A 60948-nucleotide genomic window follows, 5' to 3' on the forward strand; every position below is an offset into this window, starting at 1 on the left:
GTTTCTACCTCTGTCTCAGTACATTGTATTTTATTTTATTGCTATGGCTAGTGGCTGATGCAAATAAAGATTCTTCTGATTCTGATTCCTTGTATGTGTTAGTATGGATAGTATGGTTCATTGAGTAAGAAAGGCGATTACAGTATACCTTTTTAAAACAATATGCTTAAGATTGCCATTCATTGGGAAATATGACCCCAGTTACAATTCACAAGGCAGTGTTGTGGAATAGCCCCATATACAGGTGAAACTCAAAAAATTATAATATCGTGGAAAAGTTCATTTATTTCAGTAATTCAGCTTAAAAGGTGAAACTAATATATGAGATAGACTCATGACATGCAAAACGAGATATGTCAAGCCTTTATTTGTTATAATTGTGATGATTATGGCATACAGCTGATGAAAACCCCAAATTAACAATCTCAGAAAATTACTGAAATAAATGAACTTTTCCACGATATTCTAATTTTTCAAGTTTCACCTGTATATCAGTGAGGAGCTTGTGAGACCAGACCTGTTGTGAAATGCATCGAAATGCTCCACAAAAAAAGTTTGAATAAAGCAGAACTACACTACTCTGTAGGGACGCAGGTGGCGCTGTGGGTTAAACCACAGAGCCTAGGACTTGCCAATCGGAAGGTCGGTGGTTCGAATCCCCGCAATGACGGGGTGAGCTCCGGTTGCTTGGTCCCTGCTCCTGCCAACCTAGCCGTTCAAAAGCACATTAAAGTGCAAGTAGATAAATAGGTACCGCTCCGGCGGGAAGGTAAACGGCATTTCGTGCGCTGCTCTGGTTCGCCAGAAGCGGCTTAGTCATGCTGGCCACATGACCCGGAAGCTGTACGCCGGCTCCCTCGGCCAATAAAGCGAGATGAGCGCCGCAACCCCAGAGTCGGCCACGACTGGAGCTAATGGTCAGGGGTCCCTTTACACTACTCTGTAACACACTGAGATTGAAATAAGTGTTTTTATAGGAATGGTTGTTCTGGGGTTATATCTCACTAATAGGAGACAACTCCTAGGGGCCTTGGGGGCTTTGGCTTCCACAATAAAATATTTGAGCGGCCCCCACAAAGTTGATGGGCATTTCCATTCAAATGCTGTGTGTGCACTGTGTAATGCGATGGATTATGCTGGGCGGGCTTACCTGGGGCCCCACAATATTTTATTCAAGTTGGCACCCCTGATCCTACTTAAGTATGAATCTTTTCTCCCTCCTTAAACGGTATATAAGGAACCTGGTAGAAGTGTTATTTTTCAGTTTCAGAAAAGGTACATAAAATCATCCACTAGGTGGCATTAAATATTTCATTTTGAATTTATGACAGATCTGCTGTAAATTACAAAGCTAAAGCTAAATTCACATCAGGAAAGTACATTTACTGAAACCAACCCAAGTGTTCACAAAAGTATGGCAGACCTCTAAGTTCTCCAGAACTCTTAATCAGACAAGATAATAAACAAAGTAGGCGTACCAAAAAACAAAAACAGAAATTATGACAGTATTGTGCTTGTGGATTCTGTTTTCAGATGGAGATTGCAGACAAAATAACCCACCCACCCCAGATATCAGGTTATAGACCTAGGATTTTTTGGAGTAAAGGAGCAATGGTGGTTTCCCAATTCTAGCGAGCGTTTAGTGTTCAGTATTATGCAAGGGAATCAGAAGTTTTTGGTTCCTTTTATAGTTTACATTTTTACTAGCAGATGTTCCTGGTTTTTCAAGTGTCACTTTGAACTCTGTCCCCTTCCTCCCTCCCTCGCTCCCTCCCTCGCTCCCTCCCTCCCTCTCTCTCTCTTTTCTATCTTAAGGTTGGATGATTGATGCAGAGAGTCGCCCCAAATTTCGGGAGCTGATAGCAGAATTCTCCAAAATGGCTCGGGACCCCCAGCGCTACCTGGTTATACAGGTATTGACCATCAGTAATGTGGTGACTACTTTTTTAAGGAAAACAATAAGAAAGAAATGCATGTTAAGATTATTTTAGCATAATAAAATTATTTGAAAGTGGCTGAAGTGGTGCAAAACAGTTGTTGCTGTTTTCTATAAAGCTAAAAACAAAATTTTCCGTGTCTCAGTTGGTAAATTAAACACAAGTTATATAATCTGGTAACATGATTTTGATGTATTTGTAATCCATATTAGCTCTTGAACTATTCATCAACCAGACAGAATGCTTTTGTGATTTTCCATTAGCAGTGATCTCTGCTAACGGAAGGCAGGAGGCAGTTTTTGCAGCTCTTCCAATAATGGAAGGACGTGCTAAGCAGCACCCCGCCTCTGAAGGGGGCTGTGTTGTGTAGCAAAAATTATGACTGTCCTCACTCAGCACCAAATTTTGCATGAACCCAAATTTCAGTGTAAATTTAGAGGTTTCAGCTCCGGCAAAATTTCTGAAGTATTTCAAGGGAAGCATAAAGAAGTCTAGTAAGACTAGTGAAACTTCCTAAGGTGGGTTCTACACAACCCAACTTCAGACACCTGGACTGTTGTTGGCACACTGAAAATGAGCTGCCTGGGGAAGAACAAGGGCAAAGGCCCACAAGCATCATCATTAAGACTTCTGCGAAGTGAACCACTTTGGAAATAGGATGCTGGACTAGCTAGATCTAGTGCTATAATGAAGCAGCTGCCATGAATACAGAACTTTGCCATTCTTGGTCTCAGTTTGAATTTGTATTTTATTGCATGAGCTGTTGGGAGAAATGATAAATGTCTACCTATGATTAATGGTGCAACCCAAAATCACAAGTTCTCATTGTGGTTTGCCTCCTGACAGGGTGATGAAAGAATGCACTTACCAAGCCCAACAGACTCAAAATTCTACCGAAGCCTGATGGAAGAGGAAGACATGGAGGACATTGTGGATGCAGATGAATACCTCATTCCACACCAGGGATTTTTCAGCAGCCCATCAAACTCACGGACACCTCTCTTAAGTTCATTGGTATGGAATTATTTCCAAAAAGCTTCCATATTGAGAAAAGTCCAGGATGGTAGCCATGCTAGTCTGTTGTTGCAGCAGCAACAAAACCAACAAATGCAGTAACACTTTAAATGCATTATGGCATCAACTTTCCTGGTTCAGTTCTTTTGCCAAAATAAACGTTAATGTTTTCAAAACAGTTTTTTATAAGTATGAAATGCACTCGGGTAATCTAGTATGTTTCTTCTGTTAAACCAAAAGAATGAAACTTTTTTCCTCTTCTTCTATTTTAGAGTGCTACCAGCAATAATTCTACAACTGTAACCTGTATTGATAGAAATGGGGTAAGTCTGAATAATTCAGGGCCACAGGCAGAAACTATGAAACTGTTCCACAGCTTTTTTCATATCACTGAGTGCTTAAAACAAACACAGGTCATCGAGGTTTATCTTTAGATTTGGGATGGCTGTGTTGTGCTATTACAAGCAGTGTGCCATACACCTTGTTTTAATCAATGCTTTCCCCTAACCAGCAGGGCTTTCCAGTGAGAGAAGACAGCTTTATCCAGCGATATAGTTCAGATCCAACTGAGACATGCCTGAATGACAGCCTGGATGATAGCTTCCTACCTGCTCCTGGTGAGTACACAGAGATCGCCAAATCTTTGTGTTAATTCTCAGGCAAGCAGATTTAGTCTTTAGAGAGGGCATCTGTTTTCCTGTTGTATATGCAGAGAATCATGACAAAATTCACACAACTTTTCTCGTGTCTCTTTTTGCCATTCCCCAAATAGTTAGTTCCGTGATTTTCTTGCTTTGAACTGTAAATCAGTGCATAGGCAGTTATGAGGAGTAGTAACACAGATATCTTGGTCACTGGATCAACATGTTATGTTCCAACACACAGCATCTGAGCAGGTTGCCTTTGAGATGCGAGGGAGATTGCTTAAATGTTATTTTACTTTGTCAATTTATGAGCAACAGTAACTCTCAGGGCACTTGCATTAAAATAAGAAAAACAAAGAAATAAAGGCTCAGAAGCCCTGGCAAAAAAACTCAAAAAAACACGAGACCTACCAAACCTATTGGCAAGCAAGCAGGGGGTAGATATATCTGCGATTACAGGCATGTTGCTTCTGACTGCCCAACAATGCCTAGAATTGGTCTTTGACATCATAAGTTCATGTGCCTAACGGGAATTTTGTTGTGCACACAGTTGTATGCTAAAAAGGCATATTAAATGTGCACAGCTTATATGGAAGGGGAAAAAACTAATGTGAATAAAATAAAGGAACCAAAAGCTGCAATGAGAGTACATTGTACATATTAAACAAAACCCAAAAAGCATATTAAAAGTATCTTATTAAGTTCCAAGTGAGAGGATTTTAGGAGTAGCCAAAGAGCTCACAGCTCAGTTATATGCAAACTGATTTAGGTCAATCCTGTCAGTCCCATATGTTGAATCACAATTTGGCCACAGAATCATTTTGTTCCCTAAAATGCTTTGTCATGAGAACTGCAATACCCACAGGAAAATTTTGTTTTCTTGTCCCTGGATTAATTTCCCCTCATGCTCCTATATGAACATGATTAGCTCTGGTTACGCTCCAGAATGTTCTGTCCGCCTTTCACCTACTGAAGGGCATATCTAGTTCTTTGAAATTATTTCCTTATTTGACTGAAGATAATGTTAAGTCGTGCATTTGCCGATCTTAATTCTCTTGCAACCATTTTCAGAATACGTGAACCAGCTAGTGACCAAAACACCACCTGCTTCTGTTGTGCAAAATCCAGTCTACAACAATCTCTCTCTCACTATTGAGCCTAAGTCTGTGGCTGATTCAAACCATCAGAATTCCCGCAGTACGGGACTGGACAACCCTGAATATCTCAACACAAGCCTCTCTCCGTTTGCTAACACAGTTTTCAACAGCTTGCCCTACTGGGATCAGACAACCAACCACCAAATAAATCTGGACAATCCTGATTATCAGCAAGACTTCTTGCCCAAGGAGAACAAAGCCAATGGCATCTCTAAGCTTCCTGCAGCTGAGAACCCAGAATATCTCAGGGTAGCAGCACCAAAAGTTGAATACATTCAAGCCTCGGCATGACTACCAAAAGAGACCTCTTGTGGCACCAGAAATGCAGGTGACATTGCTGGCCTCTATAGAAACAGATGAGAGCAGCTGCAACATACCAACATGCGCATTTTTCCTTCTGTATGTGCAAGTTGATTTCATCCAGTTTGCTTAGGACTTCTTCTGTCTTTATCAAAGACGTGATATGGAAAGAAAAGACAGCATCCAGCAAGCAAGAAATTGTTGTTGCATTCATTTATTTTCTTTACAAACTATATTGGATTACAGCCTATATTTTGTAAACATTTGTGATATTTTTAAGAGCTTTTGTGAGATCAAGAAGACCAGATATTGAACTACTTCATGTCACATGGATCATTTGAGATGGAGAGAGGTGACACAAGATATTTCGCTGTCTCCTAAGCTTGTCTGTCATAAGATTTAAAGAAAAACTCCCTATGCATTGGTCCGGGTTTTCTTATACAAATGAGAAGAAAAAGGCACTTGGGGAAAATGTGGAGATTCTGCTTAAGATATTTCTCAGAAAATAAAACAGGTTGCAGAGAATGTGATCAGCCCTGGTCAGCTTAGCAAAAGAACATGCCTACAGCACACACTGCCACCTGACCACTACTGTTGGGAACTCACTAGACTATCTCTAAAATGCTCACCAAAGGCGTGGATGGCATTGGGGGGCGGGTTCTTGTCTTCTGGCTCCAATATTTTCTCTAGAGTTATAAAAAATGAGTTTTAAAGGTTTGACTAAAAAGCTTTAAATGAGGAGGGGTGCTTTTTAAAAACAAAACACATTCCCAGTTCACTGTCTTGATGGCATTTAGACAATTAGTATAAATTTAAACAGTGAGGAAATGCAAAGCTTGCAATATGGCTGAAGTAGTCTGAATATGGGCACACTATTCTCCTGCACAAGCCCTGTAGGAATTAATACTTTTGCTAAGCTCCCATTTAATAAATGAAGTGTGTGCAGGAGAAGTTCCTATTGAGTTCTAATTTACTGGTGTGAGTAGTGGAGAGAGACTCAGTTACAGCACTACACTGATTTTTTTCTTGAATAAAACACCAATTAATACACAGCAATTATATTAGGAAAGCAGGGGCTTAGGATTAATCACCTGTACTTGATCACCAAAATTTTACTCACAAATGCACTGATAATGCAAGAATTTCAGACCCAGTCCAGTGATTATATGTGAAAGTACTATTAGTCTTGTAAACTTGTGGATTCATTTCCACCTTCTGCAGTGCAGCCCCAAATCAGCAGCCAAGCTGATTTTGAAATTGAAATTACATTTTTCCTGTTACACATGGAAGGTGTTTCAACAGAGAGCTTTCATTGTTCTGCTATCCCTCATCAAGCCCCAAACTCATATAATATCATGACAACAAGTTTGCATTGAAAGTGAGAGGGAAATTAATAAACTATTGATAGTTTTTCTTGAGCCACCTGGCCCTTGTAGGACCCATTCAATGCAAAATAACTTACGTGGCTCATGTTGTGATGCAATACAGTCCATAAATGAGAACGCTTCATGTACAGTAGCTTAAAATTGTCTCTCTGTTATTAAAAGTAGAACAACCGTCATAATAGTAAGCAGACTCAAGCCATTTTCTTTGAACTTACGTTACTGTAATGGTGTTCAAAAATATGCACTGATTCTGACCCACCTGCCTTCATTCCATCATACAATTCCTCAGGCTGCGTTTCAATTAAATTTACTTTGGCTTCTGATTTGATTAGATCCACTGAGGTATCTCATGTTTTATATTTAAAAATCCACCTAAACTCACAGCCTTTAAAATCATTTATCATAGAATCATATAATTCTAGAGTTGGAAGGGACCCCAAGGGTCATCTAGTCCAACCCCCTGCGATGCAGGAATCTCAGCTAAAGCATCCACGACAGATGGTCACCCAACCTCTCCCTAAAAACCTCCAAGGAAGGAGAATCCACAACTTCCCGAGGTAGACCATTCCACTGCTGAACTGGAACACACACACACACAAAACAGGTATATAATTTAATTCCTTACTACTTCTGTTTTATCAAATTGTGGATTTATTTCCTAAAAAGATTAAATACATGAAGAAATCACATTTGTTCTGCATAGTAGTTGGTTAGGCCCTGGGCTTTGAGATTACTCTTCCATGCTAAACTAAAGTCCAGGTTGCTGGACAAAGTTATTGTTCACAACAGTTCATTTGCAATGTGCCATCCTCCTTCCACTCTCATTGGGGATTTGGAGCTATAATGGCTCTTCCATACCCCCCCCCCCCGGCTGCACCAGCGTTTTTCCTTCAGGGAACCAAGCCAGTGCCATTGTATAAATAGCTGACTGGCATCTGTTCCCACGTTAGTTTGGGCTTCTATGTCAGTGGCATTTAAGGGAGCCACTCCCCACTTTCTCCCACACCACTGGAGTAAGGCTCTGCTTATTGCAATAAGGATGAATTGATACAGTGCCTTTCTCCCGCTTGTGATTTACATTACAAACCTCTTATATAAAGTTGGTACAGAACTCAGTCTTGTGAGCGCATCCAAAATGAGTTGGAATACCAACAAGCCTGAGGCAAAAATCACAACATTGGTAATGATCTAATTGTTGTGTGTGGAGACCAGTTCCTCTTCAAGAGGGGTTGTTTACACACAGGTACTAAAACATAAATAACACATGCATGTTATGTGAATTATTGTCGGGGGTGGGCGGGGAGATCATAGCTTGCTTGCCATACCTCTATACATTGCACATTAGACTGTCCCACATGCATGTTTCCAGGTGGACAGAGTATAAATAATAAAATTATTAGTAGCAGTATTTCTTTCTCAAGTAGCCACAACTTCCATAGCACACATGCACCAACTGTACCAGTTGAATGAAAGCAGTTAAGTTTTGCAGGTAGTTGAGATGTCTTCCATGTGTGCACCAGAACATTATGCAGCATAAAAAAACCACATATATGATGGTCATGTGCAGTGATTCCTACACTGGAATCTCGTATTAATTCCTGCACCAAAGGTGTTTTTAGATACACAGCACATGGTGTGACGGCAGCAGTGCAAGACCCTTTGCATTTCCTGACAAGCATTTCATTATTGAGACCTAGAAGTTCCGTACAGGCAATAGCACAAAAACTGCCACCTACCTCTTCAATGTCAGCTGTTGTTAACATTGCTCTAATTTTTCTATGATTTACATTTCTCTGTGAGAAAATATTTTAGGTGGGATAAGTGAGCATTGTCTTTTCTTTTTGCACCTCCTCGTTCTTGTCAAAATGTGTAGTAAATTTTTTGTGAACTTTATAAAAATTTCACTGTTGGGTTAGCACTTAAAAAGTTTTATAATAATCTTAAATCACCATGAATTTGTGATTTTTTTTTCCTACTGAAAACTCATTTCATATTTTATTTCCCCAATATTTTTCACTTCCTTTGCTTTTTGGGGTTCTGTTGTTGTTGTTGTTCCAGCACCTGACTTTCTAGGATATAGAATTCTTAGGACCAAAGATAATGTCTAATTTTCTTGTTTTAAATAAAATAACATTCATCACTATTTTCATAGGTTCTTACTTAATAGTGAATCCAGGTGTTCTTGGGACAAAACAAACTCTCATTAAAACAAGTATTTTTAATATCTAAGGACTGGCTGAATATATATTTTAGCATTAAAATATGACCAGTCTGCAGATAACCAGGGGGATGCTATAGGCCTCAATGCTATATTCATTTTCCTGAGAACAGATCCCATTGAATTCAATAGAGGACTGACTTTTGAGTAGACATGCATAGGATTGCAGGCATATTCAAGTAATAAGGCCCATTTCTTTCAGTTGTTGTTGTTAGATTTACTTTTAAATATTTTGATAATGGATGGCATAGTGAGATATGACTGCTCATATACCTGTTTCTGCATTATATACTACATCTAGTTTGGATTCTACATATATGCACACATACACTTTCACTTTTTTGTTATTAATTTGTGTCCCACAATTTCTATTTGGGATTTCCCATTTGAGCAATAAGAATTTCTCTATGACACAGCATAATTTGCTAACGTGTGTAAGACTCTCTTGCAAAACTAAATGTTAGTACAAATAAAGGGTTTGATAAGCACTGTTCGGTTTCAGTTGGAATTGTACGGGAGTAAGACATGACAGACTGAACCTTTCTGTCTTTTCAGTATCTGGGATCCAAAACTGGTGGCAAACTCAATTAAAATGCATAGATTGTTTGTCTCCACTGATGTTAAACTATAAATGGATTTTGATGCCTTGCCGGGGGGCGGTTTCCTTTATGCACAGAAAAGTAGAGAAAAATGTAATGAATACATGTCTTACACCTAGGTAGTTTCTATAAAAAAGAATGAAAAACAGATATTTTTTAAAAAACAAACACCTATTTGATACATGGTTTGGCTAATTTTGTGTTGTTTTTGCTACAAACAATGAATCTTGAAAGTTTCTAGAATCAGATATCTACCTATCCCCAGTCCCTGGATCTAGAATTGTGCAATTATAGTATATCATCTAGTACACAAACGACCAATATATCTTCTATTCAAGCCCCATTTGAAGCACATGAGAAATGCTTTGTGCATCATCACTTACAACATCTTAGTAGTCAGGAAATACCTAATTTTCATCTCGCTGTATCCATTGAGCCTTGAATTGATTTACTGTGAACAATACAAGGTCAAAGCTGTTCACCACTTTGAGAAAAGGGAGACGTGCATACATAATAGAGCTGGGTCTACCATTAGGCAGAGTGAGGTGGCATCTCAGGCAGCAGATGGCGAGAAAATTTGTTAGTTATTCAGAGGACAGATCTATCAGTGCCATATGGCTTCTCTTGTGGCCACTGACTAGCCTTTTGGCCTCTCATGCAGCAGAGGGTGCTCTCCTGACCCCAGTGTTCAAGTAAGGGTCAGCTGCTTGTCTGGTCAGCTTCTGTACATGGAATGGGTAGAGCAACACCTTGTCCTTCACCTCAGGCAGCAAAATTTATCAGGCCAGCCCTGGCACAGAAGCAGATTTGAGTGAGTGTCTGCATGGTGATGCTCATCTAAGCCCCATACATGTCTCTATGAGAATAGGGGACACATCCTCATCCAGAATCTCTACTTACAGGGCTGGCCCAAAACATTTTGGCACCTGAGGTGAACCACAAAATGGTACCCCACACAGCAGGGAATGAGGGGTGAGGGAAGCTCTACTTTGGGTACAGAGGGAGGTCAAATCAACCTTACCTGATGGTTGAAGAGGAGTGCACTGCAGAGGCAGTGGGTGAGGCATTCCTTGGAGGCTGAATCTGCTGCCCCGGTAGAACCTGCTGCCTGAGCCGGTCGCCTCACCTTGCCTCATGGATGGGCCAGTCCTGTCTGCTCATGATAAAGAGGTGAACTGGGGCATGGGTGTATTAAAGATCCTGTGGAACTAGTCCCATATTTGTATTAGTTCACTGAAGTTGCGATCAGCTTTATGTAGGGAATAATATAGATTATATTCAGTAGTGTATCTTTAGGTATAGGGTTCAAACCACCAATAACTATTCCACTGAAATACATGGAGGTAATGCAGGATTACTGGGGCACATGTCTACATGAGCATTGTAAAGTTACTCACTTATGAAAGCACAGTTGTAAAAATAAAAGCCACATTTTGTATTGCTAAATTGTTTTTAGTGTTGATTTTAAAACTTTGTATATTCAGTGAAATAAGATGTACATAATTATTTTCCATAGTTTAAAATTTTTCTTGTTTTTTGTTTTTTTGAGGATGTATGGTGATATCACTCACTGTAATATAGTGTACTGTGTTCAATGGGAAAGGAATATTCTGACTGGCTTGTAAGCGGAAGCTTTTATGGAATTACTCAGTGCTTTTTCCCCTAGAAAAATAGTGCTGGTACTCACCATGAAGTTGTTACAGTATGTGCCACACTTTTTAACAGCAAAAAGAGATGCCAGGACTGCGTACCCTTGAGAACCCCCTGGAAAAAAGGACTGGAATTGCAGATTATAAGAGGTCTTTGACTTCCCTTTTGACTCTTGAAAATAGATCTGCATGGGAGCTAACTAGAAATTTTGAAAAAATTGACTTAGGTCAAATTATAAAGCATATTCCATCAAAAATGGTTAAAAAAATTCTTAGTTAAATAATTAGGAGCAGAGTCTCCCCAGCCCAAAGAATGGTGAGGTGTCCAGCATTTCCCAGCTTTCCTAGCACAGAACTGCAATCCCAAGGGTTCTCTGGGAAGAGGGAATGACTGTTAAACCAATTAAATCTAGAAATGCATTCATGAAGTGAATGTGCTCTCTGGGTAAGTCCCTGCTATGTAGAACTGGTCTATTTTTGAAAATTCTTTGATAGGTGAACTTTGTACAAAGATAAATAGGCACTTTATAAAGTTTTCTTTTAGAACCTCCTTTCCAAGATGGAGGCAGCATAAGCTATCATGATTGTTTTTATGTAATACACAATGTAGTCTTAAATCATATTCCTTCTTTTCAAACATGACTGTAATGTGTTTTTGAAGCATGGCCATTTTACTTAAATAAAGCCTTGAAATAATCCTCCTACTTATTGTTTATTTTATATTTAGATGTATGAATGAAGAGCACTGTTGGAGACTGGGCCAGTAGTCATTTATGTTACTGATGCCCCCAGAGTGATCACCACCCTGTTGCTCTGGTTGTTTTATTTATTTATTTATTTATTTATTTATTATTATTATTATTATTATTATTATTATTATTATTATTATTATTATTATTTTAAGTCTTTGCATGGTGTACATATGTGCTGACAAGGGAGCAGCCTGCACCATGAGGTGGAAGGGAGATGAACAAATGAAACTAACCTCTCCTTGTTGCCACAGCAGCAACCAAGTGGATAATGTTTTCTCCTCTGGCTTCTTTCACTCAACAACCCTTTGGCCTTCTGGACTAGATGGCCAATCCTACTCCCTAGAGTTAGTAGAGTTTTTAAAGAGCTAGTAGCCCCAGAGAATCTCTTACGTCCTGCTGAGCCTCCGGGATGAGTCTCAGTCTTTGGGATGCCAGAGGCCTTCTTCAGCTGCAGTGTATCAGTCACTCCTGCTTTAGCTATTAACAGTACTAGATCTTTTCTGTAATCAATTTTATTTTTCATTTTCACAATTTACAAATATTTTAACATGAAAAACAAAGTCTCTACAACTTCAATTTTCATTTCCTTCGACTTCCTTTCTGCGGTTACTTAATTTGTATCTTTTTATTACTGCATATCATTTTGTTTGCCTGGGCAAGGACTGTGTGTACCAAAACTAGTACAAAGATGAAATGTGTGTTATTGTTCCAACCACTTTGCACCACTGGGATTTGGCTTCTAGAAGGTGGCCTGGAAAGGTCTGAATTTTTTAAGAGGCCACAAGGTTTTAGAACAGCCTTCCCCAACCTGGTGGCTTCCAGATGTTTTGGACCACAACTCCCAACAGCCACAGCCAGAACACCCAGAGCTGATGGGAGGTGTAGTTCAGATGGAGACCAGGTTGCAGGATGCTGGTTTAGAATATTGTTCCAGAAAGGGGCCACTAGGGGCGCATCAGAAGATGGCTGACAATAACATCTCTCCGACCCACAGGGGGTAATTAGGAGGCTGTGATGGGAGTAAATAGCCTCCCTACCCCCCCCCCAGGATTGTGGGGGGGCTGCCCTTGCCTGCTGTGCCCTATACCACCCCCGAATTTGAGGGGACGGGGGCACTAGGCAGAATGCCCTCCTGTGGATTTTGGCGCTCCTGGACGTCGTCTCTGATCTGCGCCGCTAGCTGCAAGAACTTCAAAAGGAACAGGAAGAAGCGAACACACATATTTCAAGGAAGGAGGGGGAGTAAAGACTGCTAACTGAAGAGTTCTCTGATAAACAAGACGAGTCGGAAGAACAAGAATCAATTTTGAGACGACATCCAAGACTCAGTATGGCAAAGGGACTGGATGGGGGAGGGGGAAAATACCTTTCTTTCTTTCCTCTATGTGATTAAACAAGAACCCCCCCCCCACAAGTCAGAAATGCCGCTTTAATGACTTAAGGTGTGGATTTACGACTGTGTGGAGATAAAGTTTCTAACCAAAGCATGTTTTAAGAAAAGCGTGGGAAGTTTAAGAGCTCTGGAATGACGCAGTTAAAAATACCGTCGCCATATTGGAAGCTCTGTCGGGGGACTTGAGTCTGGGAGGAGGAAAGAGCTGTTTTTACACTGTGGGTGAGACTCCTCAGTGGGACTTAAGAACGACAGACCCTGAGATTAATGATGGAAAGAGTGATGTTATTTATGAAAGTGATGATATATGGAAACCATCACGATATGAGGATTGGTCGAACGGAAAAATCCACACAGCATATAATTGGTGTTTATCTGCTTAAAGAGATTATCAGAAGAGAGCATAAAGGAAAAAGAAAAAATGTACGAACAAGATGAGACGTGGAAACAGCAAGATAAGACTGGATAGAATTATGAACTTTATCTGGACTGATTTGGATATGAACGCAGTAGCAAGAAGATGATGGGAATCCCCCTTTGAAACTTGAAATATGGGTCCCCTCAACAAAAATTTAAAATTCGGCTTTGTAATTCGGAATTTATGTGATGTGATTTCATTTGATTCGTCGGTTAATAAAAATTATATTTAAAAAAAAATAGAATATTGTTCCAGAAATGGAAGGAAGATACAGTTCCAACCAAGGAAGAGTGGCTGATAAAACTGGTGGACTATGCTGAAATGGCAAAACTCACTGGGAGAATCAGAAACCAAGAAGAAACAACTTTTAACAAAGAATGGGGGAAATATGCAAATTATTTGAAAAGTTATTGTAAACAATTAAATTCATTAGCAAGATTATCTTAAAACTCGTAGTTAAAACTATTGACTAAGAAAGAGTCAGTGCTTTTTTTTTCCCTAAAAATTTTTAAGGGTACTCTCATTTTCCTACTCATATTGAAATACTGCCCCTCAATGAGGCCAAACTTAGATTCACAAAATATTTAGGGGTATGTGTACCCCTGCATCCCCCCCAGAAAAAAAGCACTGGAAAAAGTGATAGAGTAAATGAAAATGGTCTGTTGAGGAAAAGCAGGAAGAAAAATATAACTGAAGGAATCATTAAAGGGGGGAGGGAAGTCAAATGACATATTTGTATTGAATGTCTTATAAAAATTAAAAACTGGAAAATAAAATATTAAAAAAGAATATTGCTTTAGCAATACTATCTTATTAGAGCTACTCTTCAGGTGAAATAAAATGGGTAACTGTATTTAATGTGTCTAGGGTTGTTGGTTGTTGTTTTTAAAAGCAGCTTGTGTGAGTGATCCAGGATTGGAACTAAGACATGTGGGAAGTGGGATTTAACCCTTTCCCCACCCCACACCAAAATCCCATCTTGAGGTTTCTATTTGCTAATAGCAACTTTTTACCTGCAGCAAATAGCAGCTTTAAGGGGGCAAATGTATCAGAACAAGGGTTAAAAGTCTTTCCCACATGCCACATTCCTAATTCTGATAGTGTCTGCCCCTCTCTTCTCCTGCCTCCCCCCCCCTCAGGCCTGTAGTTCGTCCCTTAGGTTAATATTCTGTCACAAGGTTTTTATTTTATCTGACTTTTACAAATGTTAAACTGCTCAAAGCTCTATCCCAAGTCCAAATACGTAGAGGTGCAAGAAAGAGAGCTTGTGCACAGAAATCTAGCTTCCTATAAACTCAAGCAATTTAGTTCAGTCTGGTCTTGAACACAAAATCTATTTCCAGTGGATGTTTCTATGATCCCTCTACCCTGAAGCTTCCAGCAAAAAATCCTGACAAGCAAGGTTAAGTTCAAAGCCCATAAAAACAAATACCCTATTAAGCCAGCAGGTTTCCAAAATAAATGTTTCTTGATGATCAAGTAGATTACAACAGATCTGTCATGTGAACTGGCAGCCTCAGAAGGCATACAGAAGACACCGTGTGACTCTGGCTGTGCTACAAGCATTTTGGTAGATCTCTGTGGTACATCTCTAGACTACAAAGACCACATAATCAGTCATTAAGTCTTCTGAAAGTTGGTTCTCATCAGATATACATTGGTGGCTAAAGGCCTGTCTAGCAAGCACAAATTTGTTATCGGTGAGAGTCAAAAGATGTAAGCAGATACTATGAAAGCTTTCTGGAATTTGAACCAAGGTGCAGAAATTAATATTAGCACAATGTTTTCAAATCAGGTGTCACAGAGATAATCATATGTAATCCATATCAAAAACAAACAAGCCCTTCTGGTTTGGTTTACCCAAAAGCCCTGCAATCCCTGGGGGGCAGGAGGAGAGTGAGGGGAAGCTTGCACCCAGTTGCACGCAGTGGAGGAAGGTAGGCTCCACAGAAGTACAGGGAGACTCAAGGATCCACTTGCCTTAAGATGATTCACGTCCCTGGAGCCTTGTATCCCTGCCCTTGAGATGCCCCCCTGCTTACTCTGAAGGGGAGCTAATTGCACTGGAGTCAAAGAGACACTGTCTCTCCCCAGGATCTGGGGATATCTCCCTCTTCTAAAGTATTGCTTATCCCAGAGATGTTCAACCGTTTTGGGTCCACAGCTCCCTTGACCAACTACATCATTTCTGTCTTACAGTAACTGCTATTTATCAGAATAAGCAACCAGTTCAATACTAAATCTTTGATTTCATTATTATGTAGCAAAACAAGAGGCAGCATACTATAAATCCCTGAGAATTTAATATCTCATTTATCCAAAATAAAGCTTTTTCAGAAGCGCAGATTTTCAACCAGCCTGTACTTTTAGTAGAAGTACCATTAATGCGCACACATTAACATGAGATCAGGTTTGTCTCAGTGCTGTGAAAAGCTTCCCCAGCTGATTTCTGCCCATTAGTTGTTGGCATCCGTCAGTCTGTCTCAGGAATCAGTGAAGGAATGCTCCTTTGAGGGTGAAGTCAAACCATTGCTGTGGCTGTAGAGACCAATACAGGAGAGAGATGTTTTATTGCAGCGGGGGCAAATGAAAGCAGTTGTGCTGCTTAAGATGAGCGTTTCTTCTCTCTCTCCCAGCGGTCATTCCTTCTCTGGTCACTGCTATTAATGCATGACCTGACTGACTGACTGTGTCCAGGCACAGCTGCAAGGCAGGGCTGATGCTACCAGCCTTCGTGTCATGTTTGCAGACATCTTTGTAACACAGAGAGTTGGTCTGCCAGTAGGCCTAGTGCCTGAAGCCAGATCCCTGTAGAGCACATCCTTGGGGATCCTGCCATCTTCTCTTCTGTGGACATGACCAAGCCAGCAGAGATGGTGGACATACTGGCCATTAAGATGACTCCAGGCCAGATCCCCCCCTCCCATAAGCACCATTGCTTACAAATATAATCTAAATTGATCTTATTAAGACTACAATCCTAACTACACTTATCTGGAAGTAAACCCTGTTGAACATAGGAGGATGCAAACATTTGTGGGATCAGGCTGCACTTCGACCATCCTGTGAATGAAGGCGTATTAAACTCAGCAAGGTACACGTCTCAGTTGATATGAATGGGATAAAACTGCATGTATGTTCCTGGCTCTACAGGTTGGTCCCCTCTGGGTTTGGCATGTGCAAACCATATAATCCTGACCAAAGGCTTCTATTTTCCTGTTGTCATTACTTGGGCATATATGTTTAATGACCTTACTGCCCAGGTACATGCTCAGAAATGCCATATGGTATAGCCATTATAGGACTGTAACACTTCAAAATGTAGTTTCAGCATTTTCAATTCTCTCTCATGCTTACCATATTAGGGAGAAGGCTTAGCTAGCATATTTCCCTGTGATATGCTAGCTTTCTAGATGCAGAGCATTTACTGGGGGGGGTCAAACTTGTCATTCCCCCATCTGCACATAGGAGCCACCTCCTAGGGGTCAGGGTCCTCTCAGGCCCCCAGTAATATATTTGAAACCAACCCCCCCCCCAGTTGATGGGCATAGCCATTCAAGTGGCATGTGTATGCCATGTTTTGTGATCGTTTATGCAGGGCGGGGTTTACTTGACCCACCAATATTTTATTCAAGTTGGCACTCCTGCACCTGCATTCTGTACTATGGGCTGTACTATGTACTGAAGGGCTGTACTATGTAATCTTTCTGAATACAATGGTACTTCGGGTTACATACGCTTCAGGTTACAGACTCCGCTAAGAACTTTGCTTCAGGATGAGAACAGAAATCGTGCTCTGGTGGCGCAGCAGCAGCGGGAGGCCCCATTAGCTAAAGTGGTGCTTCAGGTTAAGAACAGTTTCAGGTTAAGAACGGACCTCCAGAACGAATTAAGTACTTAACCCGAGGTACCACTGTATGCACTTTAGCTTTAACAGTGCAATCCTATACATACCTATTAAGAAGTCAATCGCCTTGACTTCAATGAGAATTACTCTCAAAAAAGTGTACACTGGATTGCAGCCCAAGTGTTTGTGACCTTAGGCAACCTCAAGATTCCTTCCAGTTCTGCAGTTTCATGAGAAGATGACTCAAAACAGCTTCCAGCACAGCGTTATTTACACATTTTCTGCTGTTTGTTTTAAAATCCTTTGTTCAAGCCTGGGAGCTCAGCTGAGGACGACAAGCATTTATACAAGCCAAATAACCTGCAGAGTAAGAATAAAGCATTTCAGAAAGCTGTCAGCAGGCTGTGTGAGTGTGTGTGCAAATGAAGAACCGAGAGAGAGAGTTTTTGCTTCAAACATAAATCTCCTTAGTCTAGTGCATTTTTTAGCTGAATGCTATTTTTAGAAAAACTATCCAAGGTAATAATTCCCTGTGCCAGGGAAGGGCTTATATATTGGCTCAGCTCCAGGAAAGGGTGTCTTCCCACCAGCCAGTCATGTTTATATAATGTTATGTTTGCAGACAGTTCATGGGCATGGGCAGAGGGCAGGGGGGCAGCTGCCCCCCTCAAAATCAAGTAAAATAATCAGAATATTTGAAATTGATATGCTTGCAGAGGTCACTTTGGATGACGTTGTGATTCATTATGCTCATCTCTCTTGCTCAGCCAGGCACCACTTGTACCATAGAGTGGTCACTCAGCGCCTTGTGGAGAGTAAAGGCCTGGTTAAGGTTGACGATGACAGGGGAGCATCTCAATGGGCTTTGCTTACTGAGCGTGCACAGAAAAACTGCATTGGAAAAAAGGAGGGATTTGAGAAGGAAGTGCTGCCTCTTATTTTGCTCCATAATAATGAAACCAAAACTTAGTATTGAACTTTAAGGTGCTACTGGAAGGAAAAAAAATTGTTTTTGTTTTGACTATGGCAGACCAACACGGCTACCTATCTGTAATTAGTATTGAACTGATTGCTTATTCTGATAAATAGTTACTGTAAGACAGAAATCATCATCATCATCATCTAAACAAATCTGATTTGCATCTTCATGACAATTTGGCTAGGCAGCTGAATGTGCTTTAAGACTTCAACCTTTTAAAAATATATCTATTTGTATTTTCTTCTCTAGTAAGCTATATGCCTTGTTACCAGAATGTTCCTTTCTGAAGTACAGACAAACTGAAATTTTCCATTTAGAGAAGCACTGGAGAGGACGAGTCTATGATAAATTGGTTCTTAAGAGAGTGAATTACTGGGTTGCCGGCACGTACCACTGCCCACAGGGGCGCTCCTGGGGGAGCTGTTGTTGTAATTAGCAATAATCAATGAAGATGTGAAAGGTTTGTGTTTTACTTCAACTGCATGAAGAATACAGTCTCTCTCTTTGTCTGCTGCAGTTTTCCCCAGAAAACTCACAATCTATTTAGGTTTTTTCTTCCATTTTGTATCATTTTCACAAAAGTCTCACACAGCTTCAAACTAGCTAAAATAAAGGCCTCTCAGATCTTAAACCACTCTGGACCCTCAAACCTCTGGATGACCTGATGGAACACCTTCATGTAAACTTGAACTTTACATGAAAGTACAGGGGACAAAGACCCCTTATATGTGTAACTGAGCACTTCCCTCTGCAGATATCATTTCATCAAGAGGTCTGCTCTGTACAGCACAGGAATTGGAGCCCCAGTTCCGAGGAGCTTGTTCCTATTACGTATCAGACAGGCACTTTGCCTTTTGCATCTTTTCCATGCCTGTTGGTGCCCTTTCTCTTCCAACAAACCTCTTAAGTGGAGATTTTTATTCCTGTTTTTACCCACACTGGGTTTAAATTGTATTTATATGTGTGTTTCCATTTTTTAAATTTTTTTTTTACTGTTCCTACTTTTAAATTGCTTAAAGGTATTTTACGGGAAGCAAATAGTAAATTAAACAAATAAATAGACCCACAGCCCCAGCTTCTGAATTCAGTTATCCAAGTAGGAATAGAACCACCTAAAAGCACTGCCTCTGTCAAGATCTTGTATATACCAGGCCTGTTCTCAAAACTTTGGTTTAGTAAGGATCTTACACTTCTAGCGAAAGTCCCAAAATCGGGAGAGAGCAGTTTCTCTCTCTTTCTGCTAGCGGCTAGCTTTTGCCAATTCATTGCACCTGCATGATCTAGTGGCTAGTCTGCTAAGTGGCCAAACATTTCTCAGCCAGGAAGTCACAGGTTCATCTCCAGACTCAGAGTTTTGGAAAGTTATAGCATAAATTCCTGTATTGCAGGGGGTTGGACTAGATGACCCTTGGGGTCCCTTCCAACTCTTTTATAACTCTATGAAACATCTTCTGATTGGCAGGAAAGAGTCAAGGCAGCTGCTGTGCAAAAGGGTATAAATCACTTATTTGTTCCACTTTCAGCCCCATTGTTTGTATTGGTTTCCTGATGCGACACCTGAGCAACATCTCCTTGAAAGTTGGACAAGTATTGGTAATGTATTTTGTTGTTGTTTAGTCGTTTAGTTGTGTCCGCCTCTTCGTGACCCCATGGACCAGAGCACGCCAGGCACTCCTGTCTTCCACTGCCTCCCAGTTTGGTCAAACTCATGCTGGTAGCTTCGAGAACACTGTCCCACCATCTCGTCCTCTGTCATCCCCTTCTCCTTGCGCCCTCCATCTTCCCAACATCAGGGTCTTTTCCAGGGAGTCTTCTCATGAGGTGGCCAAAGTATTGGAGCCTCAGCTTCAGGATCTGTCCTTCCAGTGAGCACTCAGGGCTGATTTCCTTCTGAATGGATCGGTTTGATCTTCTTGCAGTCCATGGGACCCTCAAGAGTCTCCTCCAGCACCATAGTTCAAAAGCATCCATTCTTCGGCGATCAGCCTTCTTTATGGTCCAGCTCTCACTTCCATACATCACTACTGGGAAAACCATAGCTTTAACTATATGGACCTTTGTTGGCAAGGTGATGTCTCTGCTTTTTAAGATGCTGTCTAGGTTTGCCATCGCCTTTCTCCCAAGGAGCAGGCGTCTTTTAATTTCGTGGCTGCTGTCACCATCTGCAGTGATGCTGGAGCCCAAGAAAGTAAAATCTCTCACTGTCTCCATTTCTTCCCCTTCTATTTGCCAGGAGGTGATGGGTAATGTATTAGGCTAGTTAAACAGTTAGGTTTAATATTTTCTGTGGGGTTGTTTTTTATTTTCTAAATGTTCTTAAACTCTTAATCAGTATCTTCCTTATTCCTTTATTCATGTTTTGTAGCAAGTTGTCATGCTGTGTTGCTATATTAATTATTAGTTAAATTCTTCAAGTTGGTGTATTTATTTTGAGTAAAGCCTTGATTCTATAAACCAGTGTCTCATCTCTCTCTGGTCGCATTGGCTGCTGTGTAATTTGGCTTATTTTGCCTGAGGCTTCAAATAGCAGAGGGGGGTACTTGTAGCTTTGCATCTTGAAGGTGTCTGGCATGCAACCTGAATCTGCTGGCTTAGACTGCTTGGACAGAAACTGAAGTGGTGGCAGCTATTACCCTCGAGGGTTGGTTTAACCCTGGGTTTAACTTCTGAATTCAACAGAAACCAGTGCTGACCTAGGTCTTGTGTCAAGCTGGGCTTCCTTAGCTGCCCCCAGTTGTCAGTCTATTCACCCTATTCAGAAGCATAAAATGTCTGTAGTATCAAAAGCTGCCAAGAAGTCCATGCGAATCAACAGCATTGCACTCTCTCCCAGTGTAGGTAATGCACTAAGGTGACCAATGAGGTTTCAGAACCAAATCCAAATCTTTAAATCCGACTGAAGGCATCTTGAAACCTTCTCATCCAAAATGTCTGAATTTATATAGCAACGGGTCTTGCCCAGAAGGAAACGTTGGCACCCACCTGATTATTATTGAGATTGCCAAGGTCCAAGGCATGTTTTTTCATGGGCATTAGTGTCACTGCCTCTTTTAATGGAGCTGAGAGCATCCCTCTCGCTCAAGGGGGTATTTACCAAGTACTCCATGAGGAACAAGTGCACATGTGGTAGACCTTCCTCCTTCAAGCATCTTGTCCACATTATCAGGCTGCAACAACTGAAAGTCATCCACCACTTCTGGATCTGTGAGTGATCAGGACATTCCATAGACTCATCAGAAGCAGCAGCTGAATGGTGGTGTGGTGTGTGTGTTGCAATGGGTGTGAGCAATGTGAGCCTCAAAATGTTTAATAAACAACAACAATTTTATTAGTTATATGCTGCCCATTTGACTGAGTTGCCCCAACCACTCTGGGTGGCTCACAACAAAATATAAAACACAATAAAACATCAACCATTAAAAACTTCCCTGAGATGCCTTCTAAAAGTCAAAATAGTTGTTTATTAGAAATCTGACAGGAGGGCATTCCAAGAAGCCTGGTCCCCTGTAATGTCACTTCTCGCAGTGAGGACACAACCAGAAGGTCCTTGGCGCTGGACTTCAGTGTCCGGGTAGAACGATGGAGGTGGAGACGCTCCTTCAGGTATACTGGGCCAAGGCCATTTAGGGCTTTAAAGGCCAGCACCATCACTTTGAATTGTGCTTGGAAACATACTGGAATCCAATGTAGATCCTTTAGGACTGGTGGTATATGGACCTGACAGCTGCTCCCAGTCATCAGTAATGCTGCATTCTGTATTAGCTGTAGTTTCTGAGTAACCTTCAAAGGTGGCCCCACATAGAGCATATTGCAGCAATCCAAGTGGCAGATTACCACCCTGGTGAGACAGTCTCTGGGAAGTAGGGTCTCAGCCAATGTACCAGATGGAGCTGATAGACAGCTGCCCTGGACACAGAATTGACCTATGCCTCCATAGGCAGCTGTGAGTCCAAAATGACCCCCTAGGCTGCACACCTGATCCTTTAGGGGCACAGTTACCCCAGTCAGGACCCACTGTCCCCCAGAAAAGTACTACTGTCTTGTCAGGATTTAACCTCAATCCATTAACCACCATGCATCCTGTAACAATGTGCTTCTCCGAGAGTAACTTAACATCTGCAGATGGGCAAGATTGCAAAAGACCCCAAACCACCTGGAAAAGCTCTACTGGATGTCACTTAAGAGGATGTGATAGTGCCAAAGAATGATTTATCATTTTAAGTCTTCCCACTCCCAGCCAAAAACCTTCTTTGCTATCACTGCTGTCATTAAGCGAGCCCAATATGTTCTTACTAATGTTCAGACTCAGAGTGAGCTCCAGCCATCTTTCCTACCTGCTTCATTGCCCTCAGCTTGCCAGCTTTTCCAATGTTGTACAAAATGCAAAAATGATAAAATTTAAAAGCCTCTTTGGATGTTGTTATTATTTGTGCTATTCCTCATTATGGTGAACTTGAAACCCAAGTTGACTGAAATAGCAAGGGCAGAAAGCTGTCTCATGAAGTTCAGCAAGCACAACTCAGGCTTATCATTCCCTATTAGCATGCCGAGATAAGGCCAACAGCTGCTCCTTCTCTCCCAAGTCTAGAGGAATGCCAGAAAAAAGCAATTAACTTCCCGGACATCAGCAGGCTTCTTGACAGAATGATCATTCTTGATTATGACAGGCAATTATAGCACAAGAATTTCTCTGGACTTTACAAAGCCAAGTCAGGGTCTTGGAAAGAAAAACAGAAACCTATAAAAATATATATTATGCTCATGAGACATAGGGAAATCATAGAATTGGAAGGGACCCTGAAAGCCATCTAGTCCAACTCCTGCAATTCAGTAATCTTAACTGGCTCATACATGACAGATGGCCATCATGGCCTCAATATGAATATGACTGGAATTGTGTTTATTGGTGGTGGAGTCCTTCTTGTCCTTCAAGACTAGGACATTTTCGAGCATCCTGAGAACTGGTGGCAGTGTAAAGATAAGAGAAACAGGCACACATGGATTTGCAGTACAGTCGAGTGAGTCTGGGGATTCTTGACAAAGGTGGAGATTTGAAAGATAGGAATATTTATTCTGGCAGGATTGGGAAGCAATCTCTTCCAATACGTAGAAGTCCTTTGGGGCCACGGGATGGACAAAGGGGGTGAGCCCCATGAACCAGGAGCAGCAAGGAGGCACTCTGGCCTGGCGTGATGAAGCTGGTCGTAGGATCTGGAGAGTCAGAATAGGGAAAAGTGGCACCCTGTAACTGCCACTACCTCTGCTACATTTTAAAACTGATGGTTATTTTCAGCAAAAGTGTTTGGGCTCTTGGGAATCAGCTGGATGGGTTTCTCCCTCAGAGCCATTCGCATTTGACATCCCGGCTTTACGCAGGAGCATGGTCTGTTTCTTTGCTGCTCTGTACATATTACCACATATCTCCAGAACTCCCCCTTCACAAGGGAGCTCACCGTGTGAAGGGGGCAACATGAAGCAATATATTTGATCATAGACGATATGCCTCTGTACATCTTGAAGTTATTTCTTAAAAAATGAAATGAAGGTTGCAGTGCCATACACTTACTTGGAATTAAATCCTGAGTAGATTGCATTGTGAATTCACTACACCATTGCTAAAAGTATTTCTATGGAAGACTTTAGCATTAATTCCTTTCCATGCTTGCAGCATTTTCTGAAGCCTGCTAAAACACACTTGAAGATTCTGCTTTTCTGGCTTTCTGCTGTGACCACAAAACTACTTGAATAAAATATAAAATATTGTTATAGATTGGGGGGCCCTCCTAAACCCGAGAAATTAATAAATGGTAGGATTTTGATTATTTGGAGTATTGAAGGGAAGACTGCAGTCAGTGGAAAAATACAGGCTAAGCTTCCTTTCCAAGCCAGGGCTTCACCTGGGATAAAGGTGATAATACATATGTGAATAAATCATATCTCTTAAAGCTACTTCAATTCTCCAAAGGAACGCAAACCCTGGGTGAGGGCCTGGACTCCCCTGAAGTCTTGCTACCACTCTGCAGAGCGTGGGATGGCACCCCACTTTTGTAACCATATTGTAAAACACAACCCCAGTCTGAGCAGAAACACTCCAGGGCTGCCAGTGCCTTCTGAGGGTTCTGCTTTCTTGAAATGAACGTCAGTGGAGGCTTTAGTATATATATGGTTTTATTTACACATATATACAAGCCAAGCATAGAATGGAGAGGCTCATAGCATTAGCACCCCAGAAGATATTACTTCTCCATTAGTCACAGCTTTGAATTTCGCACAAAGCAAGTATGTCTCTGTGTATTCAGCTTCCAGCTCAGCTCACACCCAAAGCTCAGGCTACTCTTCTCCTACCTGGGCACAGAGCAACTTCTCTGGTTATGCTAATTGTGGTGCTTAGTCAGCCAAATCCAAAGGGACTGGTTTGGAAAGCTTGCCGTTATAAATTCTACCCATCCACAGGATCACAGATTTGGAAGGGGTACAGGATATAATCCAAACTGACCCCCCAAATTCATAACAATATTCTGACATCAAAACCCCAGCAGAGGTCCCATAACCTGCAACAAGTCAGGAGCAAAACAAGGGACACATGGAGTTTATATGTTGGACGTTTCTATGTGTGGGGTTTTCTAGGGAAGGGGATTGCAAACAGTGACTTCAGAAAAGCACAGGGTGATATTTACCTTAACAGTGGACATTTTCATACATAATGTGAAAAAAGCCTTTTGTATCAATTCACTGCACAAGTGAAAGCCACGAGCCTCTGGTGCAGACCAGCAGTTTCAAATTGCAGTCCCCCTTTGTTCCAGCAAAGCCACCTGAAGGGCAGTTGTTCAATCCAGAAAGAACCAAGAGATTGATTATTAGATATTGAAAATAAAAGATAAAAACAGCCAGGTAACTTCTAAGAAGGATGAATTGTTGGACTGAACCTGTTTGATGGCTGTGGGCCTGCCACACTACATGGGGGGGGGGGATGTGCGCTTTGTGCAGGCTTGGCATCTATGCAGTGAGCTGGCCAGGCCCCCCTCCGGAGCCTGTGTCACTCAAGAGTGGTGCGCTCATTCGCTGGCACTGGGCGGGCTGCCCGCCGGCCAAGCCCATCTCACGGCCCCCAAAGGGAGCGCGGAAGCTGCAAGGCGAACATTGCAGCTCGGGGCAGGCGAGGGCCGGCCTTCGCCCGCGGGGGCTGCTTTTCCTCGGCGCTTGCTTCTCCCGCCAGCTCTTCCTGGCACCTGTTCGGGGGACCGGCGGGAGAGAGGCGCGCTGCTGCTGCTGCTGCTGTGCGATGGGCAGCTGAAAAGCAGCTCCGGCTGGCATCTGGATGCAGAGCAGCCGGGAGCCCGGCAGGTGCGCAGCGTGGGGCGGCCCCCCGGCGCCCCCTTTCCGAGCTCCCCCTCTCCTCGCCCCTCTCTCCCGATGACTCCGAGGGGCCGGAGGGTCCGCCGCTCCCTCCCCAAGGAGCTGCTGGTCTACTGCCTGGTCTTCGGCTTCTCCTTCCCCTTGATGGTCCTGATGCTCCTGCTCTGAGGAGGATGCAGCTGGAGCCCCCCAGACCCCTCGGCGGCGGCGGCGGGAAGCGCTCGGCTCGGCAGCCTCGGGGCTGCAGGACCAGGGCGGCAGCGAAGGCGGCGGCCTGATCGCTCTCTCTCTCTCTGCTGGTGGGGAGAGAGGCAAGATGAGAAAGCGGGCTTTGGGGCTGCCCTCCGGCCTGTCCCGCCCGGCCCGTTCCTGAAGGACTGATCCGGAGGGGGAACTTGGGCCCTCGCCCTCCTTCGACGGGACTCTTCGGAAGCCGCGCCGGGAGGAGGAGGCGGCGGCGGGCGCGGAGCCTGCTCGGAGCAGCCCTGGCGGGAGAGGGGCCGGCGGGGGCGGCGCCCCGGCCCTGAGACCCCCGGCTCGCCCGGCCCCACCTGCGGAGCCCCCGCCCTCCTCTCCGGCGCCTCCTCCCTCGGGGTCGCGCGCGGGGGCGGCGGGGCGGGCGCGTCCCCGCGATGGGCGAGGGCATGTCCAAGAGGCTGAAGGTGCAGCTGGGCGGCGAGGCGGAGATGGAGGAGCGGGCCTTCGCCAACCCGTTCCCGGACTTCCAGCCCCACGGAGCCGCCGCCTCCTCGGCCAGCGGCGCCCCGCCGTCGCCCAGCGGCTCCGAGGGGAAGCGCGCCCGCCCGCCCTCGCCCGGCGGCGACGGAGACCCCCCGCTCTTCGACGCCGACGGCAAGGTGAGAGCGGGGGGGGCTGGGGGGGGGCTCGGGCGCGCGACACCCCGGCTGCAAGGGGGCGCGGGGGGGGGCGGGGGGCAACGTCGTCTCCCTACCAAGCCCTGAATGCAAGGGAAAAGGCCACGTGTAAATAAAGAGGTGGGTCCAGAGTGAAAGCAAAATAATGGCCCGCCTAACCTATTATTATTATTATTATTACTATGACATATTTATTTGTGCCCGCCTTCCCTCCTCGCCTCGCCTTCCCGCTTCCTCTTCCCCTCCCCCTCCCCGGCTCTTCAGGGCCTCGGAGCCTTTTTCCCTCACGGAAGTTGCGAAGAGTCTGCCTGAGGAAAGTGGCGGCGCTTTTGGGGTCGCCGCGCTCCGTCCTGAGGAGTTTTACGAAAGGCTGCCGAGTTCGTGGGTCTTTCGTGCCCCTTTGGCCTCGTGAAGAAGCAGGCCGGCTTAGCAGGGACGGGGGGGGGGGGGCTGCGCTGCGCCCGCTGCCTCTGCTGGGCCTCCGCCGGCCTCGGGGGGCTGAGAGGGTCTCCGTGGAAAGCCATGGCCTCACGCAGAAAACTAGCCCAACCGTGTCTCTGAATAGAAGCTGGTTTTCTGCATTTTTCTTTTAAATGTGCTTGGGGGTGTTATTGATTTGCTCTGCTTCGTTCTTGTTTGTGTTTTGTGGTTTTTATTCCGTATTTGTATACTGCGAATAGCACTGAGATCTTTGATTTAATACATAGAAAATAATAAATTTGTATGGTGGAGCATCCTATCAAGTGAGGCTCTTGCCCACAGCCTGAATTGTTTCCACCCTGTCCCAGGCTTGTTAAATTTGAGACTCGAAGGAAGAATATGGTGACATGTAGAATTGGGAAAGGTTGCAACAATATGGTAATAAGGCGATAGTATTCATTCTGTAGTATTTCAGGAGCTGGGTGCAAATATAACTGCTCCCTCGCTGTGTGATTCCCTGCACATGTCTACTCAGAAGCACTTCCTGCTGGGTTGACAAAGTTAGGCGGTGAGGCTGTTCCCCCACAGTGCTGTGTTTAAGGTTGCGTTTCAACACATGGTGTGATGGTGATAGGTAGCATATATGCACCCAATATGTGTTACCGGTTGGGTTTTTCTATTATGATTACCAGTTTTAAGAGACTGGGATAGAAAATATATTCACCACATGGCTCCTGGAACCTGGGTTGCAGGTGCAAAAACAGAATGGCTAATTGCCATTCCCCCCAATGCAGCAGCACTTTCTATTCGTTTTTTTGAAACACATGAACTACTGTATTTTTCGCCCTATAGGACGCACTTTTTCCCCTCCAAAAATGAAGGGGAAATGTTTGTGTGTCCTATGGGACGAATGCAGCCCGCCATCCCGCTGCCCCCGACCTGGTTTGGAGGCTGGCGGTGGGGAGAAGCCCGCTTCTCCCTGCCGCCAGCCCCACAAGCTCGGGGGACAGCGGGGAGGCGCAACGCGCCCAGGCTTAGCTTCGTGCAGCTCTCCACAAGCTCAGGAGCCCGGCGCCAGGCTCCCATGGCTTGCGGAGAGCTGCTTGTTCTGGGGTCGGGGGAAGCTCGGGCTTCCCCCGCGCCTGGGGGGGAAATAATTCCCCCCCCTTTATTTCCCACCCCCAAAAATTAGGTGCGTCCTATGGGCCGGTGCGTCCTATAGGGCGAAAAATACGGTAATACACAATTCATATCAGTGACACCTTGTTAATATCACATTTTTAATAGCAATTCTTAATTGGACACCGCAAACCTCAACCTCAGCAATAGCGGGCAACCATAAGTATTTATAAACACTGGTATATATCACTGAAACTATGATCACACAATATTGATATTACATACACACATTCAGTGATGCTGTTGCATCTGGAATAGCTTAGGTGGTGGAACATGAGACTCTTAAACCTCAGGGTTGTGGGTTTGAGCCCCACGTTGGGCAAAAGATTCCTGCATTGCAGGGCGTTTGACTAGGTGACCCTCAGGGTCCTTCCAACTCTACAATTCTATGATTCTAAGAAGGGAGCATTCCTCAATAGAAAGGAAAATGTACAAGATAGCACGCACTCTCATTTCACAGAAATCACTTAGAAGTTACCAGCGTGGCTTGTTCACTGCTCATTGTCTCCAGTCTTCGGCTCCTCCTCATTTCCAGTCTTCCTCCAGCTGCCGTTCACTCTCAGGATGGCACAGGCTGCACAGAAGCTGGTGATGCTGTCACCACCAAAGGGCCCAAGCTCATTTTTGCTGCTACCACTTACTCAAAGCTTCACCTGGCCACATTTTGGTACTATGCTAAAGTTGAATTGGTTCACCCTACTCCTGCTGAAATTCCTAAGGCTATGGATGGCATGAAAGGATTGCTGACGACCTGGCAGTCTGGCCGCTAACCATCAAGGAAGCTGTAAGGAACAGCTTGGTGGCTACTGAAGTGGTAATGTGGTTTTTCATCTGCGAAATCATAGGCAAACGTGGCCTGGTTGGCTGTAGTGTTTGAAAGTCTTTTTAGTCCTAATTCAGTGTCTTAATACCAAAATGAAATTGTGGTGGTCTCTACAAATATTGTTCAATTTGAGGCAAAATTAGATGATGGTGATGTGAACGGCGACAAGGGTTGCTAAATTACTATTCAAATAAACGCTATACAACGAAAAAAAGTTACCAGCACATTTTGCCCCATAACTTCCTTTATAGGAAGGCTGAGACGGACTTCTTTTTTAAAAAGAAAGTTCAGAGTCTGGAGCACCTCCCCAGGGTCACTGGTGAAAGCTTTAACAACCATGGGCATAGCCAGGATTTTTGTTAAGGGGGAGGGGGAGCTTTTTTTAAGGAAATCAAAGTTGTTCAGTTTTTCTTGGGAAATCATAGGTAAGAATGCCTGTCCCTTGAATAGGACATGGGGGGGGGAGGTTTCCTCTGAGGGGGGAAACCTCAGATAATTGAGTACTTTCAATACCCCCCCAGCTACACCCATGCAAGCAACCCCTGGAGCCATGGGATTGTAGCCAAATAGTTGTGAAAGTGACCTCAGGTGGTGTAAGTTGCTCAAAGCCAACTAAATTTTTCAATGGTGCTATATTCTTTCCCCCAGACAATAGCTAAAAGTGCCGCATGTTGGCAACAGGCGGTGCTCTAGAACAGAGGCTCCCAAACTTACTTGGCCTACCAAATAAAAAAGTACTCTTTGTCCCCCTGGAAATATACCTTCTTTAAGCGAACAAACAGAAAGCTGCAGTGACAAATTTGCATTCTTTTATGTAGCTTTATTTTTACCTACATTCTACAACATAGTAAAGAAAGATGTTGTAAATAAGACACCTTGAAACTTGAAATTACAACATTATTTATTAAAATCAACAATGGTAACATTTGCATTACACACAGAAATTTAAGATAAAGAAGGATATTAGAATAAAAATTAAGAATAACATTAAAAATAATCATAATGAGAAGGATGAACCTTTAACTTTATGCTTTGTGTAAGCATCATTGCATGTTTCATTGGTGAAGTGCTCCTTAGTGGGCGCAGCACACACCTTTTTAAAACCTGCTGTTCTGTGCAAGTCTGGTATATATCAGAAATATATATTTTTTTAAAAAAATACTGGTCTCACGCACAGGTAAACAAATACCTGCGCAGATCACTGCAGTGAACCTCTGGGTTCTTGAAGTAGTAATATAGTTGGAAGGGACAGCAACACACTGCAAATACATCCCATCAAGCACTGCCCACGTTGTGGTTGGGAAACACTTGAGAGAGAGAGGCAGTTTGTCTGAAAGTGCTTGTGTGTGCAAAAAAGTGTACAGGGCAAATTAAATTCTGTGCTGTGTATGTGCCCATTTATACGCTGGTGTGTACAGGGCCTTAGTCCTTCTCATTTACAGTAAGGAAGAATGTTTTAGAAGAAAGACTCTTGCCAACTGTTTCTAGTTCTGGAAGGCAGAACTCTGGGCTTGCAGAACCTGTAACCTGCCAGCCCAAACACAGCCCTCTGGCCACACCGGCCACCAAGGCCTCTAAACCTCCAGATTATGGCTGCCACCTTGGGATTTTTAAACAGACCGCAGTACCTGCTTGGACTCCCTGGTTGGATGACAAATTCTGCAGGTCTTAATCTGAAACTAACTTTGGGTGGCAGAAGAAAAGAAAAGAAAAAACTAAATACTTGAATAACAACTAACCCCCCCCCAACAGCTTCTCTGGTGTAGGTGGGGAAGCTGTTGGGGCCCTGGCCTCTTGGCAGGACCCACCACTGTGCTGACACCTTTCCTGAGCCATTTAAATTGTCTCTTGCATGCGGTGTTACTATAGTGGAACAGTGCAGCTGCTGCCACCTGTCAGTGCACCAGTTGAGGCAACTGGGACTCAGTGGAAGTCATTTGGGAAAAGGCTCCCTTGAAACTTGCAGCCACTCTTGCCAAGGTTCTTGAAGTTACTGTTCAAGGTCAGTGCTTGGAGTGGTTTTGGAAGGGATATGACGAGCATTTTCGCCCACAGGGAGGTGTGCAGGTTTTTGTTGAAGGAGATATCAAAGCTCCATTTTGAATGCTACTGGTGAGCTTAGGAGACACAGAGAACACAATGCATTTGTCACAGTGCCATACATTTTGGCTCAGCTGTGAGGCCATTGCCTATGACAGCCTTGCTCAACCTTGGGTCCCCAGATGTTGTTGGCTTGGCACTCAGTCTGTCATTGCCTTACTCCAGCTGCCCATAGTTGGATAAGCAAGCTAGTCATCCAATGGCATGCATGAGAAATGCTGCTCTTCCCTGTATCTGAAGCCATTGCTTGATTTAATCACATCACTAGAGCAGCACAGGATCCTAATGTTTTGACAGCCTCAAATTGAGTCACAATGTTATGATAGGTGACTGAAGAGCATAATCAAGAGCTGCCTTCAAACCCTGATGATTCCGCCCCCCCCCCAAAAAAAACCCAAACAAGCAACAGAATGGACTTCGCAGACTTAGGTCTAATTAATTAATGAACCCTAACTAATTGTTTGTATGTGTCATGTTTGTGAGTTGCATTGCACACTCCATGTAATTAACATTTATTTTAGACTTTGATTCCCTGGAGCCAACTGAAGCCTAATGATATTTAATGGCAAGCATTGCCAGTTAGTGGGAATAGTTAATGAGGGCATCTTCAGATGATTTAGTGATGTTTGGCTGCTTTGTGGCCACTTGAGACTTGCTTGTAATTCACATTTATGGGAAACGTATTTAGAGTTACCTTTTTGATAAATCACGTGGTGTGGTTTAAATGGCATCATACTTTATGCATAACAGTTTATAAACTTTCACAACAGGAACTCTTCACTGTCTTGTGGAACATCTTTATGCCATTGATTGGGCAGATCAGATCAATAATTTTGTGTATTGTTTCCAGCAGTATTTATTTATGTATTGTGTCTGTGTACAGTACTATCCTTGCGCTATGAAGTTCAGGCGGTGTTATTTAGGGTTACCCCATCCTATCCATACAAGCCAGTGGGGTAGATTGAACTGAGAAACAGTAACTGGCTGAAAAGCATCCGTGGTGCTTCATGGCTATGCATGGATTCCTCTTGCAACAGTGACACACTGACACTCCACTCTGGTGTCATCAGGGCTATCTGTTGATGGTCAAAATGGATGAATCCTGCAACTCATTGGTGATGGCCCCAATAATATCCCTGCAGAACTGCATCTAGAGCCATTTCCTTGCAGTTTCCGGAAACAGTTGAAGATAAATTTGTTCTGATAGGCATTCCCAGCTGGAGAAACGGGTCTTTCCCAAAAATGTCCACTTGTTGGGGTTTTATCCTTGTCTTATTTGTGTGTGTGTGTGTGTGTGTGTGTGTGTGTGTGTGTGTTTGTATGTGTGTGTTTTGATTATCTTAAGTGTAAATTTAGAAGGTGAATAATAAATCAGTTGTGCTTGTGATGGTGACAATAATTCTATTGGTTGCGGAACACATGCCTCTTGAACCTGGGCTTTTAAAACTGATGCATTCATTTTTGGTGTCCTCTCAGTAATGTGTTATATGGAATTACTGTTTTTTTGGTTATGGTTATGGTTGGGGTTGTTGTTTGTTGATTTGCTTGTTTTTATGTGCTGTAACAACAAGTTAGGTGTAGCTCATAGAATAGTCCATTTTCTGATAATGGGCTTCTTGATCAGGGAAGCTCTTCCAAAATGGAACATAGTTTGTTCTTTGTCTCTTGAGTCCATAGATGACTTAACAAATATATAGCAGTAGTCTGGCTAGTAAAACTTCTCATGGCTAGAACATCTGTGGGCCCATATTCATGACTGAGACAACTATACAATGTGAATTAACCTGGTTAATTGTGTTTTGTTAAAAAGAAGGCTTTTAATTTTCCTGCATCATTCCATACCTAACTTCCTTATTAGACATCTTGCCAACGTCCACTCTAATGACATAATTATGCAAGTGAAGTTATGATTAGTTCTGTATGAATGAAATTGGGTTCTTTGTGAGCTTCCCCAGTCTTGTGATGGAATTTCATTTCAATCACTCTTTACTCTTCTTGCTGATTGAATGATCTTCTATTAAAACCTGATATATAACCAAATGAAGCTAGTATTTGGTGAAATTTTAGAACTTGACTCCACACAAACCAGAATATTTCTGCTTGATTTTAATTAATCTGCTGCTGACCCAACTCACTTGCCTACATCAGTAGCATTTTACAGGCACCTGGCTTACATTTAGGGAGAGCAATGGTTAACAGCTTTGGGACAGCATGGCCTATGATTGTGTGGAGGCAACTGTGCCTTCCCCTGTCTTCCCAACTGCAGCCCCGTTACCTCCTCATTTTGCAGGAGAGAGGTAAACAATTGGTTCAGGGGACCTGCACTCTCTCTTCACCTCCCCATAACCAAAGTAGACCCAGCACTAGGATGGGTGGAAAGGCTTAAAGCTCTGTCCAGCCTGGTACCCTGATGGGGATTTAAATTATTAAATTGCCCTTCCACAATCAAATCATTTCATGGGTGGGGAGTAGGGGCAGATCCGAGGTGGGAGATGGGGGTGGTGGTGGCCACACCCATGCGTGGCCTGTAACTACCAGAGGGTTGGCCAGGGCAAATGAGGCTCTCAGGCCAAAAATGGTTGGCCCCACTGCTCTAGAGAAGTGAATGGAGTTAGTCCTTTCCCAATGGAAGAAGGGAAATAGGCACCAGTCAGGATAACTCTTAAAGAGGAAACACATGCATACCTGCATGCACACCATGCTCAGCATCTAGGAAGAGTTGTATTTTCCTGTAGATGAGCAAAATAGCTTGAGGTGGCCCTGTTTATGCACAAACGTGTGTTGAGCAGCCTTAATTAGCTGTTTAGGAGTTTTGTTGGTTTTTAAATGATCTCCCCCCCCCCCTACAGATCTGCCCTTATTTCAGTAAAAGGATCACAACCAAAATTAAGGATCTGCTGCAGCAAATGGAAGAAGGGCTGAAGACTGCAGATCCTCATGACTGCTCTGCATATACTGGCTGGACAGGTGAGGTACCCAAACTTCTTGACAAAGTTCATGGAATTACTTTTGGAGTTGAATTGTTAAGATCCTCGCAGATACAACAGCTTACTTTGTGATCTAGTGCTGGGTTCTAGGTTCAGGCTTCGTTTCCATTGATATTCCATTGATAAGTATATTCACATCATTTTAGTCTGCTTTTCCATGAAACCACATTCAGAATGTTTGACAGCATTATAGGGCTGGCATGTACTTCCACTTTCAACCCAGTTGCTCTCTGGAGGTAGAAAGTGAAGACCATGTTGCTACAGGTTTCTTCCTGCTTACTTTCCCACTTAGAGCCATTAACAATTAGTTGGCCAGGAAAGCTCTTCCTTGGTCACCTAAGAAAACTATTAATCCTGTTTTCCAAATTCTTAAAATAAAAAAACGCACCACCACCAATTACTACTGTTTTGAGCATAGCCTGGCCTGCTTCTGTGAAGTGTGTGGTCTGGTCTGGTGCCACTTGTAGTTTTCAATTTACCCAACACTTTCTACCATTATTTGTATGCTTATGGGGGGGGGTTTGAAAAGGTTAACTGGTGGATTGACCCATTTGGATGAGATGATTGGTGGATTAAGCCTTTTAATTAGGCAGTGTGTAGGTCACTATTTTGTAATCTAAAGAACAGAATGCTATATTGGGCATAGAATTCAATCTCCTATTAATTCTTGCTTTCGTATTTTTATTTTTTGAAAATGCAAGTTTGTAGTCCATATGGCAGCAACAATTTTTTTTATTTATTGAATGTGATAGTCGCTTTATCTTGCCCAGAGCAACCCAATGTGACTTACAGCCAACCATACAAACAACAAAAAAATCACATATAGATACATTAAAACCAAGAGGAGAAAGAAATATGTTAAACAAACATGCTGCCCACTTGTAAAAGGACACACAAAGCTAAAGACCAAAGACCTGGTTATAGAGGAAAGTTTTTGCCTGCCAGGTAAACCCTCTCTGGGTAGAGTATGTGGCTACTAAAATCTCAGGAGCCAGATAGTGGTTGAATAAGATGTACAGTGGTCCAGGATTTTTGTGCTCTGCATAGCTCATTATTCCTCCCCATGATGTACAAACTGGAATAAATAACTCAGAATTGTAAAAATAGCCATCATGAAATATGTAAAGTAGATGATGCAGATTTGCTTAATTTGTATAGTTATTCAGGTTGCAGAACACAGCTTTTTTTGGGGGGGGGTCAGTGAATTTGTACTGTCTGTGTGCAAAATTTGTTAACTTGCACTAAGTGTACATAGATGTGGATACTTCTTTATTCCAATTCTGTGCTTATGGCATATTGCAATCAAGGTGGACTTCAACTGATACATGCATTATCCTATTCTATAATAGATGTTTGCACCGCATGCTCCCCAGGTTCCTTCCAGCTTTGTTGCTAAGAAGAATTAAATATGAAAGAGGATTATTGGCCCACATTCAGTTCTGGAAATGGGAGTTCAGTATTTTTCCTCTTTTCTTCTTAATGGCTCTTGGAAGGATTCAGAATGTTCTGGGCAGATGGTTCTGTAGGAGGAGAAATGACAAAAAGGTGACATTTGTGATTGGTTTGTTTTAAAAACCTAAAAATGGGGGCAGCTGTGTGGCACTAAAGGTTGTTTTTTTTAATGCCGCCTCTCACTTGCTGTTTCTTTAGAAGCAGAACAGAATTCTGACACTGGGATTGACAGAATTAATTGCTAATTCACACTAGGGCAATTAAAACAAATCAACCTTCCACTTAAAATAGCAAGACAGATGGATGAGTAATATCAGTTCCATGGAGAATGGCTTGGGCTTTTTTCAGGAATGCTCAAATACGACACAAAAATAAGTTTTAGAACTGTTTTGTGTTTGTTAAATATAAAAACAGCTGTATATGTTTTATTTTTTCCACACATTTCTTTCCTGCCTTTCCTTGAAGAAGCTCATAGTGACATGTATGCTTATCCAATGTATAGTCACAACCATCTTATAAGATTGTATAAGATAAGAGGGAGACTACTCTAGTGAGCTTCATAGCAGAATGAGGATTTGAACCCGTTCCTCTGGTCAAGATCCAACACTCAGGCTCATATCATGCAACCCTCTAATTTAATCCTAAGAAAAAAGTTTTCATTTTCCCCCAACAGAGATAATGTAATTCAGCAAGATTCAGTATTCACCTCTGCTGCATTTCTTCTATTATACAAGATGCAAAACAATTATTATTGAAGTACAGTGGTACCTTGGTTCCCAAACTTAATCCATCCCGGAAGTCCATTCCAAAACAAAGCATTCCAAAGCCGAGGTGCGCTTTCCCATAAAAAGTAATGCAAAAGGGTGGGAAGAGAAAAGAAAAGGCAGAAAAGGAGAGTTAGACCCATCTTGTACTTGGTGGCTAAGTGAGTCCTGGTTTCAAAAAGGTATAAAAAGTCCTGTCATCATTTATTTATTTTTAAAGGACTATTGTGACTCTATGGGTCAGCAAAGGAGAGGGAATAAGTCCATTTAATTTTTCTTCTTTCTGGTGATTCCAGGGATAGCCCTTTTGTACCTTCAACTGTACCGTGTGACGCAAGAACAAAGTCATCTACAGCGATCCCTGGATTATGTGAAGAGGATCCTACGCAATCTGAATGGAAGAAGGGTTACTTTCCTCTGTGGTGATGCTGGACCCTTGGCAGTGGGAGCAGTGGTGTACCACAAGCTGAAGAATGACACTGAATCCAAGGAATGTGTGACCAAGTGAGTACCTGCGATGGGCTGGGGACAAACGCTTAGAGATAGGCTAAGCATTCTTCAATGGGTCAGTAACAGCAGAGCAAAACCCCTCCTTGGGAGACCAGACGAAGGAGCTGGAGAGGATTAAGTTGGTTTTTCTTATGGATATCTCAGCCTCCAAAGAAAGACTCTTAATGTGCTGCTGCCAGTTAGCCGCCCTAGCAATATAGTAAAATCAGAGAATTAACATAGTAGCTATCAAACCAGCATAAAAGCATTCCAGGTGTTAAAAGTTTAAAAGCCAAAGGAAATAAAAGGTATTTGCCTGGTGCTGAAATAATAAATCAGTCTATTCATTCTATGATACTTTTCCTCATCGTTATTATTATTATTAGTAGCAGTAGTAGTAAAAGGTAAAGGTAAAGGGACTGCTGACTATTAGGTCCAGTCGTAGCTGACTCTGGGGTTGCGGCGCTTATCTCGCTTTATTTACAGCTTCCGGGTCATGTGGCCAGCATGACTAAGCTGCTTCTGGCAAACCAGATCAGCGCACAGAAACACCATTTACCTTCCTGCCGGAGCGGGACCTATTTATCTACTTGCACTTTGACGTGCTTTCGAACTGTTGGTTGGGAGGAGCTGGGACCAAGCAACGGGAGTTCACCCCATCACGGGGATTCGAACCGCTGACCTTCTGATTGGCAAGTCCTAGGCTCTGTGGTTTAACCCACAGCGCCACCCGCATCCCGCCTTAGCTATAGTAGAAGTCTCTGAAATCAGGAATTGGTGTGAAAATGAGGAATCAGCCAATAGCGTTTATCCCTATCCCTGATACATCTACAGTTGCAATTGAAATTATTCCACCCCCATTGCAAATCGGGTTATTATCAAAATTTATGGACTTTTAGCTGTTTGCAATGAGCAAATCAAACAAAAACAATTGAAATAGCTCGGTAAAACGAATGCTTCAAGTGATTCCCCCAAATTCAGCTGTGAAATGCAAGTTATACTGGTTTCTCCAGTCTCACTATTGTTCAACCCCTTCATGGCAAGCATCTTTTTGCACTTTCAGTTGCAGCTGTATAGGAGAGAGAAGGGTCACTTTTGTTCGCAGAAGGCAAAGCACCTGCAAAGTAGCAAGTTGCCATGCTAGGGTTATATATAGGGACTCAGTCAGTTCCCCGCAGCTAGGAGAACTTACTACTGGGCAAGCAGGTGGAGGATCTTTACAAAAAGAAGATGCCATCTCCACCCCACCCTCCCCCCATAGCATGAGAAAGGATCCGTCTTGCTTATTTTGGTTTGGTTTCCTCTGATACTTCCATCCCTAGAAAGAATAACGTTTGATCCAGAGGCTTCTGGGATACTTCTCTGCCTTTCTCCTCCCGTTTTGGACAAGGCTCTAGTGACCTTTGGCAGGCTATAAACACACAAGTGGTTTCTTTTAGCATTCTTTGCCCTGGCCCTACCTGTTCGCTTTTCCCCAGCATCCCTTGCTATACCCAGAGCTCTTGGGGGCTCTGCCCTGCCTACAGCCATTGCACTGCAGTTTATATTTAGAAGTTGCATCACTCTCCTCCTAATCCACAGTCTCTGAAAGATTAATCTCCGTCAGGGCTTTTTGATATGACTGTTTGCATTTTAAATGGAACTTTCTTTCCCTGCTGAGAATAAAAGGCAGGGTGCTGCTTTTTTCACATTTTGTTTCAACCAGGCTGCTTTGTGGAGTGGGAAGCAGAGAATAAAAATGAGATTAAGGCTAAGATTCTCGTTTGCTTAATTGAAAATAAATGTCATTGGAAACAGTTGGGCTTACTTCCTAGGAAGTGGCTGCCATCCAAAAAGCTGTGGGGGGGGGGCAGATCTCTCTCTCCTTTTTCTGAGCAGCTCCCTTCCCCCTTCTAGGCTGGTGTATCTTAAGCCACTTTTGAAATGGAAGTGATTTGGAGCAGTTTACACTGTGCCTAAGGGATAGGTGCTGCTAATTTTAAAGACAGATAGATGGCTTCATTTCTACATATTCCTAACTTGATTTACTCTTACCTTGATGACTGAAGGCTGAAATTTGCTTAACAGCATGGGGGTGGGCGGAGTTCATTAATTCCATTTGATGGCCTGGAAATAACCTGTTTCCAGTGCTCAGCGTTAGCTCAGGTAGACAATCTAGGTGCCACATGAGGCCTGAAAACTAGGTTATGGGTGCAATAACAGAATGCCTAGGCGCTGCTGTTTTTTGTATTACAAGATTACAAAGCTGAAAATGAATGAACTCCAGCTAAAACCTTATTTTCATTTTTCATATGGTCTCGTCCTCATCAATATTCTTTTGTGGGCCCCTTCTTCAGTCTTCAGAGAGTGGCTGGAAGTGGGGAGGCAGAAAAAGGTTCTCCTTTCTTTCCACGCTGCAAACAAGCTCTGGATTCTCCCTACATCCCCTATATAACTTTCTAGCACAACAACTAACACATATTACAGGCCTACACAAGTGATGGAAGAGACACACACTTTGAGTGTACAGTTCGCATTTAAACATCTTACTTCAGTGCCATCATGTGGGGCAAGATAGCGCCAAGGTAAGACGTGCTTATCAGAGCTCTGCATGTTCCCTTTCACTTACATGACGGGGGTTTGCTTTCCTGGCTTCCCCCACCCCTTTTGTTCTTTTTAAAATTCCTTTTATTGCCCAGTCTCAAATCTTCCATTCTTGGGCAAAGTGATTGAGCGGGTGGCTGTGGAACAACTCCAGGCACGCCTGGAGGATGCGGACCATTTAGATCCCTTCCAGTCAGGATTCAGTCCTCACCATGGGACTGAAACTGCCTTGGTTGTGCTGGTTGATGATCTCCGGTGGGCTAGGGACAAAGGTGAGACCTGTTTCCTAGTTCTGCTGGGTCTCTCAGCGGCCTTTGATACCATCGACCATAACATCCTTCTGGACCGTCTAGAGGGAGCTGGGGGCACTGTTATACAGTGGTTCCACTCCTTCCTTCTGGGCCATGTCCAGAAAGTGGTGTTCAGGCCCCTGGGCTCTCACTTATGGGGTGCCACTGGGTTCTGTCCTCTCCTCCATTAAAACACTTTCTATAATGTTTGTAGTACTGGTTTCCACCATGGCATCCCTCCCCCCAACAGCCTTAAAAGCTATGATGAAGGTAGAATTTCACAGATTGGCTGGTTAGAGGACAAGGCAGGCTGTAAGGATACGGTGGTGCTCTCTGACTGATGTGTGTGAAGCATTTGAGAAGGCAAAAAGCAGGAAATATGCCGCTTCCCCTGCGGGGGGGGGGGGGGCTGTTCACAGAGCTGTCTCAGGATAAGCTGCAGGAATCGCACATGAGCATGTTTAACTCACGTTAAATCATCTTACCACCTCAGATGTTTCTTGAGCTTCACAGTGGGTTAAAAGTGATGGGGTCTTTATCTGCTATAGGGTATCGACTGCTGGGTGGGGGCGAGCCTCACTCTCCCCAGCCCTCGCCAGGATGGGGCTTGCCTCCAGGGGTGGGGAGCGCTGAGTGGGGGCGGGGCTTGCAGCCCTCACTGCCCTCACCACCAATGGATAGGAGAGCACTTGCGCCCTGAGTGCGGATGGGGATTGGAGGAGAGCACTCGTGCTGAGTGGGGACGGGGCCTAGGGACATCATGCCCATACATCTAAAACTGGTTGCAGTTGGACCATGGCAAGTTGCAAAACTTGCCTAGTCCTTAGGGCGTTTCAAATGCTGCTACTGCTGTATATAAAGAATGAGAGGATAATAGTCGGGAGCAGGTTGGAAGCATGTGTGATGTTGAGTGGCTAGTGGTTGATACGCCTCGTTGAATCTTACACAGTTGATTTTTTATTTCACCAGTCCAGATAAGACTGGACAAAAAAATCTGTTTCAAATATTGGAGAGACACTACTGAACTAGATGAACCAATGGCTTCTTGTGTTCTGGTGGAATTATTTTGGCCTCTTTCTCAAATTATTTGACCTAGAAAAGCCTAAATTACCTCAGCTTTAGTTAGCTTTGCAAGCTCACAGTGGTTTTTGCCAGCTCACCTGGCTACATCAACCTGCTGTGTTAGTTGCAAAAAAGGAGAGCAGAGTCTTTTCTGTGTACAGAAAGCTTACTTGCCTGATCACCTGGAGGCAGTTCCTATTCACTGTGGCAACCTATTTACAAGTTTCCCATACTTGAGAACCCTTCAGTTTTCCCTCCAATTCTTTCTCATTCCAGACTTTTGCAGCTCCAGAGAATGGTCCTTGCCACAGATTCTGACCTTCCAGATGAGCTGCTTTATGGAAGAGCTGGTTACTTGTATGCCTTGCTTTATCTGAATACTGAAATTGGACCCGAGGCTGTGCCACAGTCTGCTATCAAGGAGGTAAGAGAGAAGCGCTGTTTTCCAGGCATTGGCTTTGTACAGAGTTGGTTGTTTGGTGCCTTTTGTAATGGTTCCCACCTTTTGCCTGCACTTAGCTATCTCCATACACATCCCATTTGTTGTTTCAATATTGCAGAACTGTCTCCTGCCTTCTTTGGGGTTTTCCACATAATGCTTTTCTAAAAGCCTACATTTTCTTCTTAGTGCTATATAGGCAGTGCTTGATTTGCATGGAGGTTACATTCTGGACCCGCATGCGTATCAGCAGGGTCCGCATAACGCCACCCCATTCCGCACCTTTTTTTGACATTTTTGGGTCACTTCTGGGTTTGGCACAATGTGCATGGTTGCAGTCACAAACATATCGGACACACCTAAAACGGTTGCTGTCTGTACTTGTGTCTGTACTTATCCATGACTAGTGGTCCTATATCCACGCTTAATGGAAGCCATTATTGCAGAAGCCCTCTTGAAAGATAACTGAGTGCTCCTGCATTTCAGTTGTACAGCAGAGAAGGCATGCTTGGTCTCTAATGAAGTAATAGTATTTAAGCAGTAGAAAAAACACACCTCTGACACTTTTGCAAGCAGCTCCCACTAATGCAGTTGCTCCACATGCTGGGGTCCCTTTCACTAGCAATAAAGCATTGCTTTTTGAAATGTAGTAACAGAAATTCTACCTGGAGGAAGTATTGAATACCCTTTGCAACCTATGCATTTATTGCAGGTTTGGATGACTTTTGGACCTCCAGTGGCCAGGGAGGATGGGAGTTGTAGTTTAGGAATATTTGGAGGATCAAAGGTTCTCCACACCTGATTTCTTTCATTTTTCTGGCTGGAACAAGAAGTTCAGAGTAGTCTCTGAAAAGGTTATTGCAAGACCAACTCCCACTGGTCACATAAAGAAATTTGTGAAATTTTTATGCTTGCATAACTCCACTGTTACGGCTTTGGCTACAGAGTGTACCGGCCAGATGTGAGATGTTCTCTCAGAATAATGGAATGCCTGTTATTCTATCTGTCTGCATCAGGTGGTGGATTCCATCATTGAATCAGGTAAAAACTTTTCCAGAGAGGAACGAAAGACAGAACGGTGCCCATTATTGTATCAGTGGCACAGAAAACAATATGTTGGTGCAGCCCATGGCATGTCTGGGATCTACTATATGCTTATGCAGGTAATGATAGGAGTCAGCTTGGAAAAGGGGGGTGGGGTTGGGTGGGTGGGGAGAGAAGGAGACTGTCCTGAGGGCAACAGTGAGAGAAGGGAACTTGTCTGTGATGGGATGGTGAGCTGCTTGTGCGTAAAATCCTGATCCCTCAGAGTTTGGCTAAGTCCCCAAACCTCTGTCTGTGATGGAGCTCCTTAAGCATGGCTCCATCAATCGCTCGTTGAATCGGACAGTGGGCATTTACGGAACTTCCTCCAGCATAAAAGCTCCTTAACGGAAACGCGTCTTCTGGACTCTCGGCGTGACAGTTTCCGCCGAGGAGTGGGTGTCCCTACGGGAGGTCCTGAAACCTCCCCACTGTTCTCGCTTGAAGTGTCTCTGAGCCCTCCCTCCGACTCACTTTCCCTTGGAACTCCACTTCTCCCCCTGCTGGTCCCCTCCTCCGCTGAGTGGTCTCTCTCACCCTCCATGAGCCCTTTCACCTCCTTCGTCTCAGATGACAGTTCCCTGACATTGTCTTAAGAAGATAAGAAGCGGCTGCTGGATCAGGCCAGTGGCCCATCTAGTCCTGGATCCTGTTCTCACAGTGGCCAACAGGCATCAATTTACACTTACTTACATTGTTTATGCTGAATTGCACTTGCCATTTTATTACCCATTCACTCAGGTTGGAGAACTTGTTTTCACAATCTCTTCTTGTTTGAATGACCCTGAACAATTTAGCATCATCGGCAAACTTCACTGCTCACCCCTAATTCTCAATTGTTCTTGAACAAGTTAAATAGCAGAGGTCTCAGTGTTGATCTTTTTTAAATAAAAAATAAAATAAGGTGTTGTTAAAGTTTTTTCATAATACAATAAGATAAAAGAAAATAAATAAAAACAAAAACAGGGAAAGAGAAAACACCAAAGGAAAACAAAAAAAAAGGAGAAGAAAAGAAGAGAGAATAAGAGAAGAAAAATAAATAGAATTTCCATTTTTTTTGTCAGTTTCATAAAAGAAATTAATCAAAATATTCACTCTAGAATATTTTCATGCAACTGATCTACTTTCTGTTAGGCGATATTTCCCCAGTCTTCCTGACCCAGATGTCTCATATTAATCTATTTTCCTTTTTACACAGAAGTCCAAAAGGCATTCTCTAACTATTGTTTGAATAAATGTCAGCAATAGTTTTTCTCTAATCAACATATCAACTTTCTCTCCGATAACTTTAACAACCACTTCCCATTGTGAGATGTACAAGTTCCCTGTCAGTGGGAAAGCTCACGTATCTCTTGGTATGGGACATGCACAAATGGGTACTTCAGAAGACTTAGTGGCAGGGTAAAAAGAGGATGCCTGAGTGAGTGTTACTCTCTATTGGCAACTCCTTGTAACATGTGATGCCAACTTCTAAATATCTAACAGGCACAGTTGTCTCCCACCTTCACTGCATCCAGTTAAACAAGGGTAAAATTATTTTCCAGATACATCAATGTGAATGCACATCAGCATGGATTTGTAGTAATATGAAAAAAATTACTGCTTTTTATTTTGAAAAAAAATACTGTGTGTTTGTTGTATATTTTAGCCAGTGTGCAATGTGGATCAAGAGACTTTGAGAGAACTGGTGAAACCAAGCATTGACTATGTGCGCCATAAAAAATTTCGATCTGGGAATTATCCATCATCTTTAAGTAATGAAACTGACAGGCTGGTGCATTGGTGCCATGGTTCCCCAGGAGTCATCCATATGCTCATGCAAGCATATAAGGTATGTCCTTGTTTAGCTCAATCATGAGGCATGGAAGAATGCATACAGTGGTACCTTGGTTCTCAAACTTAATCCGTTCCGGAAGTCCGTTCCAAAATCAAATTCTTCCAAAGCCAAGGTGCGCTTTCCTATAGAAAGTAATCCAAAACAGTGGTACCTCAGGTTACATACGCTTCAGGTTACAGACTCCACTAACTCAGAAATAGTACCTTGGGTTAAGAACTTTGCTTCAGGATGAGAACAGAAATCACGCGGTGGTGACACGGCAGCAGCGGGAGGCCCCATCAACTAAAGTGGTGCTTCATGTTAAGAACAGTTTCAGATTAAGAACGTACCTCCGGAACGAATTAAGTACGTAACCAGAGGTACCACTGTAATCCGTTCCAGACTTTTAAAAACAACCCCTAAAACAGCAATTTAACATGAATTTTACTATCTAATGAGACCATTGATCCATAAAATGAAAGCAATAATCAATGTACTGTACTATAAAATAAATAAGACCGTATCATAGATGATAAAAAATAATTTATTTTCTTTCTTACCTGCACTGATTATAGTCATTGTTTGGATGGGGGGCTTTTATCCATTTCCACAATCACACAATCATTCAGTATCTGAACTGGGTTCCACACAGTCACAAAAACAAATTAACTGAAAAAGCCTCAAAAACGCAAAATAAATCGCAAATACAAAAGCGCCAAACTTAATCCTTTCTGGAAGTCTGACTTCCGAAAAGTTTGAAAACCAAGGCACAGCTTCTGATTGGTGCAGGCACCCTGGAAACAATAGCTGACAGCCACATCAGATGTTTGGATTCCGAAAAACATCTGAAAACCGGAATGCTTACTTCTGGGGTTTCGGCGTTTGCGAACCAAGGTACTACTGTACTTCAAAATTGAAAGTTAGGTTTCCAACGGGAACCCATAGTATGGGTTGCATGTTGTCTACACTGCTTCTTAAGACAGAATTTCTGTACTGTAATTAAGAAAATTGTTAGTTCTGTAAGTCCAAGGGGATTTCTAAGGAGAAAAAATATTAATAGCAACACAAGGTACTTTCCTGATGCCATATAGCAAACTGCTTTTGAAGTTGTGGAAGTTTCAAAATTACCATATTTTTCTGTCTATAAGATGTATAAGGACACCCCCTCCCATTTTTAGCGACTCAATTTTAAGAAAATGAACGGAGATGGCCCAAAGTTGTTGAGCTTCTCCCCCCATGCAACTGTGGGCAGGAAACACTCCCTATATCATTTCCCACGCACAGCGGCATCGGGGGAAGTTGCGCAACCAGCGGGCAGGTGGGCACGCCACTTCTCCCCCCGCCATGCCACTATCCGTGTACTGGATGACCTCAGTTTTTTGACATGATTTTTGAGTCAAAAAACCTCGTCTAATACATGGAAAAATATGGTATTATGCGGTGTGTCACCTGTTCAGATTTAAAAGTATGTGTTGCTTGACCCTAAGCAGCTCTTAGGATCCTTTTGCTTGCCCAGGAGCCCAGAAACAACATGGCAGGCACCAGCCCTTTTATTAAAGATAGTCAGTTCCCAACAGCCTGCTGAAACAAAAAGGTCTTTATTTGCTGGCTGAAGGACAAGGAGGGAGCCAGTCCAGCTTCTCTAGGGAGGGAGGTTCAAAGTTTGGGAGCAGCCACCAAGAAGGCCGTCATTAAAAATAGTGAGTATTTTTAGTTCATTGCTGTGGCTAAACTTGTGTTCACATTTCTGCAGGTTTTCAAAGAGGATAAATATTTGAAGGACGCAATAGAATGTAGTGATGTCATTTGGCAGAGAGGATTGTTGAGGAAAGGCTATGGCATCTGCCACGGGACAGCTGGCAATGGCTACTCCTTCTTATCCCTCTATCATCTCACTCAGGATAAAAAGTACCTCTATCGAGCTTGCAAGGTACTCCTTAATTTTATTTTCTGATGCACATACTGGGTGATACTCAACGCTAGTTATACTTAGAAAAAACCCATTGATTTTACTGGACCCACTCCAGAGTATGACTTAGTTCAGGAGCATCCGATTTAGGGTTCCAGCCGTGCTTTTTCCCAGTTACTTTGGCATTTTATGCCCACTGAACGAGTTTGCTTCTCAGTGACCTATGATTGTTGATGGGGGGTTTTATTTTCTAAGGACGTTCTGCATTTCTGAAAATTCTGACACACACAAACACACACACACACACACACACACACACACACACACACCGGTTTGCTGATACCTCCCTTTTGTGCATGGATGCTGCCATTCTGTCTACATAAGTATGCAGGCTTGAGTTTGCTGTTACGGGAGAGTTATGAGATAGGGTAGTGAAGCTGACTTCTAGGGCTGAGGTGGCCTCTGCCCAGATGAGCTGGCATTCATGGAAAGAGCCCATCCCTGGACCAAGACCTAGTGGCTGTGAGTGGAGGAGCCATCAGTGAGGTGGGTTTTGTTGGAGCAGTGACAGCACTTCTGTAGAAAACCGTGAAAATGTTGTTGCTACCAATGTGACACAGCCTCTTGAACAAAGATGGTGAAAACATTAGTTGCTAAGGGTTTTGTTTACCATCTTTATCCAAAGCACCATGGTGCATCTGCAGCAGCACAACCAGACACCTTCACCTGCCCCAGCTGCAACAAAACATTTCTTTTCCGTACCGGTTTGCCTCCACACACCCACCCCGGTGCACTTCTCCATTATCTCCCAAGACAAGAAAGAACAAGAAGCTGCTTCAACATTAAGCACAGTCATTTATTTACAAGACAAGCTACTTCTGTTCAAGGTGCTATCAGTCTTTGTTGAACTGGTTCTGAACAGGTATTTCTCCCTCTCTTGAGAGTTTCACGTAGGAAAGGGCTGCTGGTGGGATTCATTCCATGCTCAGGGCTGCTGAGTGCACTATGCTCCCTTCTATTTTTTTTTTTAAAGATTTTTATTAAGGTTTTACAAAAAGAAAAAAGTTACAGAATAAAAAAGAAAAAAGGAAAAATATAAAAAGTACGAAAATACATAAAAAAAGATACAAAATACAAAAAAAAGATAAATAGAAAATAGATAAAAACAAATCAATCTTTTCATATCTTAAATTTCGTTTACTTATTTCCCCGACCTCCTCACACCTCCCTTTTTTGTATTCCCGTTCACATGGTTAATTCAGCAAATCCTTACCCTCTTTCTTTTTATCTTAATTCTATATCTCAACATATTATAACTTTATATTTTCATCCATTATCAATCCATTTTTACATATTCTTGTTAACCTTGTTGCTAAGGCCGCTTGATTTCAGTCCAACATCATTTTAACATTCATTAATTTTACAATGTTTCTGCAAATAGTCTTTAAATTTCTTCCAATCTTCTTCCACCGACTCTTCTCCCTGGTCTCGGTTTCTGCCCGTCATTTCCGCCAGTTCCATATAATCTATCACACTATGCTCCCTTCTAATGTAAGCACATGACTTACATTGCTACTTAGTAGATACTATCTCTTCATTTCACTGTGTCCAATGAGAGAGAGAGAGAGGTCAGTTCTTTGTAAACCTTAATCACTGCAGATTGGATTTTGGATAATCTGCACTAGCAATTTCCTGAAATTTCATCAGAAACTTTATTAGGGCTGAAGTTAGATTTCTTAATCAGCTGACTTTGAGCTGACTTCTTGCACACCACAGTATTTCATATCTATTAGATATACATCTTTATTTACTTTGGTTTTCAATATTTTAGTCATTATTTCTTCATCCCTATTTGCTGCCTTTCCCCCAGTTTGCAGAGTGGTGTCTGGATTATGGTGCACACGGCTGTCGTATTCCTGACCGACCCTACTCACTGTTTGAAGGCAAGACATTTTTTATTGTTGAATTCTGTATTCAGTAACATGTATATTATAAAATTGTTATATGATTGAATTCAAAGCTACATGGTTTAGTTGGACTGTAAATTCACTTAAGCTGATACTGGCCTGGTTCACATGTTTTGCCAAGCCAATCCGTGTCTGAGCGCATGAGCCTGTGGACTCCAGGAAAGGAAATGGTTCTGCCGCTGTGTTAAGTCAGGGTTTGGCTTAGTGTGCCATCTGAACCTGGGCTTGTGCTTTAGCTCTCCCAGACAAGCCATGAACAGTAATCCATAGGGCAAACCCTGCAGGGAGCACATACATGAGCTGAACCACAAAGTTCAGACAACATGCTACACCCAGCTGTGGTTTAGCTCAGTGTAGCAGCAGAACTGGGAAGAGCAAAGTGTTTGAAATCTCTTCTTCTGGAGTCCACATGCTCACATGTCCATGTGTGAACCAGGTCCAGGTCTGCAGTCCTCAACATGCTTACATGGGAGTAAAGCCCAGTGAACACTGTGGGACTTACTCATGAGTAGATATGTATAGGGCTGAACAACAAGCCTGCCTAATGAAATGTGCATGGTTCCTGCTTAATATTCACGGCCACCTTTTGAGTTCTACAGCCCTGTTCACTTTTCCTGTTGAAATACGTTGCCAGAGCAACTGAATTACTATTCCTAGAAGATCTGATTTGTTCTATGCTGTAATCTGTTTGAGGGTCGAATTTGGCAGATAGATCTCAGCAATGTATAGTCTCTGGGTGTTTAACTTTCTCATAGACATCTTACCATGGAAACTCAAAAATAGACCATTGATGCTCAGCACTGAAGGTTGTTTTCAGAAATGACTCATTTGCCATCTGTTGTTAACGCATGGAACTGCAGAATTATTCAAGAGTATCCAAAGTTGTGCTGACATTATCACTGCATTTCACACATAAGAAACCTGCATTTTCATCCATGAAATGTTCTTCATGTCACAAAATTATAATACAGAGTGCTGCATTTCATTAAGATGACCAACTTTTCTTACCCAACAGTCATTTGTGAAAAATGGGGACTTGAGGGGTATGTTCAATGCCCTGTTTTTCATACTTGGCTAAATTAGGATAGTTTGGTTTTACCCTAATGCTACAGGAACACACCAAAGCCAAACGTGCTTTACAAATGCAAATACAGCTTTTCTTTCCAGGATATAAGATGTATCTTCTGAATCAGTCCTGGTGAAACAGCTTGGCTGTGTGTGATCCTCTGGCTTTCTCCTGCAGCCATCTGAATGTTCCCCTTTCCACCACTAAAAGCCAGTCTCCTCCCCATTTCCTGGAGCTCACGTCCCCTGTGGCAGCCTTCTGAGAGTAGATGCCAGTAGTGCGTCTTGTAGCAGATACCCTGGTAGCTGTGCTCAGAGGCCAACCATAAAGCGTGCCAAGTGCAATCCCTTTGGAGGCACTGTGAAAGTAATAAACAGGCAGATCCTGCCTTCCCTTATTGCCTGGTAACTTCTGTTTTATGTGTATTTAATATGCAAGGCCGTTCCAGGCGATCTCTTGCAGCTCTCTCATGGCCAAAGGATCCAGGCTTTCTGTCTTTGTGCTTTTTTGAACTTGGGATTTGTCCGCTTCAGGTATGGCAGGAGCTATCCACTTCCTCTCCGACATAATCGACCCCCAGAACTCCCGCTTCCCAGCATTTGAACTCGGCCCTCAAAGGAAAGAAAGCAAAGAGGAGCAGAACAGCTAAATGGAAATTGGAGATAATGCCCAAAGCAACATGACTGCTTAGTGCCTCAAGTGAAACTGAACCAACGTTGGGAGTCTGGAGGAAAAACTCTTTCTCGCCTGTTCTCCAAAGAACCACGCTTGTCGTTACTGCATGAGCGAGAGAATTCCACATTTCAATGTTTCATTCTAAGAGATGCCTTGAGCTGTGGCAGTGATCAGGCTTACGTTCATTGGGACTCTTGCTTTTTCAGTTTTCACAGTTGTCCTTCCAGGTCTTTCTGGGTGTGTTTGCATGTTCCTTGGTGTTGTCCGTAACTGTAAAGTTTTTTCCCGTTCATTGTGAAGCTGAAAACTGGTCCTGCTTGTTTTTCTGTGCATGGCTGTAATGACAGCACACACCTCTCCACCACTGAAACAGGAGCTCACATTTGGAACACTCTCTCTGCCTATTAGCTACCATGAATGAATGAGGGAGGCAAGCCCAGTCAAATGCACAGCTTGGTTGACCCTTTTCTGGACTCACAACTTCAAAGTCATTGAACATTCCTTCCACCCCACCCCAAGACATCAAGAGCATGGTCCAGTCAGAGTTAAGAACCTTTTTAAAAAATAAATCTATTGATTTTCTTGAAGAGGTTAACTGTGTGATTAAAATTCTGCCATTGAAATCAGTTACCCGATGTCTGGCCAAATTATTCCCCAAATCTATCTCCCCCTGCCTAGCATCGGGACTTTTTAAGGCTTTCAATATACCTAAAGTGAATCACGAATGTTGCACTGGTTTCCATGGGAAAAAATTAAACAAGTACTACACTCTACTGTCGAGATGTGTGGGGCTGGATTGTGCCTCCAAGAGTGAAGCTCACTTCAAATGAAATAGGTGAGCATTACATCTTCTGTGCCTCCCACCCTTGAAATAAGTCTACAATGCACATTTTCAAAAGTACTTCTATGAGATTTTCAGATTTGAAAACTCTCTTAAGTGCTTTCTGAAATACAAGATTCTTTCAGTGTAGGGAGGGGGCCATAGACATGCCCTAAGTAGCCCACATAATTCCACCAATTTTGTAGAGGAACATCATCCCTTCAGTTCTTGTGCATCATGGAAAGTTTTCTGACAAAACTAGGCAGAGCCACACAAAAGCAGTATTGGGTTCAGCCCCACAGTTTAGGGAAGGACTCTGGGAAATGAAATGGCTTACTACTGCTGTTGAAGTTTCTGAGAAGGGGCCAAGGTATCCAGTTTTAATTAATAGTAAGACTGTCAATCTCCCTGCTAGGTGACATAGACAGTCCCATTTTTGTTGCTTCACCCTCTGAAAGGTTGCTTTGTTGTTGTTCCTCTGTCTGAAGAGCTACATAGTGAGTGTGTCACTCAGGCCCTGAGTCACAACTTTGTTTCGTTTACATTTTGCTCTTCCACATCTTCTAAAAGAAATTTTTGACAATTTGCATTGCTGGGTGTACTTTTTATATGGGAGAAATTTGGCTTCTTGAATAGCTTCCAGTCACTGTTGCTGAGAAGTGAACCCCACTTCCTAGATAGGATGTTTAAAGGTTGTTGTTTCAAATTGTTCTGAGTTTTGTTGCACTGCTTTATTCTAACAGAAAAAGGACAGCCTCTCAACATAAATGAGAGTGTTTTGGAAGAAGGGGTTGTGGATTAGGGGGAAAGTCAGTTATCACAATGTTTTGCTGTTAAAGTTGTTTTCAAAAAAAATAAATTTAGCAAAATACAGATGTGTTCTGAACAATTTTTTCTTACCTACCTGCCTATGTGCTCTGACAACAGACAGCATTAGTTGAAACTACATGTTACACATGACATAGGTCTACTACTAGCGCCACCAAAACTGGCAGCACTGCGCAAACTCCCCTCCATCCACTGGGATTTCTTACAGTGTTATGTGGCATCATCACACTGAGTTTATCACCACTTTCATGGCTGACAAAGACATGGAAACTTCCAACATGATGCTATTGTAGTGCAACGTATGAGATTTACCGTATTTTTCACTCCATAAGACACACTTTTTTCCTCTTAAAATCTAAGGGGAAATGTCTGTGTGTCTTATGGAGCGAATGTGTGGTCCCTGGTGCTGGGGGGTTAACCCAGGCTTCCCCCGCCAGCCCCAACAAGCTCTGGGAGCAGCAGGAAGGCTGTTCAGCCTTTCCGCTGCTCCCCGACCTGCTCTTTGGGGGTGGGGGTGGCAGAAAGCCGGGATTCCCCCACCGCCAGCCCCATAAGCTCTGGGAGCAGCGGGAAGGCTGCACAGCCTTCCCGCTGCTCCCCAAAAGGAACCCGAAGCCTCTGGAGCGCAGCGGGAACTCCCGGATTGCCTTCACTGAAGCCTGGAGAGCGAGAGGGGTCAGTGCACACCGACCCCTCTCGCTCTCCAGGCTTCCAAGGTAGGTGCCTGAAGCCTCCAGAGCGCAGCGGGAAATCCTGCTGCGCTCCAGAGGCTTCGGGTTGCCTTCACTGAAGGCGACTGAATGCACTGAACGCACCTTGTTTTAGAGGGGGAGAACAAGAAAAAAAATTCTCCCCCTCTGCGCAGCGCCCCTTCCGCAAAGCGACAGGAGAAATGGAAGGGGCTCCGTTTCTCCTGCTGCTTCACTGAAGGGGTGCTGCACAGAGAGGGGGAGAATTTTTTTTCTTGTTCTCCCCCTCTAAAACAAGGTTATGGTTGACTGTGGGAGAGCCCAGCGCTATCATTTGGGACAGCAGCCTTGTTTCATTCATATGTAACTACAGCTGTGTAACTTGATCCCCTCCATGTTTTAAGTCCCACTGGGTCGGGTGAGACTTGCTCCCAAGGAACCCTGCACAGAATTGCAGCCTTTTCCCACTAAGTGATTTGTGTGAAAGGTATTTGCTATTGGTGAGATTGAAATGGATGAGCCTCCCTTTTGGAAATGCCTCCAGGCTTTACCTGCAGCCTGTTGTCTTTGCTCAATTTTGCTTGTCACTTTAATTTATTCACTTGTTTTAAAATACTTGGTGTGTTTTGTAGTGGGCCCTAAGCGAGTCAGCACTGGAAATAAGGCCCCTGAATTGAATAGGCTTTCTTGTTCCCAGTAAGAAAATTATTCAGACAGTTCATTTTTGTGACAAAAAGCCTCTCACTTCAGTTGATTTGCCTTAGAGCTTCTTCATACTTGTCACTCATTTATAGCACAGTCAGTAGAGCATGAGACCCTCATTCACAGGGCTGTGGGTTCAAGCCCCACGTTGGGCAAATTCCCCCCATTCCAGCCTATTGGACTAGAGGACCTTCGTGGTCCCATCCAACTCTGTTATTCTCTATGAAGGAGGGATCCACTAGGGCATGTTCATAAATCTTAAAACTGCTTATCTTCAGTCACACAGGATAATAATCTTGAATCAACATTTGTAGATTGTGACCACCTACTCCATAAATCGATGTAACTCCTGCTGTCATAACTCAGTTTGCCCTCCTTCCCACTTAAGGGACTTTTGTGTGAAAGAGAGGGCGGTGACTGTTCTTAGAGATTTCACCCAAAACTATGATTCCCAGGCCTTCTCATGGAAAACCCAAATGCTTAAGCTGTTTTCTAAACCATTTTGTAGCACAAAAAAGGTAAAGGTAGGTGTAACCTATAGAAAACAAATGTGCTTACAGTTAAGGGCGCCTTCTAGGTATATGTTTAAAGCACTTGCACAGGAATGTGCATCAAATCTTTGTATATGTCAACTCATAAATAAGTCCCGCTTGGGTCAATGGGACATTCCTAAGTGTGCATAGGATTACAGAATTGTTTGTCCATAAATGAAGTGCCATAGGCTGAATCCTTGCACACCTATTTAGAAATCTGGCCCTTAAGATTTAGAGTTCCAGGGTTGTTGTTTTTCAGGAAAAGGATTGCCCAGATTATTTGAGTTCATTTCCTATTGTAATTGGGCCATAGTCCAATAAATAACATCTTTGTATTTTCAGTGGGTTTTCCAACTAAAATTGAATCCATGATCTTTCTTGCTTGAACTGATTGAGTTATCTTATAGTACCTAATTTCCCCTTACGTGATACTTTCTGCAACAAAGAATGGTCTTGAAAATATATTTGGTGGTTCAGAAATCATTTTAGGAACATACAAAATTGCCTTATACCAAGGGAGCCAACTGGGTCATATAATGTAACAATGAGGGTTGGTATACAAATTTAATTAATAATAATAATATTGACACTGATTGTCAGTGATTCTCCACTGCTTCAGCCCTGCCTGGAGATTGAATGCTGGACTCTTTTGCATGTTATTCACCACCAAGCGGAAACCGAAAACCAAACCTGAAGCAATCTAGCCAGCTGTTTGGCACAGGGAGCTGGATTTTGTTGCCTTCCACTCTGCTTCCCCATAGATAGCTGGTCAGTGGCATTCAGCATATCTAGCCAGGTCTAGTATGCACGCACAGCCCCAGCTGGCAGATCAGGCATATACATGTTTCCACAAATGGTTAGGAAGACAGGAGAATTGCTAGGGACCCCATTAATGGGTTGCGGCTGAGAAGTTGCACACAGCTTACATGCTTATCTGTGCCACACTACATTTTGATAATTCCAGCCACATAAGATACTATACACAGGGACTTATATTAGTCTTCCAGATCGTGGGTGGGAAACCGCAGGCTCTTGGGACTCTACTCAGGCCACACCTCTCACTGGTCCTGCCCTCCCCACCCTCCGCCATCCATTTTTCTGTCTGGCTGGATATGTCTTTGAATTGTAATAATGCCTCTTGTGTACCTGCATGGTGAGATGTCCATGTAGAACCCTTGGCGTTTTACGTAGCAAGACTGCAGCCTACTGTGCAAAGGTAAGGGAGGGATCTGTTGCCCTAACCAACCAACCAACCAACCAACAGCACCTGGTCTACAGAAGGCTGCCCCCCTAGAAAATGCAGCTCAAGTTGAAAAAAGTTCCCCACTTCTTGTAGATTTAGACCCTGAGAAAACAATTACATTATAAAGTAATAGAATGTGGTGTATTATTAGGCAGGCTGAGTTAACATCTAAGGATGTGTGCAAGAGAGATGCATATATTCTCTTTCAGTTTCATTTGTGGTGGCAGAGAGTGAAAAACACCAGGATTCCAGAGTCTCCATTAAAACAAATGACAGGCAGTGAGTTTGTAAGATATAATTAAACACTTGGCAAAATGGGAAACTGCATGACATGAATGGCTGTATGGCCAAGAGGAATTTTTCCTGTTTTTTCCGCAGCAGCCCTTGCCATATCGAAGTCTCACAGCCAGCTCCTCTCATTGCTTTATTATTGGAAACAACATCATTTTTCAGTCCACAACTGAATTATGGATTACGTGCTTTAATTCTCGTGGAGGGCATTGGCTGATATTAATGAGGCCTATTGCCTCAGGAGGGATATGTGAATACAGTGACTCATGAGGCCCAACTACTCTCCTGATTCTCTGATAATGGAAGCTGGATATCATAATTCTGAAGGGAGAAAGAAACCAAGACAAAGAGACCTGCACTGTGGCAGGTCTCATTAGCAATCAGAGCCACATCCCTGGCAGCTGGTTTGCAAGCTCCTATTAGCATACTTGCCCTAAAGGGGCTCTCCTCTTCTTTGGCAAAGGTGCATTAATTATCATGGGCTTGACAGTAAATCCAAAGGGGTGCACTGCTGTCTATGAAGCTGAGATGGAGACAAAATAACAAAGCCTCTTTGTGATGAACCTTTGGCACCTGGCAAGCAGGCTGTAGTTACCTGGACTGCCAGATATCTTGATTAGAATGTGGTTAACTGGCATGAGATGGGCTCTGCGAGGGCTGAAGCCATTATTGAAAGAGCATAGCTCAAGGCAAGGGCATTGATGCCCATCTGGTCATTCAGATTAGCACAGCAAGGTATATGATGGGCCGTAGGTGGAGCTTCTGGTCAATCGTGGGTCAAGCTTCACAGAAACATTGTCTTACCTCAGACAACATTACTATAGACAGGTGAAAATTAGCAAAGATGTATAGAACTGCCTCAAATGTTTGTTGGAAATGCAAGGAGAAAGAAGGCACATTCTACCACATGTGGTGGATGTGCAAGATAACAAAAGCATTATGGGAAATGATTCACAATGAGTTGAAAAAAATGTTTAAAATGACGTTTGTTACAGAGGCTTTTTTGCTAGGTGTTCTAGGTACAGAGATTCCAAAGGAGCAGAAATAATTATTCATGCTTGCGATGACAGCAGCATGGATACTATTGGCCCAGAGATGGAAAGAAGATAAAGTTCCAACCAGAGACAAATGGCTGATGATGGTGGACTACGCCGAAATGGCAAAATTGACTGGGAAAATCAGAAACCAGGAAGAGAAGAATTTTAAGAAGGAATGGGAAAAAATTATAATGTATTTAAGAGAACACTGGAAACAACTAAAAACTATGGCAGGATTTGAGTAATGCTTGTAATGTATGAAAAACTATGGTAAAAATGGATTGTTTTTCTTAAAGAAAATAAGAGAAGCAGTTGGGGCAAAATAGATTGATAATGGTAACCATGACCTTTTACCACCTTTGGTGGACGTGCCCAAGGATTAAGGTCTTCTGGGAAATGATTTATAATGAAATGAAGAAGGTGCTTAAATGCACATTTGTGAAGAAACCAGAAGCCTTTCTCCTGGGCATGGTGGGCCAATTGGTATCAAGGAAAGATAGGACGTTTTTTATGTATGCTACAACAGCAGCAAGAGTACTTCTAGCAAAGTACTGGAAGACACAAGAACTACCCACACTGGAAGAATGGCAGACCAAGGTGATTGACTACATGGGACTGGCGGAGATGACTGGCAGAATCCGTGACCAAGGGAGAGAGACGGTGGAAGAAGATTGGAAGAAATTTAAAGTTTATCTCAAGAACTGTTGCAAAATTAATGAGTGCTAAAATGTTTTGGGTCAGGTAAAACAGAATTGCGGGGACAAATAATTGGATATGAGAAAAAGGATTCAAAGGGAAAAAAAGTGTTATAAGTTGACATTGGGGCTTGCTGGAAAACTTTAAAACAGGGATGCAGAAAGGGGAGGTATGAGGAAGTCGATGAAAGAAGGTTTAAGAAAAAATGTGAAGAAATTATACATGTTTATATGTTTGTTTGTCTTTGTATTGCTTTGTATTGTCTATTATTATGTGTTAAAAAACCAATAAAAATTTTATATAAAAAAAAAAAGATAATGGTAACCATGGAAGGACGGGGGGAGTCGAAGGATTCAAGGAATCCTAAATGGTGATGTGGATGTTTTATTTGAATTTGAATTTGTTATGTAAAACTTAATAAATATATATATATATTAAAAAACTATACACAGGCGAAATGCTGACTAGCTGAGAAGCTTCCCTTTGCTGCTTTTTGTGACCCATCACTGCACATCTCATCCAGCAAAATAGTCAGGCCACAGGGAAGGGATATAATTAAGCACATCGTGGTTGCTAAGCTACAACATTGCTTGAGCCTAAGTGCTTCTGTTTTGACCTGTAAGGCGAATGCACAACAATTTCTACCACCTTTTCCTGAGTGCAGCAACAATACATTCAAATGGAGATTTTTTTAAATCACAGTTGGTATCTGTATTGGGTGCTGTCAGGGACCGGGCTGAGAAGGGCTGCTCTGAGGAAGAATGGTGGGAGCCACCCCCTCCTCCTGATCCTGAATCTTCCTAGGAGCAGGAGGACAGTATAGATTTGGAACAGTGGTTTGCAGAGGGGCATAGCTCAGAAGGCAGAAGCTGGGAAATACTGAATGCAGAACAGCTAGGAGAAGAAACACTGGGCGAGAGAGGGTTAACAGATTCACAGTCTGTGGACAGCATTCACCCCACCCTTCCCCAAAGACACGGAGAGCTCAGAAAGTGTCAGAACAGAAAGCCCTGAGGGTACAAACTCAGATTACAAGATGTAGGAGTGACGTAGATTAACAGGGATGGAGCACTGCCATTTCTAGGAGACGTGTTCTTTTTTATCTCACTGTGATTATTAAAGGACTAACTGGTAAGATGTGCCTTTCGTTTGATCTTTTTTATTTACTGCCATGGAGAGAGGAAGCCAATTCCCTGAAGCCTAACAGATGCATAGGAGCCAACTGTTGTTGATTTATATACCGCCCTATAACCGCAGGTCTCAGGGGCTGAGGGGTCTTTGCACCCCCACTAAAATATTTGAGGGGGCTGCCCCCACAGTTGATGGGCATTGCCATTCAGTGTGGGTGTGGGTGTGCGCACCTCATCATGTGACCAGTTATGTGGGGCGGGGATTACCTGCCCCATCCCTAATATTTTATTCAAGCTGGCACACCTGAGGGGATGTGAATTGTTCTCATGTATCTCCTACTGATGTTGTTTTAAATGGCTCATGTCTATATATAATGGGTTTTTCAAACTTTTATATATGCAGCTGTATAACTGTTCTAGATATAGATATAACTGTTTTATACATGCTTTTATTATAGTGTAAGTTGCTTCAGGATGCCTCAAGGGAAGCAATTCATGAATGAAATGAAAGACAACAACATGGTCAAACAAAATTGAAATTTGCTTGGGGGGGAGTAATATTGGGGTAAACTTAGAACATCTCTGCACCAATTTGGGGACACAATATCCAACTTTCAGATAGGGAAAGGTTATGAAAAACCAATTTGAAACTCATGGCATGTTGTACACTGAAAGAAAACTATATGAAAGTGACGTACCGATGGTATCTGACTCCCAGTAAGTTAGCAAAAATGTATAAGTTATCTACAAATATCTGTTGGAAATGTAAAGAAAAGGAAGGCACCTTTTATCATATGTGGTGGTCTTGTAAGGTAATAAAAGCATTCTGGGAAATGATATATAATGAGATGAAAAAAAAATGTTTAAATTAACTTTTGTTTAAAAAAACAATAGAGGCTTTTTTATTAGGAATTATAGGTGCTGATATTCCAAGGGAGCAGAAAAGACTTTTGATGTCTGTGATGACAGCCGCTCGGATGCTATTAGCCCAGAGATGGAAAGAAGATAAAGTCCCTACCAGAGAAGAATGGTAAATTAAACTATCGGATTATGCCCAAATGGCAAAGTTGACTGGGAAGCTCAGGAACCAAGAAGACCAAAACTTTAACAAAGAATGGGGGAAATTCATAATTTATCTTGGAGACCACTGTAAGGAGATGGGAAAAAAGCAGGATTTCAATAAGACTTGTAATGTAGCAAGTATTGTGGAGACAATGGAGTTATATAAAACATAGATTATTTGAAAAGATGCAGTAGAAAAGGTTTAATAATTCTTTGGAGGAAGCCAGGGTTGTTTAAAGTGGTATGATACTGCTTTCAAGGTAGCATGGCCTCCAACATGCTGAGTCCCCAAACTCAGACACGTGTCTTGCCGTCCATGCTCCCCCATGAGTCACGTGACTTGCATGAGATCATAGAGCCCAAAAGCATTGGTTTTGGGGTGCCGAGCAAGATCGTGATCCCAAAAAAGTGCTTTTCCAGAAATACGCAGAAATGGTGAAACTTACCAGAAAATCAAGATAACAAACTTTTTTTTATAAAAGAATGGAAATGGTTTATTGGATATTTACAGATAAATTGTAAACAGATAAAAACATTGGCAGGATTAATGTAATAACCTGCAGTTTTATAAGAAATTGGCATGTCCAAGCTGACATGTTTAATCAGAGAGAAGTCATGGTCAAGATTGGAAACTTTTTGCGTGAAAGAGAAAATGAGCTGGTCTGTAGAAAGTGGATTTGTTGCTCAGGAGCTGCCGGCCTCTGCAAGGGCTCGAAAGGTGTCTGAAGGAGCTCCCCCTGAGCTCGCCCAGCCAGTCCCCTTCGCCAGCCATCAGCGGCTCCTCAGATGGGCTCAAAGGGTGGACCCCGGAGGCAAGGAGGTGGATGAGGAGGGAGGAAGGTGAGTGGCGAGCATCAAGGTTGGGGGCTGGAGGGAATTTCAGGAGCTTATTTGTCAGTTATCCGGAGCTGCTTGGCAAAATCATTTGGACAGCATTTGAGCTTAGGTCCCCTGTCTTGAGGCTGCCCTGTTGTGGTCTCTCAGACCTGAGCTCAAATGGCGTCCAAATGAAAACCAAAATACAGTCATACCTTGGGATGAATACGCTTCGGGCTAGGCATTTTCAGGTTGCGCTCCGCGGCGACCCGGAAGTAACATGACCCGCAGACGCGCGGACATGGGTTACGTTCGCCTTGGTATGCAAACGGGGCTCCGGATACAGAGATAATTCAAACGCTGCCATAGTTGCAACACCATGGTTATAATTCTGTAAATATTTTTTAAACGTGTCACATTTCTGAATAAAGCATTGATTTGCATTGCCTCTCAATCTGTTTGTCATCTGAACCATCTACATATTCTAGAAGTTTATTTAACCACTCTGTTTTAGAAGGAACCCTGTCCTGCTTCCAATTCATTGCAATCAGGGTCCTTGCTGCCACAGTGGCATACGAAAAGATTTCTTTTAGGCCTTTTGGTATTTCGTTATCTAAGATGCCAAGAAGGAAGGCCTCTGGTTTCTTTGGGAAATATACTTTCAACATTTTTAAAAATTCATCATAAATGATATTCCAGAATTCTTTAATTTTTTTACAGAGCCACCACATGTGATACATATTACCTTCCGACTCTCCGCACCGCCAGCATGTACTCATAATATTTTTATACATCTTAGATAGCTTTGACGGTGTTAAATACCACCTAAACTGCATCTTCATGAGATTTTCCTTGATATTATATTTGTTTTCCACAGGTTTTCCCAATCGCTCACTGGAATAGAGTGACCAACATCCTGGGCCCACCTAATCATTACTGATTTAACCTCCTCCTCCTTGACTTCCCAGTCAAGGAGGAGTTGGTACATTTTTGAAAGTATCTTGATTTTATTATTTAACAAATCTCCAATTTGGAGGGCTCTTTGGCAAAGCCCTTCTTTTTATCTTGTTTGAAAGTCTCATTTAGTTGGAAATACTGTAGCTATCCTGAAAAATGTTCTTTCATATCATCATACTGTTTTAACTTTAATTGGTTGCTTCCTCCATTAGTAATGACTTAGACGTGAGCCAGCCCTCCTGCATATTCTTTTCTTTACTGCGTTGGCCTCCAAGGGGGAAATCCACCATGGTGTTTTGGGTTCAATCAAGTCCTTATATTTTGTCCAGACCATGTATAGCGCTTTTCTAATAATATGATTCAACAATCCCTTACACGCCTTCGTCTTGTCATAATTGAGGTAGGCATGCCAACCGAAGCAGTTGTCATGCCCTTCCAGATCAAACAAGTTCGTATTTTGAAGTAGACACCAATCTCTTATCCAGACAAGACTGGCTGCCTCACAGTAAAGCTTCAG

At 42.9% G+C, this 60948-nt stretch overlaps 2 protein-coding genes and 2 long non-coding RNA genes across 6 annotated transcripts in view; 2 read left to right on the top strand and 2 right to left on the bottom strand.

The window, feature by feature from the left end:
• EGFR (epidermal growth factor receptor) overlaps nucleotides 1–11601 on the top strand; it is a 147216-nt gene extending 135615 nt beyond the window's left edge. The window contains exons 24-28 of one of the 2 annotated variants that reach the window (XM_083577651.1): nucleotides 1816–1913; nucleotides 2784–2951; nucleotides 3224–3274; nucleotides 3463–3568; nucleotides 4667–11601. In XM_083577651.1, the coding sequence (XP_083433777.1) occupies nucleotides 1816–1913; nucleotides 2784–2951; nucleotides 3224–3274; nucleotides 3463–3568; nucleotides 4667–5043 (800 nt within the window). In that variant the 3' untranslated portion in view covers nucleotides 5044–11601. The remainder of the gene's footprint in view (nucleotides 1–1815; nucleotides 1914–2783; nucleotides 2952–3223; nucleotides 3275–3462; nucleotides 3569–4666) is intronic. The other variant, XM_083577652.1, reaches the window with a different exon arrangement.
• Nucleotides 11602–21597: 9996 nt separating this feature from the next.
• On the bottom strand, nucleotides 21598–24404 carry LOC310745600. Of its 2 annotated transcripts, XR_014540213.1 has the most exons (3): nucleotides 23859–24404; nucleotides 22402–23534; nucleotides 21598–21954 (listed from the first exon to the last, which is right to left on the bottom strand). It is a non-coding gene; the product is annotated as an uncharacterized lncRNA (long non-coding RNA). The 2 variants fall into 2 exon arrangements; XR_014540214.1 differs by having other exon boundaries at nucleotides 21598–23534.
• Nucleotides 24405–26232: 1828 nt separating this feature from the next.
• LANCL2 (LanC like glutathione S-transferase 2) lies at nucleotides 26233–51320 on the top strand. The gene is made up of 9 exons (XM_083578133.1): nucleotides 26233–26505; nucleotides 33895–34012; nucleotides 36545–36752; nucleotides 40949–41096; nucleotides 42128–42274; nucleotides 43843–44025; nucleotides 45764–45940; nucleotides 47790–47862; nucleotides 49486–51320. The coding sequence occupies exons 1-9, from the start codon at nucleotides 26281–26283 to the stop codon at nucleotides 49599–49601; spliced, it is 1395 nt and encodes a 464-aa protein (XP_083434259.1). The 5' UTR covers nucleotides 26233–26280; the 3' UTR covers nucleotides 49602–51320.
• LOC310745671 lies at nucleotides 44574–45756 on the bottom strand. Its single transcript, XR_014540300.1, has 2 exons — nucleotides 45492–45756; nucleotides 44574–45459 (listed from the first exon to the last, which is right to left on the bottom strand). It is a non-coding gene; the product is annotated as an uncharacterized lncRNA (long non-coding RNA).
• Nucleotides 51321–60948: the final 9628 nt, after the last annotated feature.

Source organism: Podarcis filfolensis (genome assembly GCF_964270895.1).
Source record: "Podarcis filfolensis genome assembly, chromosome: 12".
NCBI lineage: Eukaryota > Metazoa > Chordata > Lepidosauria > Squamata > Lacertidae > Podarcis > Podarcis filfolensis.

Coding starts and splice junctions, on each gene's coding strand:
- LANCL2 (XM_083578133.1), top strand. CDS start 26,281: ATGGGCGAGGGCATGTCCAAGAGGCTGAAGGTGCAGCTGGGCGGCGAG. Junction 34,013..36,544: donor TGCATATACTGGCTGGACAG/GTGAGGTACCCA, acceptor TGGTGATTCCAG/GGATAGCCCTTTTGTACCTT. Junction 47,863..49,485: donor ACCCTACTCACTGTTTGAAG/GCAAGACATTTT, acceptor TGTCCGCTTCAG/GTATGGCAGGAGCTATCCAC.